This window comes from Leptosomus discolor, chromosome 13 (genome assembly GCF_034619465.1).
Source record: "Leptosomus discolor isolate bLepDis1 chromosome 13, bLepDis1.hap2, whole genome shotgun sequence".
NCBI classification, from domain to species: Eukaryota; Metazoa; Chordata; class Aves; order Leptosomiformes; family Leptosomidae; genus Leptosomus; species Leptosomus discolor.
This window is the reverse complement of record NC_141403.1, coordinates 19,054,173-19,125,618: the sequence shown is the minus strand read 5'-3', so window position 1 is coordinate 19,125,618 and position 71,446 is coordinate 19,054,173. Positions and strand designations below refer to the sequence as shown.

Here is a 71,446-nt window from a genome sequence, read left to right as displayed (position 1 = left end):
TGAAATAAGTAGACTATAAGGTTTTATTCTCTAAACTGCTCTCTGCTCCTGCAACAGTTATAAGTCAAGATGCATGAAGGATAAGTGAGCACTTTGTATGACTATCCCAGCCCTAAGTAATGTTTGCTGGATTGCCAGAAGAGCATCCTTCTGATGGGGTTTAACACGTGAAGATTCTCCTGGTATTGAAGATAAACTCATATTGGTTGCTCATAGTCTTTGGGTACAAGTAAAAGCATTTTGTTGAAGAAGTCTCTGTCAAAATGCCTCTAAACTAATTTCTCTGAACAAAAAAGAAATATCTTCTATTAGCTCTGAAGCTAGAACAGGAAGGAAGCTCTTCCTTTAGCTGAAGGGAATGGGAAGAGAACTTCCTCATATAAAATTTAAAGGAAGGAGCGAATAAAGACAGTAGCTATCAGCGATTGTGGGTATAAAAGCATGAAACTTTTAAAAATTGAAATATTTTATTTTTATGTCTGAATATTGAAAACATCTAAAAGAGTACTTTGTCTGAACATGTTCATGCCTCTGAACATGCTGCGAAATGGAGTACATAGCTTTCATTTCTAAAACCACTTCCATTCTTCAAGGAAACTGGAAGTGAGTTTTGGACAGAATCTGACAATTAAAATAACCACTATTTGCTGCTCTGTGTCACAGAGCATTAGTTTTCATTATGATTTCTTTGGTAGCTGTTTCATTCTGAATCACAAGTGACCATGTGCACTTCTTCAGCGACCAAAAAATCCTCAATCTGTTTGCATATGTGCGAACTGAAGTCTGATTTAGACAACTACAATACTTGCCATGCGTGGTGGGAACAGAGGTTAGCTGTGGTTTCAATAGTGGTAAGTCCTTTGTGAACACAATGACCTGTAAGAAAAGTAGGGAGCCCCTGCTACTTACTTACATGATAGCATCTCTTATTAATCCACTGTGCCCTTACACATGCATCTCTTTTAACATAAACATTTCAGGCAGATGGGGAATTGTAGTCTATTTTTTTCTCATTAATTTCTCCCATAAATTATGTGATGGATCTGATCTCCTCAACGTCTCAAGTCATGGAAATTTACACCTGTAAAAAAAATTGCGATAAATTATTATGCTACTAAAGGGAAAGTATAGAAGCCATGAGATGGCAACAAAGGACTGTGGCAAAGATTATCAAATGCATTTATTGAAACAGTGAGATCTGAGTGCCCTATAGCTCCTCAGTATAATGACAGTTGTTGGGAAGATGGGGAACATTTGCCCATTTGATGCGTCCACATTCCTAACATGAGAAAGTGTTTCAGTGACACCATTAATATTTTGGAGGTATGCAGGCTAAGCGACAGGCTTTTCTCTTATGCCCCTGCACTCTGGGTGGCTTACACAGCTCTTACCTAAACCCCAGATACTTGGGACCCTGGGATGCTTGTCCTAGTTGCTTATATGCGTGGTTTCAGCAGTACAGAGATAGCAGCTCTCAGTTGCAGTTTGTTGCCTTGGCTGGTGGCTAAAACCAATGCCTAAACATTCGTCTCAGGCCTTTTCTCTTAGGTAAAGATTTTGTTGCATTTTTGTTTGTTGGGCTAAAGATTCAGAGATGGAAACATTTTCCTAGGAGAGCTGAGAGGGGGAAACTGCTGCCAGGGAACAGTTTTCACGAGTAAGTGCCCAGGTTTTTCAGTACTGCTGCTGATCACTTAGAGAAACTATGCACAGAAATATCTAAAGTTCACCTCCCTCTTGGAGCCATAGACAAACACTTACCTGTTAGAGCTGGAGAGGAATCTGTCACAAAAAAGAAAACTAAAGGCAAATGCTGTCAGTGGATGCCCTAGTGCTGACTTAGCTTCTTTATACAAGGCACTGTTGGATTAAGTGATTCATATTATGGATGAAGAAAATGGTGAATAGCGACAGAATATGAGCTCCCAGGTGATCAATCACCGTTTGGATGTGGTTGATAAATTTACATTTACTTAATCTGAAAATATAAAACCTGATTTTACCTCTCTTTCAATTTTATATCCTTCTACCATGACTGATAGAAATGAAAAGTGCACCTTTGTTTCCTGGTTATCGCAATTGCATCAGACTGCATTTCATGTCCCAGCTGAGAAATAATTTGTCTGAGAAATACTTTATATAGGATGAGCAATGCACATAGTTTGATTACAGATATGATTGTATTCTATGAGAATGACATCACTTCAGACTCCACCTAACCAAGCCACAACAAAGCAACTGTCCTGCAGAAAGTAAAATAACAAAGTTTTCTGAAAACATCCCCATTTCATGTGCCCTGTTTCGTTCAGCCAGGCAGAATACACCTTCCCAGACTGAAGAAATACAGAGTAAATGGCAATTACTCTATTCTCATTTTGGAAATGTTCAACTGGTTTAACCTCTTCTGTACAGATATATGTACCTGCCCCCAATATTCCACACAAAGCTTAATGGAATAATGATGCCACCTTAGTTATTAATGGAACAAGTTCAGCTGATTAGTGAAGCTTAACCTACTTGTTTTGGCAAGGTCTTCAAGTTTACTTCTGTTTAAATAAGAATAGAAAGCTTCTCACTGATGTTTATTAAGTATGAAACCATATTTTTCTGTAAGGGCAGTAAAAAGAAATAAATAGTTCAGAGGTGCCAAACAAACTTTTTAAAGTACGCTTTGCAGAATAATGACCCCTGTCTGGTTTGTTTCCTCAGATGTAGTGAAAATACCCAACCCATGTAATAACAGCAGTCGTTCCAGCATCAAATTCCTTTGTCACGGGGCAAGCAAGAAATATTATTTTATGCATTTATTAGGTAAAAGAATGGGTATTATTCACTCTAAAAAACGTAATTTAATGGAAGGATCTGCATTACTATCAGGAAACCACAAGCTGCAACTCTGTGGAGTAAATCTTAATTAATTGTTGTCTGATTTTGAAGAAAAGAAGCCTAAACCATAAATGTTAGTCCAGGTCAAATTCACACGGGGCGTTTAAGAATTCAACTCCCTTTTATCTACTGAATTACACCTACTGGCCAGATGATACTTTGTTTTCCACCAGGCTTCCTAAGACCTTTTCTCAGCTATATCCTCCTCCCCCAGACAGTGACCGCTAAGGACAGAATTAAGCCCTTAAGGGAGGAATGTCACTGAGGTAGGAGAGGATAGGAGCCCTTTTATTTGGTAATGCAGAACAGTGGCCAGCAGAACAGTTTCCCCTGGAGCTACGGCTCTTAAACTGCTGATGAGTTCCTGTGCAGCTTCTACAGCTGTTCCTTGTGTCCCTTGGGCTCATCACCCAATTAGTGCAAGGTTTTGTGGCAAGTATCACAGCGGGATACCTCCTGCCATGCTTCCCCATACGTGTTTTAGCTTGCATCTATGCACGTATCCTAGGTGCCAGTCCCCTGGTTGTATAGGCTGTGTAGGTTGTGCAGGCACGTCAAGGTTGGGCGGACAGAGGAGATGGCTAACTGATGCACACCGGTGTCTGCCGTCAATCTGGAAACAGAGCACAGCCTGGACACAGAAAATGGAAGTGAAGACAGCTCTGACAAATTACATATTGCCCCAGCATCCCCGTCTGCAATGAAAATACTACTTATCGGTTTGAAAAGATACATAGCTCCATAATGATCTAGTTCTCTTTCAACCACAGCTCTGAACTGTCAGACTGAAGCTTATCTGCCCTGACTTCTAATAACAACCAGCCTGGTGATGTGGCACGGAGGAGCACAGCGGACTGGCTTTCAGGTCTGGTGGGATGGGGAGGAGGGCAGAGGGAGAGCTGTCTGCACAGCCGACCACAGGCGACTCAGCTCCTGGGAGAAGCTTGCTGGAGGCAGTTCCTAACATCTGGTTTGAGAAACAGCTGTGATTTGCTGATCTACATAATTGAGTTGCCTCCCTGGAATTAAGTGTCCCCAGAGGAAACTCAGCATCCGAGCAAATAAGACAACCAGGAAGGATGTGGTATTGAGATACATGGAAGTCGGGTCTCCCACCTCTTTTGTCTGTGTGCTAAACGTCTTTCTTGGGCACCTTGCTTCTTCACAGGAGATTTATAAAGGGCAGTGTCAATGCTGCAGCCTCCCGGGATCGCCATGTGGAAGTTAGTAGCTCATGACTAATCCTGTGTCTCTGCTTATGGTATTTGAGCTGACAGATATGAATCTGTCTCCCTGTCAGTGCAGAGTTCTTGCCCAGGAAGCGTTTCCAGTCCTTTGTCCAGTCTCTGTCTTCAGACACCAAAATTTCCTTTTGGACTCTATTCCAGTCCAACAGCGCCACGGTATTTCCCCTTATATTTAGGCTATTTTTTCGCTACTTTGATCTCTTTGTGCTACCCAACACTGTTCTGCTCTCTCCTCAACTGCCAGCCCCTATGGCGATGGTCCAGCATTTCCCTCCACACCCCTGCATCAAATGCTGTTAAGACTTTTCTTGAAAAAGTGTGCTCCCCCTGGCCTCTAATCAATATCTAGTTTTGATGAAACTCTGTGGGAAAGCTTTTTGTACATATTCCTGATAAATGGCTCTCCTATCCCAAATGTTCCTCTGAGTAGTGAGGGGGAAAGGAGAGATGGAGGAGGCAGGGATCAGCAGAAAGGCAAGAAACAATAACAGAAATATTTTACATTCCCCCAAATGCATGAAACTGTGCCTATCATCTCATAATTAAAATATATTAAATAAATAAAAAAAAGGGATTCAGCTGCCTTTCCCCAGAGTGTTTTGAAATGACAGGCACAGCTTTTGCAGTTTGGAGAAAGCCAAGACATTTCTAAACTATATCATATAGCAAAGGCAGCCTTTGCTGGATGTTTTTACCAAGATAATTTTCTGTGGCAGCTAATTTATTATTAAAAAGCAAACCCATCACTTCTAATTGTCTTGAGTGCATGCCTCTGACATAGATGAAAACTGTTTTTCAACTGTATGCACCAAAGTTACAATTTTTCAGGAAAACGCCATAATTACAAATAATATAATTGAAAACAAATGCAAACAAAGCACAACTTGCAAACAGGCAGGGGACAAAAATCCCTTGCTTATTACTGTCTTAGCCACAAGTAAATTTTCCAGGTCAGTCATGTCTCTCGAATACACACAGCCCCACTACCTGACCAGCTACCACATTTCACGCTCGCATGTACACACTTGGTGCTTCATGTTTTCTATTGTTTGCTCCCTCAGTCACACCCGGTGGCCACGAACGAGGTCTCCTCTGCTCTCCAGCGCATGAGGCCGAGCCAGACCTCGGGCTCTCGCTTGTGCTCTACATAGGGCCCCAACCCTTCAAGGAATTTGAGGTGACGCACCTTCAACTTCTGCTAGGGCCAGGGCAGGCAGCTCCAGAAGACAATCCTGGGTACATCAGTACTTGTTAACTCTGGGGTCAGACTTGTGCTTGAGCCTGAATATTGGATCATCCACATTGCCTACAGGAATCTTCAAGCTCTGACTGATGTCCCAAGCAAGCTAGTAGGCCAAAAACTAGAAAATCCTAGGAACGAGGGAGGAACTGGCCTTTTCCTTCAGACAGTGTAGAAACCAGCGCTTTGAGGCACAGTTCAGCAAACTAAAGTCCAAATTTTGGTGTGGCAGAATAGATGTAGCCAAGGAGGCTCACACTCTGGAAAAGAAACTCGAGGTGGTTAGCACATCTGAAAATCAGGGCCTTTGTTATGCCTGGCTAACCAGCTACCTCCCTAACTGAATATACCCGCATTGAGAAAACTGACCCTAATCCTTAGACACTTTAAAATTTTTGGTCTTGTCTGTGGGAATTTTGAATTGCCAAGTAGAGTAAAGTTATATCTCAAGTTACCTTTGCCTCAGACAGTCCTGAGCTTTTATATTCCAGGGATGGAAAGCGCAGAAGACAAATCCACCCACAAAGGCACAAGATCAGTACATGCAAATCTCCCTTCTTGTGACTATGCATAATGTTGCGAAGTTGTCAAGATGTCTGTGTTATTGCAACTTGTAAAAATTGAAATATTTCTCAGTTCTCAACTAACATTCCTAAATACCTTACAATTTAAATGGAGTTATTTAAAAGGCAGACACATAAATGCTACATAAACACCTCTCTTATGACAATAATGACTTACTTTATATGCAAATATGCATCAATTTCTCACTGATTCTATATCATTGAATAAACAAGAAAAGAAAAACCACAGCTTAGTATTTAAACTGGGATCATCTCTCTGCCGTGAAAGACATAGGCATCTGAAACTGTGATATTTTGGGGAAAAGTGCACAGTTAATTGCTCCCAGCACTCTGTTATGCCTTTGGTCAAAAGCTAAGAGCTGTCATACTGAAACTTGCAGGAGCTCTGGCTTAAAACTGCAGAAAAATATTACTGCTATGAACTAGATCCTTAGGGTTACACCAGCTGTGCTTCTGGCCCAGAGCTTGAGTCTTTTCTCATTTTAAACGCAGCCAATACTCATGTAAATTATGTGGGCTGACCTCAGTTTTGTTTTGGGAAACGGACAAACTGTGGTTAAACAGCTTTTCTCCAGTGGCTTAATCCTGCAGGGCCCTATAGCCTGTGTTAAACTTCTCTCCTATAAGTAAGTTTAAAAGCTTTTAACTTCAACAGAGCTTTCATAGAGAAAGCTGAGAATCTCTCCTGAAGATATCTTTAGCTAATTGAGCGTTTATGCATTTAATTTCTGTGAAGATGCTATTACTAGTGCTTTCTGAATAGCTCTGCTTGTGGCCATTTAGGTATGTGTATTTACTGCAAGCTGAGCTGCATTCTTTTTGGATTCCTGTTGATTCAGACAGAGGCTGTAGATTGAGGCTTGTTCATGCAGACTGAAGTCAGTAAGAGTATTTCCAGGGACTCAGATGGGCTTTGATGGGCCCTAGCCCAGGACAAGAGTTTATAGTGTTTGGAGCCAGAAAAAACTGTGAGATCATCTGGTCCGATGTCTAGTTAATCACAGGATATGTAAGTTTTATCCAGATATGCCAGTACTGAAATAGCATTTTTTTCCTCAGGAGGTTGGCAAGCATGTGAGACAGAGAGGAGAAGCGGAGGTCCCTTCCCCACAGTGTGATACCCTGGCTGCTGGGACTGGCTCAGGCAAGATGTTCCCGGGTGACTCCAGCTCCATTGCCAGCCACCGCGATGCAGCCGACTGCACAGCATGGTACTCACTTCCTCCCCCAATCCTGAAGGAAGCTGAGGATTATCAGACTGCTGAAGAAAATTTAATCAATGTGGTTTCCCATCAAACTCATGAACAAAGGTGGTAACCAGAAGGCAAGCTGACACACTTCAGGGCGAGAAAAGACTACAAGTACCAGTCAGCCTAATCCTCTCATGATGTGTGTTGTACACAATATAAAAAAGAAATACGGTTGTAGCCCACTACTACTTCTGGAAGCAGCAGGTACTTACAAGAAACACAAAAAGCAGGGCAGTAATGATTTTAAATAATCTGTCTCACAATCAGTGGTTTAGGAATCTTTTGAATTGGAGGTTGGACACGGACCAATATATTGCAACGAGGGGTTTCTTCTGCAGGAACTGCCTAATTATTTTTTTTAAGCCATTGAGTTTACTCCCAGAATCTGGATTAATTCCCTTTTTCTTTTAATATATCTAGTGTCATTAAAAGAACTCTACATGAGGGTAAATCCACTTCCTTCTCATAAGCTGTCTCAATATTTTCCTCACAGCTATGAGGAAATGTCTTATTTCAAGGCTGGATTTTTCCAACTCTATCTTCCTGTTGCTAGATCTTATCACGCCTTTGTCAGTACACTTGAAACAGAGGATGGAAAACAGATTTTTCTCTTTCCCTTCCCCTGTTGTACTGTAACCATTTTTAAGTAATAGCCACTAAGATTTTTAAAATCCTGATCCAGAGGACCATTTAATCGCATGATTTACTTTAAGTGTGTAAGTAATCCCATTGACTTCAACGGGACTACTCAGGTTAAAAGTTAAACGCGTGGTTAAGTGCTTTGCTTGAACAGTATTTAAGTTCTTTTTAATTTCCCATTTACTCTCATTCCTCGCTCGTGATACTTGATCTGTACAATGTGTTTGAAGCGCAGCATTTCAAGTAAATAGTTCAGCATGGGATCACGTAGGTTACAACACAGCAATTTCCATTGCAGCTTTTGTCTAGCGCTGAAGGAATTCTGACTGATGGATACCAAGGGCTTTTTTGATGTTATTTTCTCTGTGGAGCTAATGCTCTTCATTCCTGCTAATTCCCTCTGCTGCCTAGTTTATTTGTTCAGCAGTGCCCTAAACAAGAAAGGTTTCCTTCAAACAATAGGCTGCTTTGCACTCTGTGTGTGTGTGGTTTACTGAATCCAGACCTAGGGAAAATGTACTGGTCTTCAGCTGGTATGAATCAGAGCTGTTTGCCGACACGAGGGAGCTATGCTTATTTACTTCAGCTAAGGATCTGACCTGTTGCCTACTGTGTTAATATATAAATGTGTGTATGTGTGCAGTTAAATATTTAAGACCTGGGCAGAGAAATAGGCCTCGATAATCTGCTCTTGGGATACCAGAGACAGTATTAGAGACACAAGGGCAAAAGGCTGAAATGAAATCTTATTTCTTCCTGAGGTCAGGTATGAAAACACATAATAAGGTATTGTCTCCCAGTGCCAATAGCAAAATAATTTTGAGCAACGTTTGCAAGATAATCACATTTGTACTCTAGACTTCTGAAAGCTTTCTAGCACTTCAGGTGTGTCAAATGAATCTGCATCATCATTTTCAGTATTAGTCACTGACCATTCCTGAGTCCTACATATATGTGACCAGGGGCTCTGGCTCCTTCTGCAAGCAATGCAAAGTGGCCATTTCAGATCAGCCAAGCTACGAAGTTACGTATTGCCTAACTCATGGTTTCAATTATTTTCTAAAGCCTTCTAGATCTGTCTGTTGGCCAGATGTGGAGCCAAACCACTTCTGTAAGGTGCTCAGAATATACTACTAGCGAGACTACTTCTTAACATACAGTACTACCACAATACTCCAGATTTTTGTCAATATTCCAGATTTTTGTCAATATTCCAGAGTAATACCTTTTTTCATTAAATTGCTTATTAGTAATTTGCATATACATGCATGTACATAACTGTAGGAACAAAAAAACCCCACCAGCATCAGGAATCCTGACAAGCTACTGTCCAGAAAGTAGGATGTACGATACTGTGCTGGACACTAATTATAGCTAACCCAAAACTTAAGTGCAAATCTAGCATGCTTTGGAAGTGTTAGAGTCTAATCCTAAGTAAATTATTGGGCTCTGTAGGAGTTTGCCTTCATCTTTTGTGAGTTTAACACTTTGGTTCAAGTTTTCAGAAAGACAACGATTTAGATGTGGTAGCTGCTATCTCGGCTGACTGCAGATTGTGCTAGGGAATGGTAAACAGGATTTTGTATAGCTTGAAATGATTTCTAACTTGGTTGTGCTTTAAGCGTGAATGCTCAGAACCTGTCAGCTTCCATGCATGACAGACGTTGCACAGATCCATATTTAGCAGGCTATTTATGTATCCCTCTTTGGCCTGTATCATACACATCAGAGAATCATAGAATCACAGAATGGTTTGGGTTGGAAGGGACCTTCAAAGATCATCTACTCCAACCCCCCTGCCATAGGCAGGTACATCTTCCACTAGATCAGGTTGCTCCAAGTCCCATCCAACCTGGCCTTTAACATTTCCAATGATGGGGCATCCACACCTTCTCTGGACAGCCTGTTCCAATGCTTCACCATCCTCCCAGTAAAGAACTTCTTCCTAATAGCCAGCCTAAATCTACCCTCTTTCAGTTTAAAACTGTTATCCCTTGTCCTATCACTACAGGCCCTTGAAAAAGGTCTCTCTCCATCTTCCTTAAAGCCTCCTTTAAGTATTGAAAGGCTACAATAAGGTCTCCCTGGAGCCTTCTCTTCTCCGGGCTGAACAACTTCAACTCTCTCAGCTTTTCCTCACAGGAGAGGTGTTCCAGCCCTCTGACCATTCTTGTGGCCCTCCTCTGGACCTGCTCTAACAGGACCATGTCTTTTTTGTACTGGGGTCCCCGAGGCTGGATAAACATGGAAATCACAGAACTGACGTGGTTCGCAGGGACCTCTTGAGATCATCTAGTCAAACCCCCCTGGTCAAGCAGGACCACCTAGAGCTGGTTGCCCAGTACCATGTCCAGTCAGGTTTCAAATACCTCCACAAGTGGGAGACTCCACAACCCGTCTGAGCAACCTGTTCCAATGTCTGAGCACCCTCACAGTAAAAAAGTGTCGTCTTGCGTTCAGATGGAATCTCATGTGTTTTGTGCCCATTGCCTCTCGTCCTGTGACTGGGCATCACCGAAAAAAGCCTGGTTCCCTCATCTTCATTCCGTCTCATCAGGTATATATATATATATACTGATAAGATTTCCCAGCTCTTTTGGCCTCTCCTCATACGAAAGGTGCTCCAGTCCCTTAATTATCTTTATAGCCCAGCGCTGAATGCTCCATTGTGTCCATGTCTCTTTTACTGGGGAGCCCAGAACTGGACCCAGCACTCCAGGTGTGGCCTCACCAGTGCTGAGTAGAAAGGAAGGATCACCTCACTTGACCTGATGGCAATCCTCTTCTTAATGCAGCTCAGGATGCTGCTGGCAAACACAAATAAGCCAGGTCTTGCTGAAAACTGCATGCCACATCAATGAGATTAATTTGTCCCAGTTTTAGAGATTTACATTTAGGTTAGCCTGCTGTGTTCACTTTCTAGTCAGGGGAGAAAAACAGGGTCTACCAAAGTGCAGCCCATCTAGCTCTGAGGTGATGGTCTACCATAGGCCAGTTAAATTGCAGCTTTGCCTAGAGCTCTTCTTTGGCTACAAAGAAAACCCAGATCATTCAGTAGCTGAGGCACACACCCTGTGCACACTCAAACCTGGACTGCTAAGTCCCACAATTCTTTTCTTAGTGTTCAGTATTTCACAGTGCCTGCAAATGTATTAAGCAATTTGAAGTGTGGCCAAATCCCCAATCTTTTCCAGAACAGTTTTGTACCAGAGCAGAAGGAAACAGGAGGAAGAAGAAAGGATTTCAAGGGTTATATAGTTGTCCTGTTCTGCCACACATGCATCTTCATGGGCTTCCTACACTTTTGTTGTCTGCAAGAACTAATTAGCTGTCAGTAGAGGATATGGAAGTGTATTTTACTTCATATACTTCCAATTGGAGAGATTGTTCTCAACTTCTGTGTCTTTCCTGACATTTTGGTACTTTGTGGTCTTTCTTATCTCACCATCATTTCCCTTTCCTCCTTTTTTGTCTCATTCCTACTTCTCATTTGCGCTGAACTGAGATTTCCTTTCTTATTCTCCTCCCATTTGTCAGGTCTCTGTAACTAATGTTGGTTTTTTGCAGTGCGTTAAAAGATTTGAGTACTGAGGCAGATGCATGGGGCAGTGTACTAGTTATATAAAAGGACAGCTGTAAAAACATGTGCGATGGCAATTAAGCAAGAACTCTTAGAAGCATGAAGTCATTAATTCTAATTGCAGTAAGACTCTTCTCAGAAATTGTCCCTCATATTTGAAATGGACAAAAAGTCAGCTTCAGGCAGCATTCCAGATTTACTTCCTCCACTTCTGTGCTAATGCAAGCAAGGGACACACTACTGCATGTGTCCTATTTATCAGCTGCATTGAAGAAGCTTTATCTTCAGACATCCCTCTTTGGGCTTGCTGTCCTGCAGGCACTGGAGCAGGTTCTACTTTAAATGCAGCAGAAGCAAGAGGCCAAGTTACCAGCCAGAGACTTATTCCTCACCAAAACAACCTCCAGTTTCTTCATCGAATATTATCAAGGCCACATCCCGAATGCCTTCAATTTCTTCTCAAAAAAGGCAGCAGATTAGGGCAGTGCTCTTAGCAGCATCTTCAAGAGCTGTTCAGCACCTCACAAACAACATATCGCTAATTCAGTCGTCTTAATTTCATTAAACTCCCGAGTTGTTTCCAATAAGCTGCCACTCTTAACTAGCTGATACAGAGCTGAAGATATGCTTTAGCAAACCAGATGAAAACACATGAGGAACCCTATTCCTTTCAATTGCAGGCTGAAAGCTGATATATTACATGTCTGCATGCAATAAAACCTTTTTTTGTTTCAGTGTTCCTAAGGAAGCTTGAAATTAAATCCTTGCGAAACATCTGGTTCAAAACTTCAGCATTTTAATATGAAATGCTTCCTGAAATCTGTTTGTGTAACTGTAACATGTAGGTTTGCTTCATAGCTTTATAATAAACTGTTTCTAACTCATTTTGTTATCCTTGCACTGACTTTGATATCTCCTGCTGATAACATAACACCAGTAATAGTGCTACTCCAAGTTCAACAGTTAGCTGATATCCCAAGCACAAATTCTGAAGATAACTGCATAATTTTTAGATTTCAGCTTCATATTGCCTTACATTCAACTCTAAGGTTTTAGTTCTCTGTTCCTTAAAATTAATTAAATTCCTTTATGTTAGAGATTTGTCTTCCCAAATACAGTGTTCACTATCCCAATAGGTCCCTTCTGCAATGTCTCTCGATAAGGTGTGAAGAAACTTTGCATGCCCCTGTGAACAACAGTTGTCACGTTATGGCTGGGACCGGTATTTAGACCTTCATGTCAAAGCCCTGGAGGGCTTGGAAAAAAAAACCCTCAGCACTGAAGTGGAAGATTTTTTCCACACCTAATAGTCACCCTGAGCATGCATGGACAGACAAGGAAAAGGAAATGAGAAAAGGCTCATACATTTTGAAGCACACTAAGCCTTGTGAAGATGGTCTTGCTGACCTCAAAAACTGTAGCTTAATAGTTCCAAATAAAGCCACGGTAAATCTTAGCATGATGCTCTACGTTATGCAGGCCGATTTCATGCCTTCAGCTGGTTTCACGTTTGTGCTGAGCACAGTGCAGAGTCCTGACCTGGCACTGCCTGACCCTCCTCCAGACAGGGTAATTGTGTTGGCCTGGCTCTGAGCTGCAGGGCTCACCAGCTTTGGGATCCTGTCATGCTAACACAGCTGTGCTACTCCGGGGCCTAGGCTGGTATTTTTGCAAGATGTGTAGCTTAGAGTAACTCTAGCTATCCAACTTGGGGTAGCCTCAGCTCCTTAGTCTGAGGCCTTCCAGCATGACTGAGAGCATCTCAGGAGCTTGTCTCTCCGGGCTACAGAAGGAGCCTTGGTTCCTAACTTTGGCTACTCAGGTAGAGCTCAAAGACAGACCGAAGACAAACTGAAGGAGGGTTCCAAAAGCCTTCAAAATACAGGAGAAAGCAGAAACCACTCAGGGGCTCCTGAAGTACTAGAAAGGATTAAAAATAAAACAAAACAAACTTTCCAGAACAGAAGTTCAAGTCTATAGCCTTAAAACTTATACTAACTGTTAGCAAAGCTTTGTGCATACTTTAGATTAGCCATGTAATTACACTATAAACCCCCACTAATTAATTGACTTAATTTCAATTGAAAGCAGTGGAACTAATGGTGTGTTTATAAATAAAGCTAATTAAGATTTTTTAGAACTGGGCACTGTTTTATAAAAGTATTGAGAGATTTAAAGTCAATATGTAGAACTTTGCATGACTCAGAGAGTCTATAAATACGTACAGATATTTTCAGCCTGATCATTATATGACTGGCCTAGCTCAGAAAGAAATGTGAAAATACATAGTAGGAAACAACTCTTCCAAACAGCAAATAATTGTGTAAATATATAACTGGAGTAAAATCCTACAGCTGATGTATAACACAGGAAATTCCATTTCAGCATATTTCTTGATGCTTAATCCTGCCAGGTGGACTGGATCAACAAAAAGGGAGAAGTCACAGTACATCGTGAAAAAATGTTGTACATTTGTGGAGGTCATCCAACAGGACAGAAGGAAACTCCACAAAGCAGCCACAACACTCATCGCTCAGGTTCAGCTAGGTTCAAGCTCAATGCCTATCTGTATCACTACAATTATTTACATTTCAATTTATCAGTATCTTGCAAAAAGCCTATTTTTACTGAAATCCCTTTTCAAGCTATTGCCTTAATTTTTTCCAGTATATACATATTAATTTTAAATAAAATTTAGCAGTACTAGAATAACGGTTGGGGTGGGGAAAAAGACGCTTTCTACAACTTGCTCATAACAGCTTCTTCAGACTGTCTCCAGTATGACTCAATATTAGAAGAGTACACTATAATTTGCAACAGCCTCAGTGAGCACTGATTTATCTGCTTGGCTCCGAAAAAATGAACATGTCAGCACAATGTCATGACATGGCATACTATAGCTGATTGAAGCACTCAAATTCAGATGAAGATGAAATATTAAGAGGAAACTGTTGAACGCAGCAACCAAGAGAAAAATTGGACACTCCATAATAGGTCACTGCAAATCAGATTTGGAATGTTAAAAGAAAACAAGTGGCTATTTGATATGAAACCTGAAGGTATAATTGGTGAGATTTTTGTTTAATTAAAGTCAAAACAGAAATAAGAAAGGAAAAGTTTTCAGAGTGAGCACAACTAGTAATCGCCTTTCAGGAACAGAGTGCTGGCTTCTTAAGTGCACTTCAGCTTAAGTTTAAGCCCACGATTAACTTTAAAAGGCATACGAGCTCTAGACAATTTTGTCCTCAGGTTCCTTAGACCTCCTCTCCTCTCTCAGCCATTAAATATACATGAAATAACATGAGAGCAAAGAACTAGGATTTGGTGCTTTTGTAAAAAGAAATATATATATGTATGTCCTGGTTTGGCTGGGTTAGGATCCCAGCCCAGCCACACCAGGCAGCCGTTAGCAGTTTGGTCAGCCAGGGCAGCTGGCTGAGGGAGCTACAGGGGTAGCCCATCCCGTCATGTCATGGGTGTTATAAAGGGGGGAGGTTTGGTGAGGTGGGGGAGCACTTATGTGGTTCCTGCTGTGCCTCTTCTGGTTTTGCCCTGCTCCTGAGGACTGCTCTCCTGCTGAGTGTGATGGCTGCATATTCGTTTGGCTGAGTACAACTTTGTATACCTTTGTTGGTATGGGCGCTATTTCATTAAATCCGTTTTCACTTCAACCCATGGGTCTGCTCTCCTTTTCCCAATTCCCTTTCCTGTCTTGTGAGGGGTCAGTGAGTGACAGAGCAGCTGTTATAGTTTAGCCCTGGGTACGGGCTAAACGTAGACAATGCAGTAATGCCTACTTCCATGTGGTTACATAGTGGTTATAGTAAAGTGTGAGGAATAACATCTAAGAAAACGCAACACACTTTGCAATGTCCAAAATCAACTGAATCTGAGAAAAGAAGCCCCATGCATATCAGGACTCCATGTCTCAGCATTAACTTCAGTGCATATTTTGCTTAAGGACTGGCTTTGCAAGGTGCAAGTGTGTTTGACCAGAGACCTTCAGGAGATGGGCAATTGTGAAAATGAGTGGTAGGATCTGTGTCAGCAGCAGCCTCCAGTCTCTCCACCGTGGGACAGGAGTGCTGCTCTCCCTCTCTGCAGGGCTGAGGCCGCCTGATTTCTTGCAGATTCCTGTGAACTATGGGTGCTGTGTTGAAACTGCCCTTTTTGCTCTGGATTGAGTAAAGCTTTTTCTACGTTGAGTCAGGTCCAGAAAGGCCAGCAGTAACTTTTGGTAGTAAATGAGTATTAGCAAAGATAAATGCCAGAAATGAGGGGGTAAACGCTTGCAGTGAAAGATTAAAGTCTTTGTTAGGATTCGTTACACATGTAGGCTAATAATGTGCATTTCATAAGTGTCTGTAATAGATTGTCTTCCTTTGAGCAAATGTATTTTCCATTTACTCTCTATCCTGAGCCAAGCATGAGGCCCAGAGAGAGAGACTGCCGCTTTTACTTGAGCCCAGGCCCCAGGGGTGCTTAGGAGACAGTCTGGCCAGGGCATTGCGAAGTCTGCAAGGGTGCCTGCTTGGTACTGCCGCAAAAGAGAACTTGAAAGGTTTTGTGTAGTGATGAGTATTGGTCAAGGAGTTAGCAGCATTTCAGTGAGCCAGCAATCCACATGTATTAAAATAAAATACATATTCCCCTCCCATCCATCACTTTCAAAAAATACGAGTGGAGTTATCTTCATTTTTAATGCAAATTGAGGACTTGCAGTTCCCATTAGAGCTAACAGGTTCTCCACTCTTCCTGATAACTTGTTTAAAAATAAACCCCTCAAATCTCTTGCCTAAGCAGCATTAATCACGCTAGATCTTAACCATCAATCACAATTGGCTTTTATGAACTATGATGTAAACAAAAAAGAATGGGATGTTTTAAAACTGCTGTTACAGACTGTGAACTACAGACATTTACTCTTTGACTTCAAGGGAGTATTATTGCCGAACATCACAAGGTGGGATATGATTTGCTAAAAACACTTGTCCATATTTTATATCAAGCATCTGTTAGCATTTAAATATCTCATTTCAAAGTACCCAAAACTTCATGCAGGTCAGATCCCAGACATATTTTGCACACATGGATTAACTGAAGAAAATCATTAAGAGGGCAAACCCCCAAAACATCAGCAAGTATAATGATGTACAGAATGCCAAAATTTGCTTATCTCATTTCAGACTCTACTCATATGCCAGCCTGCATCTGGATTCCTGATTTTTTTTTTTTATTTCTGTATCTTCAGAAAGTATATGAAGAAGGCCATTACATCTAGTGGGGTTTTTTTACAGCAAACTATGCTGAAGAGATTAAATGTTGGAAGCTATTTTTAGCCAAGCTAATTGTAATGATTTCACTAATTCCATAAGCTGCAGATGTCTCCTAAGGTGAAAAGCAAGACAATGGCAGAGCTAGTAAGGCAAAAGGCTACTGACTACAGAAAAATAACAGATCCAAATTACATTAAATTATACAGTTCTGCCCAACACTCCCCCTGGTGGTTTTGCCCACGGAGATGAGCATGAAGTCCCACACACGCAAAATCCTGCAGCCTAATGACAAAACGTCCCGTTAATAGGATTAAGTACCTTCTTATCAGATAAGTAGAACATGGCAAAATCCCTGACACTCCCAGCAATTAGATCAGAACACAGCCTGACCCCTTCCTGACGCAGGGAGCGATTTTGCAGAGGAGGTGTTTCAGTTTTAATGGTAAATATGTTGGGGTTTTTTTATTTTTCTTTGGTAAGGGGTTTGTATTTCTTTGCAAAGTTAATTGGTCTTTTTCTATATGTGTAAAGGTACAATATGCAAGTAACTATAGAAGTAAATCCAGGCTCTAAATAAATCCAGGCTCTTAATTTACATATGCACTTGCAGCTGGTAAGTGCATCTCCAAGAAGGCTATACTGGCTGACAGGAAGGCACTTAAATACTGTGTTCATTTAATCAGATGAGAACTATAAAGTGTAGTTGCATGGTTTCTAAAAAATAGACCTTTCTCCTCTAACTGCTTTTGGGAGGGAAATAAAGCAAATGGCATTTCTTTCCTTTATTTTGTAGGAATTTCTTTCAATTGCTGATGTTTGTTTACAAAATTGATCTTATTGCCAATTTCTTGGCACACCTATTTTTGCGTCTGCTGTATTAAGTATTATTCTGAAGGACAATGAAAGGAATTGCATGTTTGGAGACAAGGGAACAACATTCTATAGATTTCCCTTTTTAAATTTGGCAATAATGTTTAGTATGGATGCATTCATAATATGAACTAAGAACATAAGTGTGAGATCAGTAATCAGTGAGTTTCACAAGGTAGAAAAGGGACAGACTGAGCTGCATAAGCTTTTGGTTTTATATATACTATATGTCCTGATTCTGTTACACCACTGTGCAAACTCAGTGGAATTCATCTAGTTAATCTGAATATATAATTACAAATGAGGTCGAGGTTCTTACTTGTGTGTTTTCACTATCATCAGTAGCGTTTAGGTGCATGTTATAGACCTTAGAAACCGTAGTTAAACTCAAAATTAATGGGAATTTGTATAATGCTTAGTAAACTCTACACCTAGGCATTTGAGCATCTTGAAGATGCTTACATTTAATTGCACTAACTTGCTGCTTTAACAGAAAGAACATGAAGTCCTCTTGGTTATTTATAATATATGTGCTATGGCTGAATGGTCATCAGTGTGCACCGACAAGGCAGGAGGAAATGAATCTCCGGGAAAACCTGAAGGGTATGTATGCTTGTCGTACCAGGGCTGTGCTGGAACCCCCTGGGCCCAGGTCTCCTCTGGTTTTGACTTCCACACACATGGGCATCAAGAGCACCCACTTTCATGTGTGGAGCTTAGAAACCATCATATAGCTGACTACATGCATACACACACAATGAGGAGATAAAGACCAACTGGGATGAGAAAGTAATGGGATTAACAGATAAGCATCCCCTTACAAAAAAAAAGTATTTACAGCATTTTTATTGGTTATTTGGTCCCTCATAGATCATTAGAACATAAACTGAACCCAAAATTCAACTCAACAGATTTTGAATTATTTTGTTTGTCTAAATAATCTTTGAAATTGTTTATTCTATAGTTATATACTTCACTGGAAAAGATGGTTATTACAAATAATTGAAATAAAATGAGTTAATTTAGAAAAAAGCACAGCTATTCTGCACATTCTCAGCTTTAAGCAGGGCTTTATTTTGTGGATAGGAATCCCAAGAGGACCAGCCATGAAACATTCCTTTGCTTCAGCCTACGTTAATAATATTTCTGTAACATACAAAAAGTTAGGGGAGGGGAAGAAAAATATAAAGGAAGAAATGACTGATGTATCAATGGGATGTGTTCTTGGCTTGTTTTGTATAGCACCAGTGACACTTGGGGTATTTCTGCAAAGGGAACAAATACAAAGGACACACAATCATGCAGAGCTTCAAGGTGCAACGTGTGGACCAACCCCAGCTTTCGCCAAAAGTCCATGGTCATTACTTTACAGGAATTCTAGAGATTGTACTTTTATGAAAGCAGGTTGAAGGCACCTGTAATCTACATTTTCAAAATGTGAAGGGAAGCTGTCGCAGGCTGCTTTCAGATCAAAGATAAATATATAGGTCATGTCATTAGAAAATTGATGAGTAACCCTTGGAGATACCCGAAACCCAGGATGAGGTCCTGAGCAACTTGCTCTAGTTGACCCTGCTTTGAGCAGAGAGGGTTGGACTCAATGGTCTCCAGAGGTGCCTTCCAGCCTCAACTGTTCTGGGATTCAGTGATCAGCAGTGTGAGAGCCAAGTATATATCTTGAGTTAACACACAGCTGATCACTGGCAAAAGCTCTGGGCCGGATTCTTATCTGATGGAACTTGGCTCTGCGTTATTCAGCATTCACGATCTCAAGATTTGCCTCTGCTACTGTAGGGAAACACAGAGCTGTTTCGTTCTGCTTTGTCATCTGTGCATGACAATTTTTGAGAGTGTTAAAATCTGATTAAGTCACTGTATAATTTGGCTTTTTTTAGTATTATCTGAAGTTGGAGAGAAGTATGTAGATGAAGAGGTAAAGAAAGCTTTGATTGGTATTAAGCAGATGAAAATTATGATGGAAAGGAATGAAGATAAGCACGTAGATCTGATGAAAACCTTGAAGAAGAGTAGTGAAGAAAAACAGGTAACTGAAGTGCATCTGGGCTTTTTTGTTTGTATATTTGTGAAGTTGTGGGTATTTTTAAACAAAGATGAAGCAGGTTGTACATGGATTTAGCCTACCTCCTGGAAGTAGCACAGCATGACATTGTGCTTAGGCCACTAAGCAACCCAGAAGGGACCCCTTGGTGTCTCCCCTTTTCTGGGAAGGATGTAAACCCGATTGCATGTACACTCTGAGCAGCACACATCTCTTTATGTGGTCACAGGATTGATATGAAATCTGCTTCTGTCCCTTTCTCTCACTAGCTGAAGAAAACTCTCATGGCACCTCTACAGAGGTTCTCACTGCTTGTCTCCTGGAAGCAGGAGTTGGGCCAGCTTTTACTAGCCTATCAGCAACCTGGATGTTCACATTTCAGAAGAAGTTAAAAAATTAGTTCATATCTGCCAATTTCTTAAGAGAGAGCTTGCCTGCTGGCAGGACCCTGGCAGACTAAGGCTTCAACCCAGAGGGAAGCTTTCAGACTGCCAGAATAAAGCACTGAACAAGAGCTCCGCCTGCCTCACTGGTGCCTCTTCCAGATTGTGTGCTTCTTTCGAAAGCTAGAGGTGAAGAGTTTCCATCTTTCCTCACAAACACAACTTTCTAACTGTGTGGCATACTGTTAATTTTTCCCTGTGTCTAACCTATTTCTAAAAAGAAACAGAGTGAGCACTAAGCAAAATACAGCTGAGTTACCACTAGTTAGCAAGGTCCCTTCTCTCAGCCCATCCTGGTTGCAAGGTATAAAACACGTCATCTGACACAACCTTCCTTGAGATTTGAGCGCTCTCATTGTATTCCGCAGTTGGGAGGCAACCAGCAGCAGCCTGGGCACAGTCAGGCTGATGGTGACCACCATGTAGAGATACAGAAGTTCTGCAGTAGACATTAAATGCTGTATGTGGGCTCAAATGTTACTTTGGAGAGAGAACCTGAGTTTTGCAACATCCAGAAGCCAGAGCTGCTGCAACAGCAGTTGAATAATGTATAGCACTTACTGCTTATTTCTAGAAATCCCCTGCATTGCTGGATTCACACCAGGGCAACTGCAAGCAACTGTATAAAGTTGTTCTGTGCGCAAGGTCCAGCAGCTCTGCCCTGCATGTCTTTATACACCTCAGGCCACAAGATGTTTCCCAGGTTGCTCTGCAAATTTCAAGACCTTCAGAAAACCCCTAAAGCCACAAACGATAATGTGCTCTAGAGAAAGCACCGGGGATCAGGGGGATTTCCAAAGTACTAGTGCAATGCCTAGGCTCAGAGCCATGTGCTGAGATGATCCTGAGAAACAGAGATTACTGTAAGTTTGCAAAAATACAAAGATCTGAACTATTGCTTTCAATGAAGTGAAGGAACATTCCCTCTTGGCCCAACATCTGGTAGTTAGTTAAAGCTATTCATATTAGCCACTCAGAAAGTACCTGATAGCTTTCTAACATCTTTAGAAACACCAGTATACTCCCACGATCTACGTTGTTGTTAGCTCTTACCGGATGACTTCATTTACACCGAACTTTTTGGGTTTGCAGGCTGTGCCTTCTGAGAGAATGACACCAGAAAAACCTTATAAGGAAATGTTTTTCAATTTTCAGTTCCCTCCATAGGTGACTGCAGCTGAGAAGACAACCCACCCTAACAGTTAGGGACTAGCAAAAAAAGGAATATAAATGGCCAAAATGAGTGACCAATACTGAGTTAACTATTTAGAATATGAATCTGAAAATTGCCCTCAAATAATTATTTTTTTCCTTACTTAGCAAGCCTTGCGACTTATGGATGAAGTAAAGGAAAGATTAGAAGAAGAAGAAAGACAATGTCAAGTAGCCTTGAAGAATTTATGGGATGAATGTGAATCTTGTTTAGAAAGTACCTGCATGAGGTATTATACAACTTGCAAGCACGGTTTGTCAACATTCAGAAGAAAGGTAGGAAGGAATTTTGTATCTGGGAAATACTCTTGAATTCATGTAACAGTTTTAGAGAGTGCACATCTTATTTTCTCAATACCCAGATCTGCCAGTTATATCAGGTTACCAAAATTAATTTGATTTGGAGGGTCTGGAAATGTGAAGTTATTTGGCAGAGATTACACGCGATTATATTCATTGATCATTGAGCCAAAATGAGTTTGGTTGCACCCTGGCGTGATTCCATGGACACTGATTATTCCCCTGACTCCAACAGAGTCACTCCAGATACACAGTGTTGTCTCTCACAGTAGGACTTGCATTAAGATGTTCAATAACTGTTTGTGAAAAATACCACAGAGGTTCTTTATGGTCCATCTGAAAATCAGCAGTGAAAAGTGTAGATATAGTTAGCAAAATTCCATGGGAAAAAAGATCACCTACTTTGACAACACCATTATTTCCTATATTTATTTTATTTTAAATCTACTCTTTAAGTAACAAAATAGCTTTAAAATTCTTAACTGTGTTTTAATAAAGGAAATTGTCGGCAGAGGAGATTCGTCTAATTCTACCAGAAAGAAAACATGCTTTCCTGGCTGGCACGTTATTATTACAAGATTTAACAAAACTGTAATCACATTTGTTATTTGGGCATATGCTTTAAGTGCAGCTTAGCAACCGAAACTGAGCAATTACTGCTACTGAAATTTTAGCCAGATTACCTAGCTTTCACATCCCCAGGCACGGAAAAATACAATAACTTAACAGTTAAACATGGTGTGTTTCAGAAGTGACAAACTTTAGAGCAAAGGTGCTTAATGTTTGTGCGTATTCTTAAAATTATTCAGGTTAAAATGTGGAGGATATTAAATTTAAGATTATTGTGATACTTTTGGCTTTTTAGATACCTCAAATGTATCTCTTGGACTTTCTAGAGTCTGTGGATGTCAGGTTGAAATCATTGCAGTAGAAGTTACACACTGCAATCACTGTCTTTGACTTCTTGGTAGCTTCCTCACTGAGCTATATGGTTTATTTGAAGCTTTCAAAGTAGAAATGTGACCAAAATTATTTTTTTTTTAAAAAAAAGGACAAAGATAACTGTGGCTGATGACACACAGGCAGCAGGGGCAATACTGGCATGGGCTGTCCCACAGTGCTGTTTCACAATTCACCTTCCCTCTGAGATGCACCAGTGGTCAGATCAAGCAGCTGATCTGATTTTTTAAAAAAAAATAGTATATGTATATATGTCTATCTCATCTCTCATCTATAACTATACACGGGAGTTTGGCAGGGTGCTTCTTAACCTGTGCCAGTTCTCTAATGCCATGAAGCACGGCTCCCAGAACACTGCCTCTGCTCAGGCCAAGGCAGTGCGTTAAAGCACAGAGCAGGGAGCCAGTGGCTGAGACCCAGGGACTGGGAACTCTGTAAAGCAGTTGACACTTGGCCTCCTCCATCATCAGCCCACGGACTCGGAGCCACTGTTTCATTGATTTTAACGGGTTTCAGTTTGCAGAAGGACATGAGGACTGAGAGAGGGCAGGGTGTTTACAGATCACCACGAGAACAATCGCCTTCTGTTCCCTACACTGCACTAAGTACCACGGAAATGTTTCCAAGATAAAGTCCAAATAGTTTGTTGGGAGAAACCCAAACACCGATATTAACTTTGAGCCTCCACAGAGTAGAGGCCAACTGGCAACCCTTTTACTCCAGATCTGATTTGGAGCTAATGATTTAGATTGACTGTACTTTCACTCTTGAGAGTCTAGTGTCTTAAATTAGTTTGGAGAATGTGCTGTGCTTGCAATTATTAAGAGGACATTGTTTATATGGGTATTTGAAAGAGGAAAAATAGAGCCGCTTCCCCAAGGGAACAAAACCTGATAACTTGTCACGCCCCTGATTATCTCCTTCTTGTACACAGGTTGAAGATTTTTTGAGGAAAATACCTCCACTCATTTTTACTTTTCATGAGGATCAAGGGAAAGACATCCAGTTTAACGAAAAGCCTGAGAAGGAGGACACCCAGCTAGTAAAAATGGAAGATTTATTTAGCCAACTATTATCGGACATGGGCTCAATGTTTGACAGAAGTTTCATTTTTTTCAAGCAAATGCAAAAAGAATTTGACCAGTCTTTTCAGATGTATTTCATGTCTGATCTGTACTTGAATGAGTCTGCCAGCATGCCAGCTTTACCTGAGGACATCACCAGAAACGATGGCTCACAGAAAGGCTGGGGTATACCCAGCTTCTTACAGACAGTTTTTGATTTCAGTAAGACAGTGTTTGAAGGTGTCAGCGAGGTGATTAGTGAAGTATTTGATGAATACAGAGATAACAGAAGAGATGTGCCAGAACAAGCCAAAGGCAAGTGTTAGAAAATGAAAATCAGCTGCACTGTCCATAACATCAAACCCCTCAGGACTGCCAAACTATGGCTAATGATTCAGTTCGCGGTACGTTAGTGTGAGATACTGTATGGAAGCTCTGGAGGCTTTCTTGGTTAAACAGGCATGGGTCAAGGATAACTTTACTGGTTAACTGAAAAGACACAAAATATCTAGAAATCTCAGAGAAATGTCGCAGGGGGACTTACGGGTCCCACATGGCCTGATTGTCATGGCACTTCTCAAAGCATTTGCAGGACTTCCTCAGAAGGGCTTGAATTCACAACGGAGGCAGGTTTTCATAAGGCTGACTGACAGGTCTGATCTCAGCATTGGTCAGGATGTGACTTGTATCATATCATATTGACATGTTTCCAATTCTAAAAAATTCAGGTCATTCTCTGAGATGTCAAGGCATATCCCTGCCCTTGCCAAATGACATTAAGTTCAGCCAGACAGCTGCAAGCCCTGTCCCAGGCTACTGCAACAAGGCAGGGTGCCAACCAAATGCAGACCAGCCATCAGGTTTTACAGCGACCAGAAAATTTCTGGGCACAGTGTTGGCTTCAGGTGATAATGCTCAATGGAGGAAAAAACCCAAGGTCAACTTTTAGAATACAAATAAGCTTATCCTTTGTATCTTACTAGTGCAAATAGGAAAAAAAAAAAAAACAACCCATGCTGGTGCCTGTCTAAATGCCATAACTCTGAGTGGGAAGTGACACAACCATTATATCGTCATCAGGAAGTATAAAGTTAAGTGATTCTTCAACAGCGTGTTTAAATTTTTCCTGTATCGTGACCCATGTTACCTCAGAAATAAGCTTTGCAACTGTGCTCTCACCTAGCTGTAGGTGATTATGAAACATCTTGACTTCTAAGGGTCAAAAAGTTCTTAGTAGAACTCGCACATTGGAGAAATAACGTGTAATAATATTAGAAACTGTTTGGCTATTAGTGGGGGATATGCTACTATGCCTTTATAAGGGAATATACTATAGTGGCATGAATTTCTTGAAAGAAAACATGATTTCCATCTTCTAACTTCTACTTTTTAATGTTTTATTCCTTTTTCTTCAGGGGGGAGGTGAGAGGGAGGGAATTATGCTAGATATTTTGGGTTAAGGGCAAGAAATTATATTCTAGCACACAGAGTAGGTAACAAACGTATATTTATCAAGACCCTAAGCTTAATGGCAGTCTAAAAATACTGTGACTTCATTCTAGATCCTGACAGAAGTGGCATGTTCTCAAAAATTGTGTCAGGACGCCAGAGACCTCTGTGCAGGGAGCTTCGGGAGAACTCCTCTGGATGTCCACAGTTTCACGACAGATGTCAGAAATGTCAAGACAATCTTTTGCATGGTAAATAGCTATTTTCCAATTTTTTTCCTGTTAGGCGTTGATCGCTGGTTTGTAGATCTTGAGGCTGTCATTTTCTACTGTGCTGTTGCCATATTTTTGGAGCTAACATTGTGACTGATTTTTTTATTGTAACTACAGATACAAACACTATTCCTTATTCCAGATTTCAATTACCTTTCCCCACTGTCTCCACAGAGTGTCAGTATAACTCAGTTGTTGCCATACCACTGGAGGTCCAAAGAGAAGTTCTACACTCTGTAAGAAAACACCTATATATTTTGTAAGACTTGCTATCCTGCAGAGAAGCAACAGGTCAGGCAGTAATCAATCCTGCCTGGGTGCAGAAGCGCTGAGCAGAAAGTGAGAAGCTCAAACTCCTGACACTTGCTTCTCCCGCAGACAACCAGGCATAATGTCAGGTAGCATTCAGCTCCTCACAAGGAGAGCAAGCGCTGAAAAGCCTGTAATTATTCTTTGTTGAACCATGTCAGCAAACAGGGCTGACAGGAAGGACACAAAGGGCACTGCTTGTCAGTACGTAAGGAGATGGCAAAGCTCTGGCATGCACTCTCATGGGCACCCGGAAAAAATTGAGGCTGCATCACCTAGAACTGCTCTCAGGGCTCCCACTGCAGCATAACACATCTGTATTTCCAGAATTATTTAGGTCTTAAAAGCCACAGAATATGCTTAAACCCAAATGTCTTCAGAAGATCTCCAGTGCAGCAAATATTAATGATCCAATGACATATTTTGAAAATAATACCAGACCACTTCCATCTCACTAAAAATATCTTTTAGTCTACAACTGTGTACTACACATCCCAGTTTGTATCTGTGGTTTCTGTACTATCAGCCTGAAGGTGTCCCTTGACAGTCCTATTTGACAGAGAATAAATCGAATTTTTCCATAGTAATTTTTGTACAGGTTTAAACAAGAATGTTTTCTTAAAATCTGTATTTTAGTAAAGAAAAAAACATCACTCTTCAGTTCTGAATTCATGGCAGATGATACTAGTCACATACTAACGTCTAGCTATTGTTAGATAAATATTAGGCCTTAACACTCAACAGGAATACTAACATACATTACAGGCTTTCTTGTAATAACCTGTATCATAGAATCATAGAACAGTTTGGGCTGGAAGGGACCTTCAAAGGCCATCTCATCCAACCCCCTGCACTGAGCAGGGACACCTTTAGCTGGATCAGGTGGCTCAGAGCCCCGTCCAACCTGACCTGGGATGTTTCCAGGGATGGGGCATCTACCACCTCTCTGGGCAGCCTGTGCCAGTGTTTCACCACACTCGTCACAAAAAATTTCTTCCTTATATCTAGTCTGAATCTGTCTCCTTTTAGTTTAAAACCGTTACCCCTTGTCCTATCACAAGTTTGCCCCCATCTTTCTCATAGGCCCCCTTCCAGCCCTGGAAGGCCTCAATCAGGTCTCCCCGGAGCCTTCTCTTCTCCAGGCTGAGCACCCCCAACTCTCCCAGCCTGTCCTCACAGGGAGCTGCTCCAGCCCCTGAGCATCTTCGTGGCCTCCTCTGGACCCGCTCCAACAGGTCCAGGTCTTTTCTGTACTGGTGCTCCCAGAGCTGGACGCAGCCCTGCAGGGGGGGTCTCAGCAGAGCAGAGCAGAGGGGCAGAACCACCTCCCTGACCTGCTGGCCACGCTGCTGGTGATGCAGCCCAGGATACGGCTGGCTTTCTGGGCTGTGAGCTCACCTTGCCGGCTCATGTCCAGCTTTTCATCCACCAGTAGTCCCAAATCCTTCTCGGCAGGGCTGCTCTCAATCCCTTCATCCCCCAGCCTGCATTGATACTGGGGGTTGGCCCAACCCAGGTGCAGGACCTTCCATTTCTCGAGCTTGCCCAGGTCCCTCTGGATGGCATCGTGTCCTTCAGGTGTGTCAACTGCACCACTCAGCTTGGTGTCATCTGCAAACTTGCTGAGGGTGCACTCGATCCCTCTGTCTATGTCATTGATGAAGATATTAAGCAGTACTGGTCCCAGTATGGACCCCTGAGGGACACTGCTTGTCGCTGATCTCCGTGTGGACATTAAGCCATTGAGCACTACCCTCTGGGTACAACCATTTGACCAATTCCTCATCCACTGAACAGTCCACCCATCAAATCCATCTCTCTCCAATTTAGAGAGAAAGATGTTGTGGGGGACCGTGCCAAAGGCCTTACAGAAGCCCAGACAGACAACATCTGTAGCTCTTCCCTTGTCCACTCTAGCACAGAAGGCCACTAGGTTGGTCAGGCAGGACTTGCCCTTGGTGACACCACGCTGGCTGTCTCAAATCACCTCCCTGTCCTCCATGTGCTTTAGTGTAGCTTCAGGGAGGATCTGTTCCATGATCTCCCCAGGCACAGAGGGGAGGCTGACAGATTGGTAGCTCCCAGGGTCCTCCTTTCTACCCTTTTTAAAAGTGGGTGCAATGTATCCCTTTTTCCAGTCACCAGGGACTTCTCCTGACTGCTGTGACTTTTCAAGTATCACAGAGAATGGTTTGGCAACTGCATCAGCCAATTCTCTCAGGACTCTGGGATGTACCTCATCAGGTCCCATAGACTTAGGTATGTTCAGGTTCCTCAGGTGGTCTTGAACCTGATCTTCTCTTACAGTGGGAGGGACTTTGCTCCCCCAGTATCTGCCTTGCGGACAATGGAATATGAGCAATTAAAAAACAAAAACAAAAACAAAAACAAAAAAAAAAGGTATAAGCAGATTATGAAGTTGCTATATGTAAAATCTACCAGTTGTTATTTAGCATAACAGAAAATCTATTGCTATGAAATATGACATAAACCTTAATGTACTTGGTAAGTCATTGTAATACAGCAAATGGGATAATTAATCTGTTTAGTCATTATGAGCCTAAACTAAATCTACCAAAACAGGTCAACAAGAATTTTTTTTATTTTTAGCATTATTTAAACACCAACCCAAAACGTGACCTCTTTGCTAGACTTTTTTACAGTTTTCTGTACTTCAGATAGAAAAGAGTAAGTACAAGACATACTACTTTCCTATAAGCTTCATGCTGGCTGTCTTTTCTAACAGACTGCCCAAACGTTCCCGAACTGCACATAAAGTTTGATGAAGCCTTTAAGCTGGTTAATCTCTCGGGGGAGCAGTATGAGCAGATTCTCCAGGTCGTTCAGCGTCATACAGAAGACACTTCCTACTTGTTGAACAAAATGAAAGAAAGATTTGGGTGGGTGTCTGAGTTATCCAATATGACCATCGGACCAGAAAACATTTTCAATATAGTTAAGGTAAGGGTTGTCTTCCAAAGGGAGCTATCACACAGTGCTTTGACCTGTGCTTTGCTCATATTTACACTCTTGGGGATTGTGGATGTTTGTACACACGCAAGCTTTGATTTTTACAACAAAGTTCCTACTCATCTTGAATTTATATATGCCTGATAATCCCTTGATGAGCTGAAACTCCAGAGATTAGAAACTTATTTTCCTCTAAATCCTTTTAGTCTGATGGATGGCTGACAGGCTAACCTGAATCGCTGTCAGGTAAGAGTACATTGACACTAGCAGCTTTGACTGGCCTCAGATTACGTTCACAGATAAACTTCACTGTACCAGTCAATAACACATCATTATTGGATCACTGAATATCTAGCCATATGTCTATGTCTATACCTATATATTCCAAAGCTCAAAGAAAGCAAATGTTATACAGATTATTGCAGTGGAAGCTGCGTATCTTTAACAGCATCTGTCAATATTCCAATAAATACATCATGATTTAACCGTATCTCACACATAAGAATATATCCAAGGCAAATTCAGTCCTGGGTGAGGGGCAAATCCTATTCTCCCTTTCAACGCAGAAATCCAATGTACTACTATTACTACAAAAACTTTATAGGGAATGACTGTGCAATCCACCAAAAAAGCACAAGATTGGGATCAAGGGCACAGGCAATATTTAAGTACACCTTCCCAAGAGAGTCTGAGCTATCTGCTCTAGAAAAATAAAGCCACAGAACTAAGTCTGGTTTAGAAAAACACATAGGAATGAGTAACTTCAGTCACACAAACTTTGTCTTGAAACTAGTGGGACAACTCACAGGTTTTCATTAGGAGAACAGAAGCTCTTTACAGATGCAGTTCATGGTATATATATATTAACATGTGGTTCTTCAGTACGGTCTTGCAGTGCCATGTCAGCTCTTCCCACCACCTACAATAAGCTTTGGCATAAATTCAGACACCCACTGTCTTTTCAGAAGAATGTCATTTAAAGAAAGTAGACAAGTCTAAAATATTCCTCTATTTAATTTTCCCCTATTAAAGACAGTAGGTATAAACAAAACTGGAAGTATGCAGTAGTTTGTAGTGTCTAAAGTACTGACTTGTGCTCTCCTAGGTGCTACCTGGGGATCCCTCTGCTAAAAATGAAACCGTGGTAGATGTGAATATTCTGACTTCACCAACTTTCACCATTAAAGTTCCTCCCAACATAGACCCAAAGAGTGCTGAATTCATTGAATACATAGCTGGAAAAGCACTTCAACTATACAAGCAGAATTTTTAAGTGGTAAGTTCATCCTTTCTTCTTTCATAGAGAACACAGTTCTTCGTAAGAGGTGTTTACATTGCAGTAACTTTAGTTAGAACAGGATTCAATCATGATATACACAAGACCATCTCCTCAGAAATGATGCACTCGTTGAGACAAACACAAGTGTTATGGAAAACAAAAAAACCTGCTCAATGTTCTAGCCTGCAAAACACAGACATGATGATATTAAAAGATTTGACTTATTTAACTGTGAAACCCTCAATCTTTAAGTAACACCTGGGATGAGGTAATGCAATGACAAATATTCCTTCAGAAGAGAATTGCCTCACAACCACAGTCCAGAGCCTTGGCATCGGAAACCATGTCTTTGTGTTTATTAATCCTTAAAGAACTGGAATTACCACTATTCATTATGGTTTTTTATTTTCAGTGGTGTTTAAGGGTGTGCTCTGTATTATTTTTGAACATAAAGGAGTGCAAAGTTAGAATTGGCGCTAGGACTTGAAAGAGCTCCTCTTACCATAACATTTTCCCATTAGCAGCACTTTGCTGAGATTAACAGTGTTAACAGAGTGTGGGGGGTTGACCCTGGCCAAAATCCCAGGTGCCCACCAAAGCCGCTCTATCACTCCCCCTCCTTAACTGGACAGGAGAGAGGAGAGAAAAAAAACAACAACAGGCTTGTGGGGTTGAGATAAGGACAGGGAGATCACTCAGCATTTACCGTCATGGGCAAAACAGACTCAACTGAAAGGAAATGTGATTTATTACCAATTAACTCAGAGAGGAGTAATGAGAAATAAAACCAAATCTTAAAACACCTTTCCCCCCACCCCTCCCTCTTTTCCAGGGCGTAACTTTGATCCTGATTTTCCTCCCTCCTCCCCCCCAGCGGCACAGAGGGAAAAACAGGGAATGGGGGTTGGGGTCAGTTCATCACACTGTTGTTTTCTGCTGCTCCTTCCTCCTCAGGGGGAGGATTCCTCACATGTTTCCCCTGCTCCAATGTGGGGTCCCCCTCATGGGAGAAAGTCCTCCATGACTTCTCCAACTTGAGTCTTCCCACGGGTTCAGTTCTTCATGAACTGCTCCAGCGTGGGTCTCCTCCATGGGGTGCAGTCCTTCAGGAACCGACTGCTCCAACATGAGCCCCCCTCAGGGGTCTCTGGCAGCAAACCTGCTCCAGCGTGGGCTTCTCTCTCTCCACGGGCCACAGGTCCTGCCAGGAGCCTGCTCCGGTGCAGGCTTCCCACGGGGTCACAGCTTCCTTCAGGTATTCACCTACTCCAGCGTGGGGGCCCTCCACGGGGTGTAGGCAGTCATCTGCTCCACCGCTCATGGGCTGCAGGGGGACAGCCTGCCTCACCGTGGTCTTCACCATAGGCCGCAGGGGAATCGCTGCTCTGGCGCCTGGAGCATCTCCTCCCCCTCCTTCTGCACTGACCTTGGTGTCTGCAGGATGTTTCTCTCACACATTCTCACTCCTCTCACTCGCTGCAATTCCTGCTGCCCAACAACTTTTTCACTCTCTTAAACCCGTTATCCCAGAGGCGAAAAACGCTGTTGCTGATGGGCTCGGCCTTGGCCAGCAGCAGGTCCGTCTTAAAGCCGGCTGGCATTGGCTGCATCTGACATAGGGGAAACTTCTAGCAGCTTCGTACAGAAGCCACCCCTGTAACCCCCCCGCTACCAAAACCTTGCCACGCAGACCCGTTACACAGAGTCTGAAAGTTTGACCCGCAGGAGCATGCATAGGAAGACCCCTCTCACGGGCTCACAGAGCCCTCTTTCCATGCCTAAGAGATTTCCAGATGGGGAGAGAAGAACCAGGCAGAGGCACGGGAAAACAATGCTTCATATTCTCTAATGCTACAGGGAATCTCCAGGAATGACGGGGTGGTTTCAGGTGGCATCATGCTGCTGTGGGACTAGCCAGCCACCCAAGGAAACCCAGGGGGCTGCGGGACGCACAGCTCTGGTGGCCTCCAACCTCTTGTGGTTGGCTCTCCCAGGGGCCAGAGGCACAAGGGGTGCGAGACCTACAGGCAGATCACTGCAGTGTCACCCCAACCTTCTGAGGAGGCACTAGATTTAGACGTGGCTCCTCTTTAGGTCATGGGTGTCTGATATCCTCATCTCGGCAAACAAAGCATGACCTGAATGCACACAGAAGGCACGTAACATTCGACATTAACAAAGCAGATGAAGAAAAGAAAATTTCAGCATTTTATATTGTCTAGTTACTCTTTTGAGGTCAGACTCACAATTTTTAAACAGATCAAAGAAATTACTTCCACCAGAGAGGCTGAGGTGGGCTGCATGAGTTTAGGCAGAATATAGTAAGCCTCACCATGAACTTTGCTTAGGTAAATATTTGCGAAATTATGTGTATATTTAAAATACAAACAATTTTTAGTATTTATAAACATATCAGATAAAATGCTCAGCGCAGTTTCTCTATTTTTTCTTCAAATCTCTCTACAATTTATACGCAGCTATTGACGGTATATACTCTTTCAGACCATGCAAAACTAATCTTCAAGGCCTAATGATGACAATATTAATTTCCTTAGTCTGATGATGATCTTTAGCCTGAATCTTAGTCTGATTTTCCTGTGCAACATACCTCGTGTAGCCTTTTCATACCTCAGAAAAGTAAGTGGCACCAACTTTCAAATCACAATACATTCAGTGTGCACAACAGATTTAGGGTACACGAAAGCGTGACGAAAGCAGAGCTAAAATTCTACACGAAAAGAGAAATATTTCTAAGAGAAAAAGAGGAAAAAAGACCTGCTTCTGTCTGCTTTTTGTCATGTATGTTTCTATAGCAGGACACTGATACGTTCCACATATACTTATTTTCCTAACATCTTTTTTTCAGTCCAAAATCAAAATGTTTAATAATTTTATTTTTTTTTCCCCTAGGAAAGATGATGTGTGAAATCTTTCTTCCTGAAACCCAGTATATGCTCCTTAGGTGAAATACCCCTAAGCTCAACGTACACCTAATTGTTAAATGACTGTGGTTAAAATAGTTGCATATAAATAACATTTTGCTTAGTAAATACTGTGACATACGAGCTAGCAACCGACCACTGTAGAAATCTTTTAACTCAAACCCAAATTCAAATAAATTTTAATATTAATTTATTTAAATAAAATGTTATTATGTTGTAAATTAGGTAATCTTTGATAACCAGCTACAGCCCTGGTTATGCAAAGATTTAAGGAAATAATCAACTGTAAGCATACAAATAATTCCTATTTGCATACTTAAATTCAGGCACATTCTTAAGCCTTTTCAAGAATGGTCCCTACAGATGTTGCACATTCAGCTAAGTTTGCATCAACCAGATTTCCATATGCATGTAGCATATTATTTTCCAATGAAAATGTTCCATTTCTTCTTCCAGTTGCTTTTGATGTTTATTATGTACATTAAATTACTTTTCTGAATATGCAGTAATGAGTAAGTCTTCTGCCTTTGGCATTTCTTACTTGTAGTTTGCCTCTGGAGTTAATTTATTAATAGCAAAGCCTTTATCAGAAAATATGTTTGTTTTTTCCTAAATTATACACATTAGTTTTCAATGGTATTTGCAAGTTATAATAAAGGTTAAGAACTGATACATATCTCAGTTAGAAGCACAGCTCTAGGTGGTTTCATTTGCTCTGCCTGGCATTTCTAAGCATTTTTTGCACAGTTATATACACCATTTCCAACCGCATCTCTGATAAATAACTTGTGTTCATTTCAAAGTGTACAAAATCATCTATACTAGATATCCGTACAGAAAAATAACCATACCCTAATTATACCATAGCCTGTTTTTTACGTCTAGGCATGCAAGTAAGTATACACGTTTATACAAGAAAAAAGTAATTTCATTGTTTTAATTAGTGCGAAAGATACGTTTTCCTGCCTGCTGTAAGGAAAGGTAGCATTTTCTAATCCACAGTCTGTTCCATTCAACCTCCATTACATATGCCTGTATTATGGGCTCCTAATTGTGAGAGATTAGCCGTCATAAGCGCTGTAATCACACCAGTTGTCAGAAAGTTGGGCTTCATCTCTTGACTTCTAAGATACACTAACAAAGAAACGTTCAGAGAAGAGTCAGATTGTTTTCACTAAGAGAGAGAGCATACCTAGAAAATTTTCAGAGGACACCACGCTGGGAGAGTCGCAATCAGTGCGGAAGACACGGATCAGGATGCAAAACGATGCTGAGAAACGGGAGAGAGAAGCTGAGATCAACAGGTAAAAGCAAATGCCGAGTACTACCCTGAGTGGGAAAGCCGATGTGTAAATAAAACACGAAGCAGGGAGCAGCTGGCAAGGTACGGCATAAAGGGATCTCAGCTTTAAAAGCGCAGGTCAGCGTAACGCTGCCGCAACACGGAAGGCGAGCCTGTGCGCGGGCCGTGGCGGTGGAGCAGCACCACACCGGAGACAAGGGAGGCCAGCGCGGGGCTGCACTCGGGGCGTTGGCAGTTTGGGATGTCCCGGCTGGATGGAGGGATCCCTCGCCAGACGTGTGTTGCCTGCTAGGCCCAGCCGAAGGCTTTGGCCTTGCCCGGCTCCGAAAGGCAGCCTGAGGCCACGGAGTGAGGGAGGAGGACAAATGCCGGCAGCACTTTCCAGCATTCGAAGAGCGTGGAGAGCGGTTGTTTTGCCCGTGGGGCAGAACGAGGTTAAATCAGCACGGTTTGGAGCACAGACTTGGATCAGGTGCTCGGGACAGCCCTCCGTCGGGGGTACAGGGCCAGAGAGGGTGGTCGTGGAGGGCTTCCCACGTGAAGAGGAGCCCGTTTCGTGGGCGGCAAAGGAACGGGCACAGGCCACCTGCCCCACCGCGGCCGTGGGGCTTTCTTATCCCTGCTGAGCCCTTCAGGTCCCCTCAGCAACCCTGCACCTCGGCGTCGCGACAGTCACACGACAGTTCCTGCTCTGCTACTCTCGTAGCGCTCTCACGGCCCCCTCACGCCTCCCCTGCGGCGGCTGAACGGAGCGTCCCTGGGCGAGGGGCGGGCTGGGGCCGGGCGGGGCGGGAAGGAGAAGGGGAAGGAAGGGAGGGAGGAGGGATGGCGCCCCGCTCCGCCCGCCCCTCGGCGCCGCTTGGCGGGAACGTTCGGGCTTTGGCGGGCTCGGAGGAGAAGCGGCCTGCGGGAGGCGGACAGCCGCAGCCCGCCGGGAGCCGCCTGGGGCGCCTCTCGCCCGACATGCCTGCCGAGGGGGAGCAGCCGAGCGCGGCGGCCGCCGGCCTGGAGCCCGGCGAGCCGCAGTACCTGCAGCAGGTCCGGCACATCCTGCAGCACGGCCACCGGAAGGAGGATCGCACCGGCACCGGCACCATCTCCGTCTTCGGCATGCAGGCGCGGTACAGCCTCAGAGGTCGGCACCGCCGGGACCCGCGGCCCGCCCCCCCCCGGCCCCCTACCCCTGCCCGCCGCGGCTCCAGCGGTGGCCGCCCTGCGCCGGGGGGAGGGACGCCATCTTCTCCCGCGGGGCTGTCCCGCTCTCGGCCGCTGAGAGCGAGGCCTACCCCCCGCTCAGGGCCGGGGCTCGGACCTGCTGCAGGCGCTTGTGGAGGCGTTTGGGACCGTCTCGTCAGCTGCTTCGCTCTCTCCCTGCCCGCCAGCCTGCGGTAACCCGGACCCTTCTTCTCCCTCGGCCCAAAAGCCCGGCTTGGTCCGGCGCCATAGCTGTTACCTGGCAAAAAGCCGGATTAGATCTTGAGATAGCCTGTCCTGGTCCTTCCTGCCATTCAAGCCTAGTAGAAGGAATGGTTGTGAAATATATTTGCCAAGAATTTTATCTGAAACCTCTGCTTTCCGTTGTGAATGCGTACGCATATGTCCTTACGCTGCACTGCAGAGTTCATCCAGGCCCTCCTGAGTGGTTCATCTTCCCCCACTGTCCAGGAAAATAAAGTCAGGTTCTTGTCTTCCGTGATCTGAATATGAAAATTACACACCCTTTCCCAACTCCTTACTTTGTATCCAAACCTCCGACTGTCGGATGGTGGCATTACCCTCTATGTGGAGAAAAACCTAAGCGGGTTCACCTGACAAATCGCTGGTCACCACTGACACTCTGAAACGCTTTATTTTTCAGATCAGTTTCCACTGCTAACAACGAAGAGGGTGTTCTGGAAAGGAGTGCTGGAGGAGCTGCTATGGTTCATCAAGGTTCGGTGTTTGGGTGTCTCTGTGGGTGGTGTGCCTGAGAGTGGTATCAGGAGAATGAACTAGTGTGGAGTGGATTAAGGAATTTGGGGTAACCGCATGTGCTTCTGTTCATACAACAGCACAGACGAAGTGCAACCACCTAATGACCACAGGTGGCAGGCCATAATCTTCAAGACATTCTGTGCATCTTAGTGGAGGCTATTGCATTGTTACCGATCAATCAGAAGAATGTTTCTTCTTTAAGGGAAATAGTCTGAAATAGTGAGGGCTTTCGCTCATTTGACTGTACCCACAGTTATAAAGCCTAGCACAGTGTATTTTATTAGTGTTTGAATAAGAAATAATAATAATATGAGGTGGATTGTAGGCAATTTAATGGTCTGCTTTTTAATATTGCAGTAGCTTGTATTGATTTGAACAGACACAAGCAGTGCAGAACCACAGATGAAGTAAGACTGATGTAAACACTAGCCTTTTTAGTAGCAAAACCCTGAGATACAATGGAGCTAATAGCTGTAGTTAGAGTATTAAAATTCAACCGTAGATAACAAATTATGATGTAGGTGTTCCTTTATATGTTATGACAATGTGCAGGTATGGGAACCATTTGCTAGATAGCAGGACTCAAATACACATCCATTTTTTTAAAGTTATCTTTTCCACATAGAAAAGACTAGACACTCCCCAACAGAACACTTTCTGTGTTGGATTTTTGAGTGTGCTGATTTGGACATGTTTCAGAACTCTGAAATTTCTCTGGGTCAGTTTGTCATTTTTGTAATTCTAACAAAAGGATTTTTAAAACCTTAAGCTCATTATAGGTGGCTTGGCAAAGACAATGCCTAGGCTGTAAATTTTTTGTCTTATTTTCATTCGTCTGTAAATGAAGATCTTGTTCTCTGCAAATGTGCCTATGAAATGATATACTAAAGTTGGCCTTGAGGCTGTACTGTGTGTGCATTCACAAAGTTAGAAGAATCCCGAGTTAAATAACAGCAGCATAGCACTTCAAACTTCATCCTGGTATGTTGCTTGTAAGTTTTGTTCTGTCCACATGCAAGAACCTCATCCAGTACCTGAATCTGACTTCATCCTTTGTAAGTGGAGAAATACTGTAGGCTGGCAAAGCTTAATAAAGCTGTTTCAAATCATGTCCTCTGTGTTGGGATTAGGAGGCAGACTTCTTACTGTCTGTGTCTTGTAGGGTTCTACAAATGCCAAAGAGCTCTCTGCAAAAGGTGTGAAGATTTGGGATGCTAATGGGTCACGTGAGTTCCTGGATAAGCAGGGGTTCAGCACCAGAGAGGAGGGGGATTTGGGACCAGTTTATGGTTTCCAGTGGAGGCACTTTGGAGCAGAATACAAAGATATGCACACAGGTAATCACATGCAGATATGGTCTTGATCGCTTAATGAGATGACTGTGTCCCCTCACTTCCAGAAATCTGGGTGGAATGGACTGTTGTTAAAGGGACTGTTCACAGTACGAACTGATAGCCAGAATAAATAATGTCTGAGAGGGTTAGTTTAACTTTTTTTTTATTTTTTAACTCAGTCTGATTATTCTGAATGATGTAGCTTGGTATATTGTAGTTTGATATTTGTAGGACAGGTGAATTGTAAGGCATACATTGTTAGACTTTAATCTAGAGCACGTGTGGTCACTGACAGAGGGAAGGATGCGTGTCTGTGGCAGTCCAGAAACACAAGCTATCTTGGTTTGATAGCAGTGGAACATGGGCTGCCATCTCTGAATGCCAATGCAGGGTCCTGATTTCTAGGATACAATTGTGCTGGCAAGAACTGCTGTTAGTGCACTACATTAATTGGAGACTGTGGAAGAAAAACGTTTTTCCATTCTGCATCTGGGACAAAGTAGGGTTATGATGTCATGCAGTACCTGTTGGTGGTATTTTCAGTGGAACTGGTTCATTAAACTTACTCTGAAGTGCCTTGATGGCACTTTTCTAAAAGTCGCTGAAGGAGAGGATGTACAAAACGTTTAGAGGACTGCCATTAAAAGAAGAGTGAAAAAAAGATTGGCCCTATCTGGTTGGTGTGATTTTTAACTCAGATTAACAACGTGGTTAGTTATATTTTTTCCTCTTATTTTTTTTGTCAATACAGTCTCAAAGTTCACATTAGTTACAGGTATTAGACTTAGTATTGGCATGTTGACTGCTGGCAGAACACAGTTTTATGCTAACACAAATGAGGCAAATTGTGAACTGACACATCTAAAACCGTACTAAAATACTTCAGCATTCCTGAACTTAAAAGGTCTGAGGCATAACATAGTTTGGAAAAAATGAACGAGATGAATTCCCATAGGTTTCATTACTAATAGATTTCCTTACGTTTCATTACTGATGGATAGATAATTAGGTTCAGGAACTAACACAGACATTCAGCAAGGCTTCTGGCACAGTATTGCTGGCAGAAGAATTCCCTGAGATGCTAATTATGTATTACTACCTTGTTTGCCAGCGTGGGTCTCCCTGTAACCATAATTTGGTGTTGCTTTGCAATAAGAGTTATTAGAAAAAATTAGTTTCCAGCCATACTGATTCACTGGCGTGAGTCAGAACAACGAGTAACAACTAGTGACTCTTTTATTCTGGAATCCATTCTAATGTTCAGTTAATTCCAGTGAATTTCTTACATAACTGATATTGAGCCTAAAAATCAGGCTGCAAGCGTCATTGAGTGGAATGTAATATCCTGTGCTGTACGTGATTAAAGTTCTCTTCTGGCACTGGATGCTACGGAAATCTAGTTTTCATACATGACCTTGTGAGTTCCAGATGGATGCGTTTATTCATCTGTCCAAAACTTTCTCCTTTTGAGCATGCAAAGAATGCCAGCACCCCATGTTACTGGTCTGGGCATAATTTTTATTATTTTTTTTTTTAAGAAGGAGTACTTTAGCATGCAAGTTTAACATCTAGAAGAGCATCTTAATCCAGAAATGCAATGAGCAAATTACTCTAAATACCATGAATGACTAGGTGGTAATATCTTGCCCATTCCAGTACAACTTTTGTCCTATTTGGGTAACAAGTCATCATGAATGATAAAGTAAGTAGCATGCTTTGTCTAATTCATTTTTTTGTATTGCAGATTTTGTTTCCTGGGATGTAGAGTCTATGCAGACTTCTTCTTTGGTCTTAAAAAATGTCTAGTTGTTGAGGCTTGGAATAAAGTGTTCTAAATCAGAATGGCCCTATTTTGGTGGGTGCTGAAGGTACTCAAAGCACACAAAAGAGATGGGAGGATATGTGAAAATACCATCATGAGAATTTCACAAGCCTTAGAGCACCCTGAAGAAGACCAAGAATAGCCTACATTTGAGGGTGCCAACTGATAAATTTAATCACTTGCGAAGTTACAATAAAATCTTCAGAGGTTGTCATTTGGGTGTCACTGTTCAGTGGGACGTGGGCTGGGCTTTAAAAAGGTACTGTGACTTGGGCCTATCTGGCTTAAATCTTATTTGGTATCTTTCTTCAGATTACTCCAACCAAGGAGTTGATCAGTTGCAAAAAGTGATTGAAACGATCAAAACCAATCCAGATGACAGAAGAATCATTATGTGTGCCTGGAATCCCAAAGGTATTGAACGGCAGACTTTAAGTGAATGCAGCTGCACGTTATCTTGCTGTATGCTAAACTATGTCCTCATCCTGGGTCAACAGTCAGTTCCGTTTGGTGTCCTTGCTTGTTCTTTATAAAAGTACCAGGAATGCAGTAAGAATAGCCAGGGGTTATAAGCTTGATTATCTTTCACTTAATTCTTATGTTCAGACCTCAAAAATTTTGAACAAGTTATTCTTCCCAGGTTAGAGTGAGGGATATACCTGGCTACCAGTGTCCTTGCCATACAGTCTCTGTTCAAAGATAGCAGTTCTTATTTTTAAAGGGTTAAAAAACCAAAACCAAAGAAGAGTATACCAAAGGAGTGTGTCTGGTTTTTTAGCCATATAATAAGTTGTAAACTTAACAAAACCCTTAAAACTAGAGAGCGAAAATATTATTTGTGTTGTAATCATCTTATCTAGATACCCATTTGCTCTGTAGGGCTACTTCTAACTAAGAGCTAGTGCCAGAGAACGTTTACCTTCAGCAGCAGCAGATCTGTGCACAAAAAAAATCGCCCAGTGTTTTCCACTCGTGTCTCTGAAAGGGAATGCCACATGCTGTCACTGTTATTTTTAAGGCTAAACATTCTCAGATAGCAGGAGATAGCTGGTTAGAGTTTTCCTTACCAAGCTGTAATTGCACTATCTGCACTTTTAAGTGTAGATAAACGCTCAAAAGATCTTTTGTTTTTCCGATCGTTATTTTTTTGATTGATCATTACTTGTATATCGCAACAAGCAGTAAAGGCACGTTGCAATGGGGAGGGAGTTAGGTGAAGCAGTTGGAAGGCGCTTTGGGGTACGTGCTTAATTTTAGTCTTAATGTCTTCCTTTAGGGAAATCAACTGTCTCACCAAGGTGAGTAGAACTAAACTGCTGTGCAGCATTATGGCATAAATCTGTTCTGCGGAATCTCTGTTTATGACTTTTCTCATCATACAGCCCAGGAGGCAGCTTGCCATGACCCAGACTTAATTGCTTAGGCAGCAGGTGCTTTGAAACAAGAGGAAAATCAACAGAATGATAGTGCAGTTGGATTTTGTATCTCTCTACTGTATCTCATTAAATGCTTGTTCAGGTTTTGCATCTTCTACATTTATATCACACTAATGCTGTTATGATTTTTATTATTTTTTTTAACCCTCTTCTTCCTGTACTGCAATTCCCAGATATTTCTCTGATGGCTTTGCCTCCATGCCATGCCCTTTGCCAGTTCTATGTTCTAAATGGTGAATTGTCTTGCCAACTGTATCAGAGGTCTGGAGATATGGGACTGGGAGTGCCTTTCAATATTGCCAGCTATTCACTGCTCACGTACATGATTGCCCATGTCACAGGTCTAAAGGTAGGCTATTTAATCATTTTACTTGATCTTGTCTGAGAAGTGAGGGACTAAAAGATAAGAGTCTTCATGTCATGTCCAAGAAATACTGCAAGGAACATACTGTTCAAAATCTTGCTGAAATATGTGTAAGAAAGGGCCCCATGAATTTAATGTGAATTGTCTCTGGTCCATGTGGGCAGTTGGGGTCAGCAATGTAAGAATTCTTAAATTCAGGTCAAAAGACAGAAGATCCTCCAGGTCTATTTAATTGAACATGTTAAAACTGACCTGTTCCACTAGCCTACCACTTAGAAATCTGAACTGAGCACTTGTCCTTATGGGATAATAACATAGAAGCAATTGAATTTTGTAGCATGTGTTTTTTTTATTGGAAGCAAACAGTAGCTCAGCGGTTGCTGTCAGGGTTCCAGTTTGGATATTCTGCCCACCTAACTTCCAGCTGTAATTCCAGCTGGCTATTTTTCTCATTTCCTACTGCAGTTGATTATGCAGAGTGGTAGTGTGTGCTCACAAAGCCACTGCCCTGACTCCAGAGCTGTAATTTGGCAGAGTAATTTAAATGCACCACAATCTTGTACAAGTGAAACCCTCTTTTCTTCACAGCATGTAAAAAAATTATACTAGCAAGGCCACTGGGGCCTGATCCTCCTGCTACCAGCAACACAAAGGGGAACTTAAAATAGGGAAGTAGGGAAGAATCAAACTTCACAGCAAGTGCAGACATACTTAAGAAATTAGGCCAAGTTACCAGAAAAAGTGAAGCTTAGCATCGTGTCCATAAAGCAGCTGTCGCCTCTCAGCCACTCCTCTCACAGCTTTGGTGGTTTTTTAGCACAACGTAGCCGAGGGCTGATCTGCGTTGGTCAGAGGCCAGTAAAATACCCAATAAACCTGACCGAGGTTACATTGGATTGCTCGGGGGCTGCCAAGTCACAGAACTTGCAAGCTTGCAAAACCCACCTGGATGCTTGATAAGCGCTTTGGGGTTTAGGCTGTGACTGACACCCCCGCTGCCACAAACTACGTTGTTTAGTAGTGGCTAAGGCAACTGGTTTGAAACCAGCTTTGGCGAGTCCTGCTTGAAGCAGAAGTAGAGCGGAAAAGCTGGGTGTCGCTGCCGCGACATCTTGGGGAGCAGACCAGCAGTGCTCCATTCACTTACTGAAGCTATTAGCAGGATTTCAAAGATAAATTTTTTGGTAAGCTAGTGGAAATTTCTTTATGTTTTTCATTAATTATGCATTAGTCTTGGAAAACAGTGTCGTTCAAAGCTTGCAAGGATATCTTGATAATCCAATCCAGTACAGAAGCTGCAATTCCACACTAGAAGGAACATGCTAAGTATCAATACTGTAAGCATTGTAATGTTTTGCTGTCTCGAAACCTGCCTGTTTGAAAACCACATGTGTTCTCCTTTCTCTTCAGCCTGGAGAGTTCATACACACATTAGGAGATGCTCACATATATCTGAATCATGTGGAACCTCTAAAAGTTCAAGTACGTACTTACTCTGTACTCTTGTATCCTTTTATCTTCCACAATGCTTACCTGATACAAAATTATCTTGGTATTATAAATACCCCTTTTGCAAATACTAATTTGTGTAGCTTTTCTTGTCATTTCTACCCTGATAATTGCAGTACCTTTCGCAAACAGAAATACAATACAAACATGACCTAAACTGTTCTAGAACCAAGTCAGAGATGCAGAATCTGTACCCCTACTTTTGACGTCATCATTCCAAACCTTAGAAAACCATTCCACCTAATACAGATAAACACAAAATAAAATGTCTTTGTAGTGTATCAGAAAAGGATAACTTACCAGTTCCCAGAGGTAAGCAGTATTACCGTTTGGCTGAATAAGGCTATATTTTCTTCGGGAAGTAACTTGTTGCAGTAGGAGCAAATCAGGATTTTAATTAGACTTAGCTCCGACTGAATGTCCTCACCATTCGTATAGTTCAGAACTGTCGAGAGAACTAGTTATTGGTTCAGACCTGAATGTTCCTGTGAGCAACTGCAGCACGTGTGATGTACATCTGGGTCAGAATTTCCAATTTAGTTTCCTCTGGAAGGAATCCAGTCTATAACCACAGGAATTGCTCTGCAAACTGAAAATGCTTGCAGTGCATTTGGGTATTAGGGAACCCACTTCAAAATTATGCTACTGCTCCCTATCAAAATACTAAAGTAGATTCCACCTAACTGTGTTATAACTTTCCTTTTTTGAGTATAAATCTTCTTGGGGAGGAGGGAAAATCTGCATAGTGTAATCACGAATGAGATTTCATGAGATGTAATTTATAACACAAAATCTCTGCCTTCAAGTTTTAGCTTTATTCAATAAGCTTGCTTTTATTTCAGCTCCAGAGGGAGCCACGACCTTTCCCCAAACTCAGAATTCTCCGTAAGGTTGAAGACATCGGTGACTTTAAGGCAGAAGACTTTCAGATTGAAGATTATAATCCTCATCCACCAATTAAAATGGAGATGGCTGTTTAATGCTATAAACCAGCTTCTCTTGATGTGGAAATGTACCTAAGCCTCTTGGCTTTCTCTGTACTTAAAGTTTTTATATACTTCAAAAGATACGTACTTTATTGTTGAAAAAGAAGCGTTCTTGTAGACCAGTACTGCCTTCAGTACTGAACTGCAGTCATACACAGCGTGATTATTTATTCCTGCTGGACTATGCAGATGCTATACCCAGTTTTAAGTTGTTAGTGAGATGTTTTCTACAAGCTGTTTCAGGTACCAGTGGCCACTTTGGTTACCATTCAGTTACTGTGTGTGAGTAGCACTTGCTTGAGTACTGAAAATGAGAACTTTTATGTACGATAAAGGATTCCTTCAAGGTTGTAGAAGTCTTTTATATGAGTTGTAGAGAATACATTTAATAAAATTTTTTTTAGCAGAAAATTCCAGTAAAAGGACTTTACCTTTTGTAAGTACATCAAATGTAAATAGGCCGCTGCTTATTAGAAAGGTTTTCTTCAGTATCTACTGTAGGCCTTCTGTCTTGGACAGAGATGATCAGACAGTGTGCTATTTCAGCTGAAATCATGGGGGAAACGTACGTGGAAGGATCCAACTGATCTTTTTCTGAGGCTGCATTAAATGGACGCCCAGGGGCCAGCCTGCATTAAACACACAGGGCCCTTACCTTCTTTCACATGACTGAACTCACAGGCAGCAGTATTCTTGTTACTAGAGCCGAAAGCCATGTCACATGCTCCTCATAAATTTCATCTCTGCTCTACTAGTCCTACTTTAAAGTCACCTAGTTTGGATATTACAGGGGTCATCTGCGTTAATGACACCTCCCAGCTGTAGGTTGTCAGCAGCTTCTTACCGTGTGCATCCTTCTATGCGTTAAAGGTTCTCGAGTGTATTTATGGCCCTCTAAAGTACAAGAAAACAGTTTAGGTTGCAAATCCACTTAGCAGTTCTGCCTACACTTAGCAAGTTAAGTCCCTTCTGCTGGAAACCACTTCATGTAAGACGTCAGATGAGGTGGAATCTGCAGGGCATTTTAGCGAGTGTCGCCAGAGAGGATGTAAAACAAGTGTTGGCCTCAGGGCTTGACTAGTGGGAATCGGCAGTCTTGGTGAAGTTAACTTCAAGAGAGGAATTTGGAATGTGAATCATTTATTCCTTTCATAAATTAAAGAGGAGTTAGTCCCATCAGAAGGAAAAATTTAAAACCCCCTTTTAAATAGTACCTTTATGAAACAGGACAAATGGTCTGTTCTCCCGTAGGTGTGTGGAGGTCCACAGCATGCTTAAACAGGCCAATATAGAGAGAGCTCTGGAAGAGCTACTGCTTTTCAGTAGAGGAAGTAACTACAACCTCACTGTCCATCAGCACAATTTACTACCAATAGCGGTTGTTGAAATGAAGCTTGTACCTTGAAGTCCAAGAAGGTTTATGCTGCTCAAAAGAGGAGAAAGATGTAAAACCAGACTTTAATGTGAATAAAAGTGAAAATACACATATTTTAAATTAATAGGCAGGAGAATTCTGTGATTTCAAGCAAAAAATATGAATATTCAAAGAATTTGAATATATAGACTTAAACAGGAGGTGCTCGAGGAATTTTGATTGGCAGAATATGAAGACTGCTCACTGCTGCAAAGATGACTAGTATGACTGCGGGCTATATTCAGAGCAGGATTTTAGACAAAACGGGACATTGTAGATCCTATGAAAGGAACCCATAGGCCTGCTGAGAGATGGGGGCGTTCTTGGGCTCACTCCCTGATGACTAAGCTGTCCCACCAGCTCCCTGTCCCTTGCTCTCCCCCGCTGATGACTTGAAGAGCGGCACAGGAGACATTAGAAGTCAGGTCCTTAACCAGCTCTGCATTTCCATAGCATTTCCGAGGCCTTGCCATTTGCCCTGCTGGCTGCTGCACGCATTCTGCCTCACAATTTGGCCTTGAAGAATTTTCTCCTGCAATTCCTCCTCTGAGTACATCCTTTTATCCTTTCCCCCACTTTCCATGGGCGATTCAATCAACTTGCAGATACCAAAGAAACTTCTTACCACTTTGTTCCAATACTGACTCTCTCTAGGTTCTACCTCCTAAGACAAGCTTTCATAGCCTACGTTATTACTGACGTGTTCTAGTATGTTGCGAAATTTGCCTTACTGCAATACCAGAAAGAATATTATTTATCTGGTCATGATAGATGAGGAGTCAGAAAAGTAGGAACTATTTCTGAATTTTGAGACAAACATTTAGCTGATCACCCATCAAAATCAAGTCTGTTAATTGGTCTGGTTTGGTGAGTTTGCCACCACAGTGACTGGCATCTGTGAAGTTTCTGAGTATGTAATACAGCCCAAGTTTCAAGTACCTTTATCAAACCCACAAACTATTGGCTTTCACCTGCTTGAAGTTTAATCCGCACTTGTAACTTCCCTTCGTAGCCCACAGGTAGGTGGGCTTGTAGGGTAACAAGACAAATGCGTGCTCTGACCACCATGGAGCAACATCTTTTTTAAGAAAAAAAAGAGAACGATCACCATAGTCGATTGCTACTGGAGTATTTTGTATAACTAACCTGCTTTCAAGGCCTTCAGATACTGGGATATAATCAAATATTGTCAAGTGCTGAACTAATTCACAGAGACCCCCCAAGTCCGTACTAGAGAAAGATGGTGCCTGGTACCAAGACATCAAAAGCCCTTTGGCGCAGCCCTACAGCATGACATGAAACAAAGAAAATGACAGCAGTGCACGCAAGCTTATGCTCAGAGATCACGTGCTGAAGAAACTAATCAGACTAGCGGGGAGAGAACCATTTTTGTATCGCTGCTGCATTCTGCAGAGCCTTACTCTGGAAATTTTTGGCCATCAGCAGCGCAGACAAGTTTTCATTCACACTTCCCAGCCTGCAGCTGTCAATTTGGAGATAACTCAAGGCCTTCGCTGGTAGAAGCTGTTTAAAGATGACTCTGTTGTGGCAGCGTAAGGGAGAAAAATAAAAAGTTAAGACCGGAAGTCTCCCAAATGAACATATTACAAGAGCTGCTGGCAACTCACATAAAAACATTTGTACAGTGTCCCTCCTGTGTGTCTCGATAAATCCAAATTAATTACTCTGTTTAAATGAGCGATCACATGAGAATCTGGAGGAAATGAAGTTCGGGGATGTTGCCAATATTAACAACAATCAGCTTGTACACGTAACGTTAAGAGCACTACACCTGGCACAACAAACTGCGGTACGCTGGAAAAAAAAAAAATCACTGTGTGCCAAAGGGCATAGTCATATTGGAATGAGTTTGGAAATTACTGCCCCTTAACTGGATGCTGAACCGTGTAAGTGAAAGTGAAGCAAAAATGGCTCTTCCATTCCAGGACAAGGACAAGGGCTTAACCTATGCAAAGGCGGCCAAGTTTGTAGTGAAATGATTATGTAATGCTTGCACAAACTGATCAGGCAGCTCTGCCAGAAAACTGCCTCACAGCCTGCCTCGAAATCTTTATAGGATTTAGGCGGCTTTAGGACTCAGCCTACTCTGCTCTGATCACCCAACCGCATCCCCAGGCAGAGATTTTGGGTACCCTGGAGACTGGACTAGCCTCACTTCAGCATCCTCAGGACTGCACAGCTTTGGCATGTGCTTGCCTATGTGAATGAGCAGCTATTCCCATTTTGAGACAGCTGAAGTGAATACAGCAGTGATTCTGCTGTAGGAAATCATTCCTTCTTCTGGAGATGAGTCGAGTCAGATGAGAGATGGCCTTATAGACAAGGTGGGCTTGGATCAGAGTCAGGATTCAATTTCTAGCTGTGCTACAGATTTCCCGTCTGAAGCTTGGCTGTTGTTCAGTCAGTTCAGGCCTCACATTAATTTCCCCTGTTTGTAGTACGGCTAATAGTACTCTCCTTATTCAGAGGGGAATTCTGTAGAAAAACACATCAACTGCTTATGTCGTTCTCAGATGTTATGGTGAAAAGAAGAAAAAGGTTATACAAACCATCAAGTAAAGCCGGTATTTCAGAACCGGCCTTAACTTTGTAAAGCAAGGCTATACTAATGGGTAATTCAAACCCACCCTAATAGATGTTTATTATAAATCACACCCCTCCCCAAATTAAGTGTCCTATCTACTGGTAGACAACAGCCGTGAGTGAGAAGCACAATGAAATATGTTGATAGCAGGGCTTGGCATGAGAAACTGGCAGCAGAGACACTATGCTAATGCAGTCACTGTTATCTCCAGTTGCTGCAGAGAACTGAGAATTTGTTAATTCACATTGTTTGGCTCTGCAGATTTGGTGTCAAGACTTGGCAAAAAGATGGGTGCAATAAAAAGCAATTCACTTTAGGTTGGAGACTGGTACTCTAAAAGGTACCAGCCTGTCTGTCTATTGATACCTCGCTATTTATATCCCTATATCAAGGAATTAGTTCTGGTCTTTGGACTCGTTAAAAATATTTCATGTGAAAAGTATTTAAATATAGCTGATGGCAGTGACTTACTACTAATGCTAGCAACAAGTGTTCTTCAGGGAAAGGAAAGGTTTGAGGCTCTTCAGGGACTATGAGAATCCCCTCTTTGCCCTCCCCTACCTCCATAAGCCTGCCAAGCCTCTGGGGCTACTCAGGGTCTGCTGGAGCCCCCCGCCTGGCTCCAATCCCCCCCCCGCCATGTCCTTTTCCCATTTTCTTATCCCAGCTCTGTGTCCCCTGAACTGCCCCCTACACTCCACAGTAATTAAATCACTGTTCAGCAAGTCCCATCTGAGCCCAGATCTCCCAGATCAGATGGGAGGACACATCCCTCTGGGGGGAAGCTGCCATCAGGACACTGGGGCAGGAGCAGCCTTGCTGGCCCCGTCCAGCCCCGTGGGAGGTCTCCCCCTATCATGCCCGCCCATGGGCCCCATTTCAGCTCAGGCCATGGCCCTCAGTCCCTGCCTGAGCTACCCCCAGGTGTGGTCGTCTGCCACCGCGTTGCAGCCGTGCCAAGCCATGGACCTCACCAGCCCGGACACAGCGCCCCAGGCTGATGGCCCAGCCTGACCTGGGTCCAACTTCATCACCGTGGGTCAGCTGGCAGTCACTGGGCTGTGTCTGACCCTGCTCCCTGTCACTGGGCCTGGTCCTGCTCTCAGAGCTGCCTCCTTGCCATGACCTTGTCTGGCAACCTGGACTCTCGGTTGACCTTGGCTGCTGGCCCCAGACCTCCCCGGCCCTCCCCTCACCCCTGACAGTGCCCTTGGTGCCACCGAAAAGATGAACTACAGCTTGCCAACAGCATGATTTTCTGGGATTTTGATCTTTACAGTCGAGTTACTGCAGCACAAAGAGAGCTGATGCAAGAAGAGGAGCCAGGAACCTCTTCACTGTGAAAACCACTCCTTCACGTAGGCACTGCAAGGGCATGTCTGCACATGCACTGCTGTGCTGAGCAAAACACTCGCTTAAGCATCAAACCCGGAGCCAAATGGGAGCTGTGGTAATTGTCCTTGGGCTCCAGGGGATGTCAGCTTCAGCAGCCCTGCAGCTCTCTGCAGACCACATTGTCCAGCCTACATTGTTCTGCACAGATGTTATCCAAGTTGTCTCATGGAGCTGCAGTGCGCTCCATGGAGCAGCATGGACTTACTCCTTGTACCTTTCTTCTCTACCTTTTATACAGGCAATCATGATCACAGATGCATTCTTTCATATTCCTCCATATGAGAATATGAAATTTCAGTAGTTACTCTTGCAATAATAATTTAAAAAATGTTATTTCCAGGTTGTTCACAGAAATTGTGTGTGGAAAAATGAGCCAGGGAGATAAAGTGAAGGAAGGCAGCCTTGGTAGGGAATAGCTGAAATAACAGACACCAAGTAATTTTCAGCTGTAATATTTAACTTCAGTGAGAAATGCAAAGGAGTTTTGGCACCAGCTCCAAAGGTTATGCGGTAGTTGCATTAAACAAGTAGTAACTAGGAAAAAGCCCAAAGCGCTTGTACACATACTCACGTGCTCTCTGGTTGCCACACCAATTCCTAGCAGTGCTAAGGCCTGCAAGGAAGTAGCAAACATTCAAGACTTGCTTCTGGTTTTTTGATTCCAAACAGAGTTACTCAGCAGCATAAAGGATGGAATAATAGTTGATTCAGCACACTGTTTTCTACTCATTTTATAGAAAACATAACACATCTTATAAAACTTTATTGATTATTTTTTTTCCTGCTTTCTCTGCTCTACAAGCACTGCAAAGAATTACATAGCAGGGTGTGTGGAGCAGTAAGGAAATGCACATAGTGCACATCTGGGGTTATAACAGTGCAGTTAAGTATGGTGTGTTGGGAGCGCAAATTCTGAACCAAACTTCCAATTTCACTGCAAAAACCACACATTTTAAAAAAAAAGGTCGTTCGTTTTTCATACTAAACGTTGGCTGCCTTCCTCATGCAGGCATTACAGTCCTTATGTATTTTATTTTAGAAACAAACTACTTCTTTAAACTTTAGGGAATACAGGTGCAGAACATGTGTCAAAGTCCTGCAGCAAATACATTTAATGGTACTCTGAATAACTAGTTTAACCTGAACTCTGACTGTGTGAAGGAGCAGTATCAACATTATGGTACTGATTGAAGTCACTGTATTATTATTGAAATAAAAAATATTAACTCTCCAACCTTTGAAATGGTTGCACGTCCCATCCAGTCATGCATATCCTCATCTGGAAAAGTTGGCTCCTTAGTCCACGAGGGTTTAAACTCAGCTGGTTTAGTGACCCACTCTATCGCTTCCGTTATTTCCCATTGTTGGTTTGCATCCAGCATCTGGGGTAAGGAAAATAAGAATCAAATACACTGAAGGATTCTATTGACTCATATCTATCAAACTCTCATAAAAAGCTGCAAAACTGATAGGAAGTGGTAGAAATTCAGGAAATAGAAAGGAAATCAGAAGCTGGAATTGCCATTCTGTCCATGTTGTGGTTTTGGCCACACTTGGGCTGAGCTGCAGTGGCTATAGCATATAATGGCTACAGCTATGTATTCATCGATACCAGACTAGATTTGAACCGAGCAGATCAGGAGCTGTAGGAAACAGAGCCGAGTCTTCTGTGGGAATGAGTGTATCTTGGCAGCATATACTTGAGTAAAGCACCCTAAAACATGGACACGGCTGCCTGAAATTTTCAGCAGAAAAGCTTCTTGACAAAAAAATGCAGTAGTTTAAATAAGATGAGTTTCTCGAGCAGCACTTCTCTCCCACACAGGGGAGAATTTTTCTCCCTGCAAAAAGTGAAACATCTGAAAATGACACCACAGTTCCTCTGCAGGTTCTTCAGGTCCTTGCCATCCTGTATTCACAGAGTCCCTGGTTCAGCGTGTCATTCTGCACAGCATCCCATGAAAGCTCTGTGCTGCACTGCAGCACCCAGAGCAGGCTGGCAGCTGTGGCATGTCAGGGAACACATGAGGCAAAGAATCCAGCCCATCGCAGTCAAAGTAACATTTCCAAATCAAAATGTATGCCTTCCATCTAATTATTCCTTTTAATTCAAACATTTTATTTTGAAAAACTTATTTTCCAGTTTATTTTTGGCCCATCATCAATGAAAAAATATCAACAGGCTTTCCTCTGGAAGCTATTTTAAATCTTCTACTGGGCAATCCTGGAAGTGGGGTTCTCCCACAGGCTTGCATGGAAGTTTTGGCACAGAAATACAGAATAAAACTCTTAGTAATACATCTACTTTGGTCATGACCAATACTGCTCTTTGTTGATATACTGTCTACGTTTAGCCTGTACCCAGGGCTAAACTATAACAGTCACTCTATCACCCAGCAACTCCTCATCAGCCAGGGAGGGGAACTGGGGAAAAAGAAGAGCAGACCCATGGGTGGAAGCAAAACAGATTTAATGGAACACCATCCATGCCAACAGAGATAGACAGAGTTTACCCAGCCAAATGAATATCCAGTCCTCAGCAGCAGGGAGAAACCAGAAGAAAATCAGGAAAACTTCCCCCTTTATAACGCCCATGACACGCTGGGATGGGCTGCATCTGTGTCTCACTCGGGGCAGCTGCCCTGGCTGACTCAGGCTGCTAACGGCTGCCTGGCACGGCTGGGCTGGGATCCTAACCCAGCCACACCAGGACGTATATACCAACATTTGTTGCCATCATTATTCAGGATCTGAAGAACGAAGAAAAAAATATTTGTCAAGAAATTTATGTAATGAGAGATACTTCATCTAATGGTTTTAAATAGAAAATAACATAGTATAGTAGCAAAAAGTGATATACAGTGTTATTTTGTCTGGACTAATAATTTCTCATATAAATCTGCATTTGCAAATATCATCCTGCAGATCTGCACCCACCTTTACTTTGAACCTAGATGCATATTTGGAACAAGATATAGATCACTTCTGAACGACGAATGCAGCAGTAAAATGGAATCCATAAACTAGAATTTACAATTTCAGCATCACTGTCTTACAGAAAGAACTTTCATATTACTTCTCTTCCCTTGTGAGTAAGCTTCATCCTACTCTGAAAATAAAATGGTAATGTTTTTTTCATAAATCAATGGAAACACGTTTATCTTCATTTGTGAAGCCTTCAGCTTTCCCACACCATTACTGGTTCCCTGCAATGCGGCATTATGCAGCAGTAGAAGGGGGAAGCGTCTGATAGAAACAGAAGCAGTCATCACTGCCCGTATCATAGACCTGGAAGAGTTAGACCAGGTCTAGTCCATCCGTTTAAAGCATAAACCACAGAAGAATAACGCTTCATACAAGCGTTTACTGCATGTTGTCCAGCCTTCTCTCAAGGCCTATGTGCGTGACTGCGAGCGAAGTTACATCAATTATACATCTCCAAATAACTCTACCACACTGCATCTAGAATAGTATTAATTTACACATTTTCAGAATAAGAATAAGCTTTTTATTTCTTCCTAGGAGGTAGCAGAAAACCGTCAGAAAATGAGATCAGATATATGAATAGCATCCAGCTGAACCAAACTCCTCAGCCCAACTGACTGTAATGTGAGAAATTTTTCTAATCCAGATACAAACATCCCACGACTGGGCAACACTATTTCTAGGCGTATATTTCGCAGAAGATTAATCACAGCTGCATTAGCTAAATCTGACTCCAATAAACTGTCCAGAGCTTTCACAATATTTCACAGAAAGCCAAGCACATGCATCTCCCTCTAGCAATGAGGATGGTGCTTTATGAACGAAGCTAAGGGCCCTTTGCTGCGCACAGTTTCAGAGTAGGCCTCAAAGCCAAGACAACCAAAACTTCTAGAAGAAGCGTGCAATTATCAAACTTTTGAGGTTCGTGTCATCTCTGGAGACAGCCCCATTTCTCAGCTATGAAGTTACTGCAGGTTAAGGGCACTGTGCTTCTGAACATAGCTATCCAAGCACAGATGTTACGTGTTTTCATTAACACTCCTAATGATCACACTTTTTGTTAATTCGTATCACTCTCCTGAGTATCCCTATGTCCATAAGCTCCTTGCTTAAACCAACAGAGCTGCACACGTGCAAACTTTATACCAACGTAAAGAGACTTCCATTTCTACCTTAATACCTTGTTCTCAATACTCATATTCCTTCGGTGTATCCTTGATCATAGACAGGACTGTAACACTGTGCCTTACCGGGAAAATTACTTAAATGACATTGGGCCTCCTTTTACCTCCCCAAATGGATCTGCAATATTACATTTTTACTCAGCCCAGCAAAAGTTCTAAGCGTTTAGGAGCAAGATCGTCATCTGTTAGCATTTCCCCACTTCACATTCCATTTTATATCTTACTATTGTGAGACTGAACATTCAAACCTGTTTTAACTGCTGGTCTGAGTAGCCCAGCCAGGCACAGGATCTTGTGCAAGCCATATATCCATGCTTCTGCATTTGCTGTTCTGAAGCGGATGAGGATGGTTTCACGTCAGGCTGTGTTTTAGTCAACAGAGGATTATTTTGTTAAATAGTGCATCGAAGGGTGTTCTTTGGGGAAACTGAAGGATTAGAGGTGATTTAACTTCTTTTTTTCCTTGACAGCCATCATTTTAACCAAATAGATCAATTGTGCTGCATGAGCCCTTCCCTCTTCTCCCTAGCTATTTCATTGCAAGAGAACTGCAAACCAGACAAATCCTTGGAAGAACCAGAGACCAGCACAGTCTCCTTGCTGACCCAACACAAAGAGTTATATGGCAAAAGGTCACCATTGTAGCACAAAGCGAATGTCTGACTTTGCACTCCTGGAACATGTGAGAAGATGCTAGCCAACAACAGGCTTCATCTCACACAGTGCCCTTCCCACTCTTCAAGAGATGCAGGGTAATGGTTTTCATCAGGTACAGATCTACTTAAGCTCATCCCTTTCCTTTTTTCCCCAAGCAGGCCATTTTGGAGTATTTTTGGAGAGGAAAAAGCATAAATATCAAATCACACTGAACAACGACTCTCCTCGCTTTCCAGATTTCATCATTATGGTCGTCCCTCCAACCTGTCTTAGTCTCACAGGCTGGTGGTATATTCCTGAGTGAGCTGCTGCCACCAAAACTGGTGAGACAACTCAAGGATTAGGAAGACAGAGGGTACCAAAGTCCACCTTTGAAGGAAAGATAACTTACCATAAGCTTCTTCATCTGTTAGCCCATCAGTAATATACCTGAAATCCATGCAGCATAGTAATTGTTTGGCATCCTGAATCAAGGACGACATATAAAATAAAAAAACCCATAGCATAATGAAAGAGTATGATGAAAAAAAGATTATAAGTAATGCTAGACACTTGAGGAATGGCTGTCAATATTTTTCCTATTTCTCTGAAGGAAGCAGGGAGTTGAGACAGCAGATATTCTGAACCTCCCCCCCCCACCAGCTCGTCAGCCTGTGTTGCATTGCCAAGCGTGTGTGAGCCTAATTTCATGGCTGCGAGTAGTAGATAATAAGCCCTTTTCAGTTTCCTTTTAAACTCTGTCCAAGCAGGAGTAAAAAAACTAAACATGAAAGCCAAGTCACACTTCTCAGCTGTCAAATTAAGATAGAGAAGCACCCCTGTTGTCACACCTCCTGCTCTCAGGAAAGGAAAAACCAGGTTATTTTAGAACAGGCTCTTTCAGATCTTAATACTGAACAGAATTCCCCCCAAATGCCTGATCACTTCAGCAAACAGATCAACACACGAGGCCCAAGCATTTGCTAGCAGACAATACACAGTTCAATCATTGCGTTTTTAGTTTTCAGTAAGGAGTTATTTTGGGGAAAAAGCCCCCAGAAATTAAACAAATTAAAACAAACCCCCAGTTATCCAGGCTCCTTGGCCAAATCATCAACAAAGACGTGCAGATTCAAGCACAGTCCTTCAGCACACAGCTTCCCATCAGCGGCAGACGCTGGTTCCCACTGCCAGCTGTGACGCTAGAGCCGGACCAGACAAGCTGTACAGCTTCCCCAGAAGAGGGGCGAGTTTGCATCTCTGCGTGAGGGGAGACACACGAAGAGGGTACGTTGGGAGGGAAGGACATCTCTGAGCAGAAAGTAACACCCACCGCTGGGGAAACAGCTTCTGTCTGAAATGAGCTGTAAGAGCATTTTCGTTCGGACACGTACTCTTCTAGCACAGTTAAAACCAGTAGGGCCCAGTTGCCTTTAGACTGGAAATACAACAAGATTTCCTTACCATCTTGACTAGTAACTTCCACATACACTGAAAACCAAAACAAATGAAATAAGTGGAACCACGTGGTTGCCATAAAAGAGAAAACATGCAGATGCTTTTTTCTTCATGAGGAAGCGGTACGCAGTGCAGGCAGGTTTACATTTGGCACACAATATTACTGACACCAAAGCGATGCGGTGCTTAACCCCAAGCAAGAACATTTGACGCTTTCCCCTGAAAATCAAGGACCGAGCATCCTTCTTGACCTGGTTTCACCATGGAAGCAATATTGGTGGGGTGATTATTAAAAAAGAAAAAAAAAAAGTGCCTAATACCAGCTATCTAAAATGGCAACCTTCCCTCTGGCCCCCTCCCTTGCTGGAAATCATCATCATCCAAACTACCCTTTCAACATATAAGATGTCTCTTTGTGAATTTTTTGATGAGCCTCTTTTTTGGGGTGTATTATGCCCTTGGGCTTTGGCAAGCTGAAGGCTGCTGGTTGCTTTCACAAGCAACGGTACGGGAAAGCTCAGCCCCACAGAGCAGAAGGGAAGAAAAGAGTGGATGCTGGCAGCCCTGAGCCGGTGGGGCTCCAGCCCCCTCTCCCGTGCAAGCTCTACAGTCAGGGTAGTGCGGTGGCGTGTCCCAAGCCACACCGTACACGACCGTGCACAGCGGTCACTCCAGTCAGTGCTAGCTACAGCTTTTTGCTGTTTCTGGCCCCCTAAATCAGAAGGTCTGCAAACAGCAAGGGTGTCCAACCGTGCCTGTCAGCATATGGCCACAGCAATGTTGTACCAGGTATTATCTGTCCTCCTGCGGGGGTCTGAAGTGTTAGTTCTGGACTAGAACCCCACCATACCAAGGGTTTTAAGCTCACAGAGCAAAAGGCCAATTTCTGGCTGTCACAAATTAAAGGGTTACCTGGTCTACAGGTGTGGACAGATCACAACCGCGGGTTTGTGGCATTCTGTAATATGCAAGGACACGGACATTTTATCCTCTAAATTTCTCTGCTTTATTACAGACTACCACAAATACCACAAAAATCACCACAAGCAGGAATACTACCACAAAAATCACCACTAGCAAACATACCTGTGATTAATAAAATTGATATTAATGAATATAGATCAAGCTATTATAAATCACTATCAGCAATCAATAATATAGTATCAATCAGTAGTATGTTATCAATCAGTAACAGCATCAATCAGTATTGTAGCACAACCAGTAACAGCAGCAGCCAAGTAGCTATATACTATTACCGATTACTACAGTTTACCATTAATGAAGCAAACTCATCAACAATGTAACAGCAGATATATTTGTGATAGATTACTTATATGAATATATATAATATACATATGAAATGAAATAAGACAGATTTCAGAAGGAGCCAAACCATCCCCAAAGGAGGGAGCAAATGGATCCCAGAGGGGGACCAAGCACCCCCAAAAAGAGGGGAGGCCAGACTGAGCCGCTAAGACAGCAGGCAGAGTCCCACTTCCAAACTGATCCGCATCACAGACTCTGCTTTCAGCCAGGCGTCCCTGGAGAGAGCCCAAGAGCTCACAGAAAGTTCATGTGGGATTCGGCCGGGAACTTCTCAGAAAGAGAGATACTCCATTTTGGATAAAAATTAAGTCATTTTTGTATCACAGAGACATGAGAGCGAGTAGGACATTGAGCAGTCAACAGATGCTGTTAATTTCTATTTTTCACCCGTAACAGCTAATAGACGATGCTGTTTTCTGTTCCTTCAGAGCAATTTGGGTTTTTTCAGACTGTTTTCCACTTTCTCAGACGATAAATTGCCGTTACAGTCCCTTGTTTTTTGTTGCTTATTGGTGGATACCAATCTGTGAATGTCTCTGGTTTCTAGGTACCCCGGCTGCACTTCAGAGAGGCCAGCTGCACTTTTCAAGGATGGTTTTTTATGGTTCACAGGGTTAGTCCCCAGGCTCGCCGTTCCAGGCTGGCAGCTCTTTCTCTGTCAGTATTTTTGAGCAGACAGTATCTTTTGTTCAGCCATTTCCCCTTCTAACCAGGACGCCTTTATGGCTGCTCACATCACTGCCTAAGTAGGTTATTTTTAATATCCAGTAACATGCTAAGTACATGAGATTTGGCTCCCAGATCAACAGCATATTCAGTAGGGAAGTGAATAAAAGATTAAAATCTCAGATTAAAATCTCCAAGTAAGAAAGACGAAATCAAGAGAAGGGCATACAGAGAAACATCTGATAAGCAGAGCTAGGAAAATCTTTTCTTTCAGAAATGCCAGAGCTCCAACAAAATTACTCTGAAATGTTCTGACCAACTCCACCACTAAGCACGGTGCAGTTCTACAATTTTCCATCCTGCAAAAAATAAGCATGTGCAGAACCTCCAAAAACTTGGCGATGCCTGTACTTCATTTTATATTTTAAAGCTAAAAATATGTATAAATTACTGCAAAATCAAGTCCAGATGTGCCAATGGGGGCGACCAGAAGCAGGGAATCTCTCTGAATTAATAATTCTAATACTGAGATCCCATGAGCATTACCTTTCCCTCTCGCTTGGCCCACAGAGCATTCAGCTGAGACAGCAGCTATGGACAAGTGCACATCACCCTTCTCTGGTCCAATCTGTTGAGCAAACAAATGTACATCCACCAGTGTCATCCACAGTGGTTTGATATCACTGGTGTTTTTGTTTCTGTTAAACGTTACTTTGTTCGCCAGAGATAAAAAGATAGCACTGCTGACAACGCAGCAAAGGGAAAAGTCATTGATACTGGAAAAAAAGAAGGAATTTGTATTGGTTAAAAATTACAAAAGAAGTAGATGCTGAAATGCAACTTGCATCAAATACCCACCTGGGACTCTCTGAGCGGTCACTTGCACACTTGCCTTAGCACCAGATAGGTTCCCAATTTCCGAGAATAAAAATGGAAACATTTTGTGAAGGTGCACAACTTCTATGTTTGTTCCTATCCTTTTCACAGCAGCACCCCCAATGTGCCTTACCCAGCAGAGCTGCCTGTTGCTGGCGAGGTCTTTGTAGAAGCTTCCAAAGTTGTTGGCAATTTCTCCCATGTCTCTAGTGCCCACATGAATAAAGAAACCCTTGACAGCCCATGACTGCAAAGCACAGCAGAATTTCCTGCCAAATGCCTGTAATAGAATGATTTCCTCAGCTGATACTTCAAGAAGTAACCTCTTCTGACAGTCTATGGATTTGAAGTGTCAGCATGGAACAGTTCACTTTGCATCCAGATCTGGGTGGCCGCTGTCAATTTACTTGCATGGCCATGTTTCCTCTTATACTTGCCTGTTTCCAGATGCTGATCCCTTCCTCAAAAAACCTCATAATTATGAAGGGCTTTCAAGATGAAGTGTTGCTCCTGTATCACCTCCCACTCCACAGGGGAAGAAAATAACCACCCTAGACCGACAGCGCAGAACATTGTTAAAGAGACGGAGGCCACCAGGTCACGTCTCCTCTGAGGGAAACAGCATTTCTATAAACGAGAGAGCCTTTACACACCATCCCTTTCAAGCAACGGCAGCACTTCCCAAGCTTTGGTACTTGCAGTCACATTCAGGTTCTCATTTCCTCATAAGTCACGCTGTTTTCTGGCAGTGAGATAATGGCAGTTGTGGTCCAACTGTTTCTGGTCCCCAAGATTCAAGGCCGAAGTTGAATTTTGTGGTTTTTTTTTTTCCAGTCCCACCTACCACTACTCAACGTCAACATACATTCCCAGCAAGGTTTTTTGTTGGGGTAAACCACCACACGCAAATCAAGTCTAGCAAAGAGCAGAGTGTCAGGGAAAGGACAGACACGGTATGAAGCCTTATGCCAACCATCATTTTCTTTAGCAGCATGGAATAAAGAGAATCTTAAGAAATATGGCACCACGAGTCCAATTCTGTGAGGTCTCCCCTGTTCAGGGCATTTGCTTGAGATCTGAACCTCGGTTTTGCAAGAACATTTTTGTGCGATTCTGGCTAAGACACTTGCCTGTGTCTCAGTTCCTCTGTTGCTCCTACCTGCGCCGTGGGAAGAACATCCCATCCCACTTTCCTCGGATATGATGAATCATGTACTCCAGCGGGTGAGGTCAGTTGTGTATCTAGGCAGGTTGTACCAAGCACACTTCACTTATGACAACAGAACGGTGTTCAGCACCTTATATTATAACAGACCGTGTGACAGACTCCAATATTAGGCTGACTAAAGATAATGGTTTATCCTTAAAGAAGCTTAAAATAACTGAGTATGTACTTGCCAGCTTGCTAAGTCTTTTTTTTTTTTTTTTTTAAAAAAAAGTAGATCTTTCTGTAAGAAACAATTGCAAAGGTAGATTGAAGGAGGAAAAGGCATGATATCATCAAGTCACGGGTTTTGTGGGTGTTCAGCTGATTGCTTAGAGGGTTTTGAAATATTCAGCAGTGTCAGTGAAACACCAGACTTGAGCGGCAAAGAAGGAATTTCTCATTCTATGGTCCAGGGCATCGACCGGCTGAAAGGGCAGCAGAAAGCCCTTCTAAAGCACTGCCGCCCACCAATTACATGTGGAAGTTACGCCTGGTGTGAGAAGGCAGCGACGAGCACCGCAGAGGAACTCGCACGTGTGCCCGCTGGGCACTGCTCGTCGAACACCTTCGCGGCCGCCGCCTGCCGTAACAGACGGCGTGGCCTAACGAAAGGCCCCTGCCCCCCTGGCCCCTGCCCCCCTGGCCCCTGCCCCCCTGGTCCCTGCCCCCCTGGTCCCTGCCCCCCTGGTTCCTGCCCCCCTGGTCCCTGCCCGCCTGGCCCCTGCCCCCCTGGTCCCTGCCCCCCTGGTCCCTGCCCGCCTGGTCCCTGCCCGCCTGGTCCCTGCCCCCCTGGTCCCTGCCCGCCTGGCCCCTGCCCGCCTGGTCCCTGCCCGCCTGGTCCCTGCCCCCCTGCCCCCCTGGCCCCTGCCCCCCTGGTCCCTGCCCCCCTGGCCCCTGCCCGCCTGGTCCCTGCCCGCCTGGCCCCTGCCCCCCTGGCCCCTGCCCCCCTGGTCCCTGCCCGCCTGGCCCCTGCCCCCCTGGCCCCTGCCCCCCTGGTCCCTGCCCGCCTGCCCCTGCCCCCCTGGCCCCTGCCCCCCTGGCTCCTGCCCCCCTGGCCCCTGCCCGCCTGGTCCCTGCCCCCCTGGCCCCTGCCCCCCTGGCCCCTGCCCCCCTGGCCCCTGCCCGCCTGGTCCCTGCCCCCCTGGCCCCTGCCCGCTTGGTCCCTGCCCGCCTGGTCCCTGCCCCCCTGGTCCCTGCCCCCCTGGCCCCTGCCCGCTTGGTCCCTGCCCGCCTGGTCCCTGCCCCCCTGGTCCCTGCCCGCCTGGCCCCTGCCCGCCTGCCCCTGCCCCCCTGGCCCCTGCCCGCCTGGCCCCTGCCCCCCTGGTCCCTGCCCCCCTGGCCCCTGCCCGCCTGGCCCCTGCCCGCCTGGTCCCTGCCCCCTGCCCGCCTGGCCCCTGCCCGCCTGGTCCCTGCCCCCTGCCCGCCTGGTCCCTGCCCCCCTGGCCCCTGCCCCCCTGGCCCCTGCCCGCCTGGTCCCTGCCCGCCTGGCCCCTGCCCGCCTGGTCCCTGCCCCCCTGGTCCCTGCCCCCCCTGGTCCCTGCCCCCCTGGTCCCTGCCCCCCTGGCCCCTGCCCCCCTGGCTCCTGCCCCCCTGGTCCCTGCCCCCCTGGCCCCTGCCCGCCTGGTCCCTGCCCCCCTGGTCCCTGCCCGCCTGGTCCCTGCCCGCCTGGTCCCTGCCCGCCTGGTCCCTGCCCCCCTGGCTCCTGCCCCCCTGGTCCCTGCCCCCCTGGCCCCTGCCCGCCTGGCCCCTGCCCGCCTGGTCCCTGCCCCCCTGGCCCCTGCCCGCCTGGCCCCTGCCCGCCTGGCCCCTGCCCCCCTGGTCCCTGCCCCCCTGGTCCCTGCCCCCCTGGTCCCTGCCCGCCTGGTTCCTGCCCGCCTGGCCGCGCCGACCGCGCTGCCCGAGACGTGGCAGCCCAGCGAGCTGAGGTCAAGCGCTTACCCGCACGTGGTTTGGCTGTGTGGCGGCTGGCTGCATCGCCGGGCCACCTCGGCTACTAGCCCCAGGCGGAGCATGCCAGCGGCTGGCAGGGTCGCGCAGCTCAAGCTCCGTGCCACCTGCCTGTAATGACTGACACAATGGCTTCGTGGCAGCCAAATTGCTGTGCGGTCCCACAGGCATCACCCAGGTTTTTCCATTCTTTTGGAGTAGCTCAGGTGTCCGTTGTGGGGCATAACGGGAAATTACTGCAGGCTTTTCTTAGGAAATCCCCTCTCCAAGTTCAAGACCAGGAGTCGAGGCTGGTAGGCGATGCTAAAAGCTGCCCATCTGAAAAGAAAGTCCCAGTAGACCGAACGCTAGATGCTGGCTGCTGCTTGGTCACAGTCTTCAACTTAATCCTGGATGGGTCAAAACACCTCTTCTCCCCTTGACTTCGTTTGCCATCCAGAGACAGTGAAACTGGTCTCATTTGTGAAGTATTTGAGAGTGAGAAATGATACATTTTAGGTAATAAAGGTGGTTGGGTAAGATGGCAGATGCCTTGGAAACCCTAAAGAGAGAAGCTGCGTATCAGTAGATTTCTGCCTGTTGCCTGGCATAACAGTGTCTGTCTTGGGACGAAGAACAAATGAGGCTTGTGCCGTTTTGCCAATAAATCAAGAGCATTTGCTCAAGGCAGGCTGGCCTGTCAAAGTGGATGTGTATCCCACTATCTTCCTGAATGCCGTTTGTCATCCCCAAGCTGCAGAGAAGGTCATTCCTTCTTACCTTAAGGATCAGATGAACTCAGGGGGCACATCCATTGCTAAGCATACACGCACTTGCTCTGCACAACACTTAGTAGCAGTCTGAAAAGGCTGGGGCCATTCTAATGACAGCGGCGCCAGAGATTATATTTACCCTATCAGTAATCTACTTATTATAACCCAAAACCCACCGAAGCTATTGATTGAACTTCAGTTTCATGTGGAAAATATCTCTCCTTGCAAATGGCAGTCCTTTGACAAAGGTGACAAGCAGATGAAATGCACAGATTTTGATGCAGTCACCTTAACAATACTAAATTAAAATGTAAATATGGAAACTATTTCTGTTGTACTTGCAGTCTTTTAGCACAAAGGGAAGAATATACATTTATGCTAGTCATAAACCAATTTGAAGGACAGAGCCATTCCAGAAGTGAAGAGGGTAATATAGAACGAAATCAAAACTCCAGCAGAAGTGATACAGATCGGACCTTGCTCTAACAAGGCTGCTCAATTTGCCTTCCATTTAAAAAGAAAAAAAAAAAAGATGGTACATGTGGCTGCTAAAGGCTTCTAACCTTTAATTCTGTGAATTCTCCTATGTGTTCATGCTATTACTGCACAGCTGCATGATGGAGAAATAAAAGCTGTGGTGAAGAGCAAGCACCTAGGCTAGAACTGAGAGGAGAGGAAGGTGGGTAGGGGGGATGTAGGGGATGTAAGTCATCTAATCGCCAGCTTCCACTCTTAGAAACATGAGCCAACACTCACCTTTTCTTGGGAACCCTTCAGAAGGACAAAACCAGAGCCTTGGCCTCCCTGCCAGGACTAAACAGGGGCTGCAACCTAGCACGGGTGTTCACTGTTCAACCACACACCTTGAGCATCTCCGTGAGTGGCGCGTTCCACAGTTGCTGGAGGAGCAGGGAGCCACCCTCACTGTTTTCATGATGAAGCAGTCAAATGATTAGATGTTCTCCTCATTTCTGTCACTTTTGTCATAGGAGTCATGCTGAACTGAGATTTATCCTTTTTTGGTTTAGAAAGAGCAGAAATGCTTCCTTACCCAGCGAGCACAAGCCTGGCACTTCCAAACGCTGAAGCAGAGAGAAGGATCATCAGCCACGGAGCCCCTGGAAGGCTGGCCCAAAGGGGAGGAAATGTGGGGATACTGAATGAACGGTGAATGCAGCAGCTGCCACCTGTTGAGGTCCAGGAAGAAAGTCAGTTGTTAGGACACACAGGATGGATTTTCAGGGCCAAATGTAAGGTGCAGAGACCTATCCATTTCCCAGCGTGTACTTACCAGTAGCCTCAGCTAGAGACTCAATAACCTAACAGCACGGCACAAAGGAGAGGGGTGAAGCGCTCCTACTGGCTGTAGCTTTCTGATAAAAAAAGGCATGTTTTCACAGCAGTCAGCTTCAGTGTTGGTACATGACTGATTGATCAAGAGTGCTTGTATTCAGGTTTCCCTTTTATATTTCCAATCTGTTCCTCAGACCCTGCTGAGTTTAACCAGGTAACTCTCCTCTCTCCTTTAAGAAGAACAAATCAAAAGCAACACAATGGCCAACACGTGTTTCTACTCACTTAAAGTAAATGAAATACCAAGAGGAGATGGACAATGTTCTGTAAAAGTACACAGTGCCGTGAATACTTTGATCCCCCAACAGCAGCGGTTATCACAATTTGACAAAAAATGTGCCTTTAAATTAAAAGCAAACGTTCAAAAAAAAACCCACTAATGTGCTACCTACAAGAAGTACACATTTGCACACAGAACTTACAAGCTCAGAGTAGGACCAGTGAAGAACCTGGGTCTCACGGGTATACCTGAACTCTGTTCCGTTCCCAGGCACGCTGTACCCACACGGAGAGGAGGGAAAGCTAACACAAAACCCTACACCCACATACATCCACCAGGAAAGAAGTGCTAAGCTATGTGCCGGTGTCTGAAATGCCATCGCTCTGGGGCTGAGCTCCAGAGGCAACCGTCCCTGTCACTTTGGGATCCAGGGACCGGTACCTCTCTGGTTAGGCTCTCTGTATCATTATTTTTGTCCTAAGAGCTGACCAAGGTTCTCTCTTACAAACGACAGCAGAAGGATGCTTGGGACTCCCCAACGAGGATGAAGGGACTCTGCAAGGAACCAGCCAGGGTGAGCTGACCAGAACCACCACAGAGAACAGAAGCTGCACAGGGCATCAGCCTTGCTCCGTTTCCACTGCGCACAAAGGATGAGATGCTCCTCAGCTTCCCTGCCTTTCTACCTCCTTTTCAAAATACGGCGGAGAGAACAGATGACACCAGCCGTGCCACCCCTCAACGTGCTTCCCTCTGCCCAGGGAGGAACTGTAGCACCTCAGCTACTCACCTCCATCCTTCTGTCTCATTCTTTCCCTTTCCCTTTCCTACGCCAAGGGAGAAGCAGGGAAGCTGTTGATGTTTCTCCAGCTAACGCTGTCCTTCTGTCAGTAAGGAAAAAAACAAACAAACAAACAAACAACAAACAAACCTGGTCCTCGAGGACATGCATAAGCCTGTGGTTGTGGGTGAAATCCTGCAGCGGGTTCTGCTCCCCACTCTCAACAACCTCCTGCCAGTCTTCCAGAGCTGTGTACGATCCACCAGCTACCCAGCGGTCTGGGTCAGAGCCCAGGTTTTACACTTGAGGCCCTTGTATCAAAACCACCGTCCCCTTCCCCTTTACTGACGCTTCCCACCCGGTCTGGAAAAGGCACCTGCAGAGATGTGCGGTGTGGGGGCTCCCAGCCCTGCGCTGACTCCTGCAGTGCCTGGAAGGGCAACAGCAGTCTTGTTCCCAAATCAGGATCAGGCTGCAGTAGGAGCACGATGCGGGGGGGATGAAGGCGCCCGCGCTTCTAGGCATGTGCACAAATAGAGTCCAAGTACCTGCAGCACAAAACAAGAGCTACTGGATGAATCACAAGTCTGGTCGCCAGCAGTTATCCACCCAGGCCTGCTCTTGGTGCCCAAATCAGTTCCTCAAATTTAGCCCTAAATTCCCTAGCAAGGAGTGAGAATGTCAGCCCCCTGTTTGCAATGTACTGCTTAGCTTAAGGGAGCGCTCCTGTGGTTTAAACCCAACATGACTGTGTAGCTCTAAGCAAAGTCTTGTGTGTTGGGGGAAAGGTGGCACAAATACAACCATCTGCAGCATCTTCACAGAAAACTTAAAAACCGAGAAGTTTATTGGATTGAACAGACCAAAATAAATAACAAAAGTGGGGGCTCATTAAGTTTAGCTGCTTTTATTCATTTATACTCAGCCCAGCTCTGGATAATGTGTTTTAGAATAAACAGCATTGTAGATGACTACGGGTAAGATAGTAGTTGGGCTTGTTTCTACCCATCAGCAAACTCTAGGAAACTTCCCTTTTTTTTAAAAAACCCCAAACAAACAAACAAACAAACAAAAAGCCTTTCCAAGGCTACTTTCCAGTGGTAGGAGTACTCCCAACCCTAGTGAAATGACAATTCAGTGGTTGCAAGGGTAAGAACACATAAGGTTCTCTTCATAATGCTTTATGCTAAAATAGGGATGTATTTTATCTAAATAGTAGGAACAAACACATTTTAATGTTTGGAAGTTTACTCAAAATTAGTATGAAAATATTCTTAAAATACTACAGCTTGACACAACGCATGACAGAAGCGATCTGCAGGCCTAGCATGCAGAATGGGTATCACAACGTTCTAACAGACAACGGGGAGAGTACAGATTACCAGAAATTACAGGATTGTTGTCATTAAAAATAGTAAAACATTAATTACATTACAGGAAATACTAAAAAATACAGTAAACTTCGCAGTTTGTAGGTTCTGCAAGAAGAATGGGTTTAGAGCTGTATTAGTTATTCTTGAAACTCTGCATTTACAGGTCGGGATTTGCAGTTTGAGTTGTACTGGTCGCTGAGACAGGTAACGTTCAATGAAGTGGAGATAAAACACCAGCGCTCGCAAGAACAAATGTACAAAATTCCCTGAAAAATTGCACGGAAGTCAACAGTGGCTGCTAATACCAGATAAAGCACGAGAGAGGAAACGTGATTGCCCTCCGGCGTGGCAGTGACCGCCAGCCGAGAGGCGACGCTGGACCTGCCCTCACAAGAATCCCAAGTCTGTCTGTCTGTCTGTCTGTCTGTCACAAGGGTTAGTCTGAAGTCCAGACAGAATCGTTCCAGCCCATTCCCGCCCAGGACTGCTCAACTGCTCTAGCAACTTTTCACAGCAGTAATGCACCATGAACTCAGCACCTTGGATGAAAGTATATTAAAATAGTTTATAGAGGAAAAATAATACACCCAAGACTCATGAAGGTTTTATTCCCCTCCTTTTCCCCTCAATATGAAGGCTATTCTACTTTCGTCCACCTCCCACCTTCCCCCCCCCCCCCCCCCCCCCTCAAATAAGCAGATGCAATCAAGGAGAAATTTATTTTGAACCAATTCTGCAAAACAGTTCAACAATGCCATACTTTATAAAAATACTTAGTTACATAATTAAACTTATTACTATTTATATAAAAAGTGTGAATGTGAATTTTAAACTCTGTTAGGGTAAGAACCACATCAAGGTCTTCAGGTGAAACAAATAAATTTTCATAAACATACAAACTCTTTTGGAGAAGTCTTATAATACACAACCATTTACAATGAACACGTTCATTAAGTTAGTGTTTTATTCCTTTACTATACAAGTGTTATTACAATGAACTGTTCCATTCAGTAATTAAAAACCCAAACAATGCCAGCGTCATTTTTGGCATTTTTTGTTATAACTGTATTAATACATAAACTCATACGATTGTGTTATTCATTTTAAAATATTTAGAAAAATTAAAATTCCATTGTGTTTTTGGGGTTTTTTTGATTTTTTTTTTTTTTTTTGCGTGTGTGTGTGGTTTTTTGTTTTGTTTTTCTTACATAAAGCCCTTTTAAAATTTGATAACCACAGATGTATAGGTGATGAGCGATGATGAGGGAAAATGAAGAATGATGGCACTGTTCTTACAAAGATCTGTTTGGTAGTTGGATTCAATGTAGTGCAAACCCATGGAGAATGTTAAGTTTAGTACCAGAACTGTATTACCAGCTTTTCTGAAATCCATTTGTTGGATAGCTTTACAATGGTAATATGAATTCCAACCTGGTAGCCAAGTAAGAGTTTAGTGTTTCAAAATTAAAGTACATAAGCTTGCTCAGAAATTCGAGAACCTCATGCAAATTGTTGAGTAAAAGACATGATGTTATTGCTTGATATGTCAGTAGCCAAAGAAAATAAATCTAGATGTAGTGTCAGCTGGGCTGAATGCCAGCAAATTTCAAAGTCACTATATGCGGACAATATTAAATATATTTTATCCCTTTAAGGTTTTAAACTTTCACATTTTCTTTTGTTTATTTTTAGTTAAATAATTCTGCAGAAAGGGCAGCAGTGGGAAGAGCAACTGCGTGTAAGTGTGTCTTAATAGTCGAGAAAAGCAAAAGTGCAATCAAATCCCTGACCCAGTGACAGCTAGCGTCTGTGGCACCCACCCTTGTTCGCACACACAAGCCACGCACAACAGGAACCAAACCTGTCTCTGAAAAAGGACTAAAAAGTGGCCATTTCACCAGCTTCGGTCTTGCTTTCCTGGCGAGCTGTGTTCAGGTAGTCTTCCCACACAAGAGCTCGCTGTTGGATTGGAGCTTAAGAGATTAAAGGCTTTCCCCCCCTGATTGTATTACATAGCTTCAAGTTCAAATATCATCATACTTTATCAACACGATTTCATAAAATATTACCTCATTTTCTAGTTACCTTCATTATTCTTAATTAGTTATGCAGAAAGAAAAAAAAGAAAAATCTCTCATGCTACTTTCCAGTTATATTAATACAAGTATTAACACAGTGCATTATGCTCTCTAATGTCACTATTGAGGTCTACCATTTAGATCAAGTTCATAATTCACTGTTCCAATTTCTCTTTTAGCCTGCCTACCCTAATTAAGTCCATGCAAGAGGAAGCTTCAAGATCAAGACTATATATCGAACACAGTTGTACCATCTTTTTTTGGGGGGGGGGCAGGGGGGAGGTGGCGGGGCGGGGGGCACACATGTAATTTTGCACAAAGGGAGTCGTACAGAACTGGAATAGAATTGCTTGGTCCCACAAAATTCTTCTGCTTTAAAAATGCCTTACCCCAAGATCACTAATTCCAGACAATTCCCTCTTTAGTAGAATGATTATCAAACGTTGGGAAAATAAAGGATTTGAAACATTGGTTTTTCTGCTATTGTTCACACCAACACTCATTTTTCTACCCCGTATTTTCAGTAAGCTTCCTTTGGACCCTGAAAATAAGTTGGGAAAGAGGAAAAAAATAAAACCACGTCATTGGTAAATCAGATTATAACACTTTAAAAGTGGTTTTGTGCAACTGCATTATGGAATTCCAGTTTGCCATTAAGAGCATGCAAAGTAGCGAAGATTTTCTTTCCTTTGATTCCTTGCAGACGCCAGGAATTCTTTGCAAGTCTTTTACATTTGGCAGATCTGTGCATGTTACATAGACTGTTGGCTTATAAATTGTCTCCAGGCTGGTACTGTGGTTCTGTAGCAGTAAAGTAGTCCTCCAAGAACGACTGTATATATTCAAATGTTGGTCTCTCATCAGGGTCCTTCTTCCAACACAGTTTCATTAACTCATGGAGAGACTCTGGGCAGCCTTGTGGGCAAGGCATCCTATAGCCACGCTCCACTTGCTCCAGAACTTCCCGATTCACCATCCCTAAAAGGAAAGCGTTTCAGCTCTGAATGACGTTATGCAAAGAACGCTTCCCCACCGCGTCTGAAGTGTCTCTCCAGCCACAACGCACGTGGATCCACCCAAACAGAACCTTTAGCCAAGGCCCTTCATGATGAATGCATTTGTCGCATTTTGCACTAAATACATTTTCTGAAAACGATTTCACCACACTCGTAATTCCTTAATGCCTGGTTCTTATTCCATTTGTATGGTTTCTCATTTGTTGTACACTTCCCCACTGCCTTGGGCCTGTCCTTTCAAAAGGAGGCTCAAGCGCAAATACTCTCTGCCCTTCAAGGACCACTTGATTTGAAATCAGGCCAAGAAAAGGCATTTTATACCTAACAGAACTGCCTTACAAATTCCAGTCACAGAAAAATATCTGACAAAATGTTACATATGTTTAGTTTCAAAAACTGGTCTAGCAGGCTCACTCTACCGACGCTCACTGTAGCCTGGGAAAATGTCAAAAGCAGAAATTTCAGGAACAGAGATAGGAAAACATAGGGATACCCACTAATCTGAAATGAACTATCAGTCACATTTACAAATGCTATTATCTTGAAACACTTTAAAAATATATATATATATATATATAATCTCTAAGTAAGACAGAGTAGCTTTGTGAACAAAGGAACCAGCAAAGCATGACTAAGTTTTTGTCTCTGCCTGTCAACTGTGGGCTCTGAATGAAGGCAAAAAGTACACAAGGTACTTCAGAAGTACAGAATGCAACAAAGAAAAAACCTATTAAATTTTCCTCTTACCTGGATATGGCACTCTCCCCTTCGTTACCAGCTCTGTCAGTAAAATTCCAAATGACCACACATCCGACTTGATTGTAAAGCGACCATACAATGCTGCCTCCGGAGCGGTCCATTTAATCGGGAATTTAGCTCCTACAAACATTGCAAAGACACTCAATTCTCCCTTGCTTATGCATCATTTGCTTACACTTCAAAATATTTTAAAAAGAATACCGCACTCAAAGAGATTTTTACATTTTGCTTTGTTGACAAAATTCAAGGTGGTTTAGTATTTTAATATTTCAAACTGGAAACCAGTTTCAAACTAGGGCAGCAACTACTGGCAATGATTTTTGGAAGCAGCTAAGACATCTGGGACTCTTAATGAACTATGTTTCAAAAAGTGGGATAACCTTCAGAATCTGATGAGCAACCTCTTTGGAATCTCAGCTGTCTTCAAACTGTAGAAAGTTTTACCACCCCCCACCCCCCCCCCAAATGTTCTTTGAAAACATAAGCAAACTGCTAGATAATTTTGACCATTAAAAAGTTTATTAAAATTGCAGTTAGGCGAGGGGGACAGCCAAACATAGCTGTGAAAGCACATGTATGTGCATAATCTTTGCTCATGCCGAGAGAATACACAGACACATTCTGCTAAATGTAATCGTTCTAAGTAATTTGAAGGTAACTGGTCTGATTTATTCAGGAAATAAATCAGTCTTACCTTGTCTTGCCGTGTACTCATTGTCCTCTATTAACCTTGCTAAACCAAAGTCTGCTATTTTACACACGAGATTGTCTCCTACAAGAATGTTAGCTGCCCGGAGATCCCTGTGGATGTAGTTCATTCTTTCAATGTAAGCCATGCCATCAGCAATCTTAAAAATAAAGTTTTATTAAAGATTATTTTTCATGACTGTATACATTTCTCCCAAGCTGCACCCCTTCATCTTAGCTCCACTCTCATTGTCTAAGTGTAGCACAGCAAGAGCTTGTGACAGCACTGATTACTGCGTGTCTGGCTCTGCAGTGTCTGCTAACTGGGAACCAGACTGTTTCTCTCTGACAAATTACGAACCTACAACAGAAGATGTAAGGCAGAGCAGCGCGCAATAGCGAGAGCGTTCGGTATTTACTTTCAGTTGATAACTCATACAGTGTTAAATGTCTTCCTAAGCACAAAATACAGTTTTATTGTTTTACACAATGTACCTGAGCAGCCATGTCGACCAGCTGTGGGAGCTTTAAGTATTTCCCTTCTCCTTCCTTAAGGAAGTCTAGCAAGCTGCCTGTAAAAGATGGCACATTTTGGGGGGGGGGAAAGGAAGAAAATCCAAAACATTAATTTGACCTGAAAACATGAATGAGATTCTTGTCCTAGACATTGTAATTTACACATTCATCTCCCAAAATCTCTGTTTGAAAACCCGACGTTTAACAGAATACACGACTCAATGACTATGGCTGTAGTTGACTCTGCCCTGATAACTAGTCAGCGCAAGTTTTATCCTCATATTTTGGAATCCATTTCAATAACTCAGATAACTGAACACTAATAAAACAGACTGCTGCTTGATGATTATATGGCAATACATACGGATATTTCCAATATTCCTGGTATCAATGCCCTTTCTAGCTGGACTTTTTTCCACAGCGAGATATAATTAAAGAACAAAAAAATCTCCTACCCATTACTTAAATTTTTCTGCCAGCTCCAATTATGTACTAGAGAAACGATTCCGAAACTGTTGCTGTTATTTTGCTGCTTTTTGCTCTTTACAGAAGAAAACAAAAGCACCTCCCATTCGTCACGATATACTACCTTCTCCCATTTACGACGTACTTCACAAGTATTCCCATACTTTACGATATATCACCTTCTCCCA

The 71,446-nt window shown here is 43.3% G+C and overlaps 4 protein-coding genes across 4 annotated transcripts in view; 2 read left to right on the top strand and 2 right to left on the bottom strand.

Moving 5' to 3' along the window:
* The first annotated feature begins 18,072 nt into the window (after positions 1-18,072).
* Positions 18,073-29,883, top strand: CLUL1 (clusterin like 1). The gene is made up of 7 exons (XM_086472730.1): positions 18,073-18,175; positions 19,468-19,616; positions 21,395-21,562; positions 23,481-23,925; positions 25,173-25,310; positions 28,387-28,601; positions 29,716-29,883. Exons 1-7 carry the CDS (start codon positions 18,073-18,075, stop codon positions 29,881-29,883), a joined length of 1,386 nt encoding a protein of 461 aa, XP_086328856.1.
* Positions 29,884-35,097: 5,214 nt separating this feature from the next.
* TYMS (thymidylate synthetase) lies at positions 35,098-43,553 on the top strand. The gene is made up of 7 exons (XM_086472649.1): positions 35,098-35,269; positions 35,993-36,066; positions 37,271-37,445; positions 39,577-39,678; positions 40,874-41,049; positions 42,475-42,546; positions 43,416-43,553. The coding sequence occupies exons 1-7, from the start codon at positions 35,098-35,100 to the stop codon at positions 43,551-43,553; spliced, it is 909 nt and encodes a 302-aa protein (XP_086328775.1).
* Positions 43,554-45,930: 2,377 nt separating this feature from the next.
* On the bottom strand, positions 45,931-58,306 carry ENOSF1 (enolase superfamily member 1). Its single transcript, XM_086472477.1, is given in 14 exon segments — positions 45,931-46,051; positions 46,120-46,256; positions 46,390-46,528; positions 49,549-49,586; positions 50,209-50,360; positions 51,841-51,927; positions 52,350-52,368; positions 52,949-52,960; positions 53,391-53,473; positions 54,191-54,263; positions 55,243-55,269; positions 57,775-57,810; positions 57,812-57,856; positions 58,238-58,306. Coding segments are annotated over 14 exon segments (1,038 nt in total).
* A 10,137-nt stretch (positions 58,307-68,443) lies between these two features.
* The window catches only part of YES1 (YES proto-oncogene 1, Src family tyrosine kinase), a 14,370-nt gene continuing 11,367 nt past the window's right edge, over positions 68,444-71,446 (bottom strand). The window contains exons 8-11 of the mRNA XM_009961714.2: positions 70,773-70,849; positions 70,285-70,438; positions 69,579-69,710; positions 68,444-68,793 (exon numbers count right to left, since the gene is read on the bottom strand). Coding sequence (XP_009960016.1) covers positions 68,585-68,793; positions 69,579-69,710; positions 70,285-70,438; positions 70,773-70,849 — 572 coding nt within the window. The 3' untranslated portion in view covers positions 68,444-68,584. The remainder of the gene's footprint in view (positions 68,794-69,578; positions 69,711-70,284; positions 70,439-70,772; positions 70,850-71,446) is intronic.

Coding starts and splice junctions, on each gene's coding strand:
- CLUL1 (XM_086472730.1), top strand. CDS start 18,073: ATGAAGTCCTCTTGGTTATTTATAATATATGTGCTATGGCTGAATGGT. Junction 21,563..23,480: donor TGTCAACATTCAGAAGAAAG/GTAGGAAGGAAT, acceptor TCTTGTACACAG/GTTGAAGATTTTTTGAGGAA. Junction 28,602..29,715: donor ACATTTTCAATATAGTTAAG/GTAAGGGTTGTC, acceptor GTGCTCTCCTAG/GTGCTACCTGGGGATCCCTC.
- TYMS (XM_086472649.1), top strand. CDS start 35,098: ATGCCTGCCGAGGGGGAGCAGCCGAGCGCGGCGGCCGCCGGCCTGGAG. Junction 41,050..42,474: donor CCCATGTCACAGGTCTAAAG/GTAGGCTATTTA, acceptor CTTTCTCTTCAG/CCTGGAGAGTTCATACACAC. Junction 42,547..43,415: donor TGGAACCTCTAAAAGTTCAA/GTACGTACTTAC, acceptor CTTTTATTTCAG/CTCCAGAGGGAGCCACGACC.